At 37.4% G+C, this 72,089-nt stretch overlaps 1 protein-coding gene across 5 annotated transcripts; it reads right to left on the bottom strand.

Moving 5' to 3' along the window:
* Positions 1-12,362: 12,362 nt before the first annotated feature.
* LOC142860946 (uncharacterized) lies at positions 12,363-69,410 on the bottom strand. Of its 5 annotated transcripts, XM_076010355.1 has the most exons (7): positions 69,279-69,410; positions 68,032-68,088; positions 67,617-67,806; positions 50,142-50,286; positions 49,777-49,872; positions 29,444-29,617; positions 12,363-17,793 (listed from the first exon to the last, which is right to left on the bottom strand). In XM_076010355.1, the coding sequence occupies exons 3-7, from the start codon at positions 67,623-67,625 to the stop codon at positions 15,707-15,709; spliced, it is 2,511 nt and encodes an 836-aa protein (XP_075866470.1). In that variant the 5' UTR covers positions 67,626-67,806; positions 68,032-68,088; positions 69,279-69,410; the 3' UTR covers positions 12,363-15,706. The 5 variants fall into 5 exon arrangements, with proteins under 5 accessions (XP_075866470.1, XP_075866469.1, XP_075866471.1 ...); XM_076010354.1 differs by lacking the exon at positions 67,617-67,806; XM_076010356.1 differs by lacking the exon at positions 68,032-68,088.
* Positions 69,411-72,089: the final 2,679 nt, after the last annotated feature.

Here is a 72,089-nt window from a genome sequence, read left to right as displayed (position 1 = left end):
AGAGCAAGGAAGACAGAGGTCCAGGCTGGCAGGGGTGGAGGAGCAGTGTGTGGTGGTGCAGTTCCTCCAGGCAACTCTTTCTTGCTTCGGTTTGGAGAACGTGGCTGAGCAAGGGAGTGTGAGTTAAAGACCATGACCTTAGGACACCCTGATCCCAAGATGGGAGTGGGCTTGGGACAGGGTGCCGAGGGTGTGGGTCTGGGAAGAGAGCCAGCAGCACCCACAGAGGGCTAGCAGCTCTGGATAACTGTCCACTGTCATGCTGTGCAGAGCTTATTTTTAGTAGTGACCCCATGTGGCAAAAAGGGGTGGCTGCAGTGGTCTCATTGGAATCCAGCTGTCTCCTCTCTTCAGGAGGACAGAGCTGCACTTTAGGACTCTTGGGGGGGGGGAAGCTCTTCAGGAGGACATACTGGAATTTTAGGTAACTGGAACAGTAAAGCAGATGAAACTATATTTGGAATGTAGAGGAGAAGGTCATTAAAATAACTGAAGAAAAGTGACAGTTTTATCAGGAGTGAGGGAGGTTGAATCTCCAAAGCTAAAGAGTCCCTTTGGCTCTTTCATGCTGACCTATTTTGGGCAGGGAGGAGGGGGAAGGAAAGAGATTGGGAAGACCTTGAGCTACCCTTAGGTTATAGCCTATGTAGCTTTAGCAGTTATGGGATAGGAGTTCTGGATGCATGATCCATCACATCCCAGGGATTCCAAGACTCTTAGGGGAAAGAGGAATTTGCGAGATCCAAACTGTTTTCATAGCAATACTAAGACATTACTTAGCTTTTTCATTGTGTGAACCTTTTCACTGATGGTGCAAAAGCAGTGCTGGGTAGAACAATGCCAACATCACTTAAAAATATCCTAGATAAGCCAATAAAAATTCTTAATTTTATTAAAATTCAACCCTTGAGTTCATGGCTTTTTTATATTCTGTATAACAAAATGGGAAGTATACACAAAACACTTCTACTACCAATGATGATTGCCTTGAGGAAAAGCACTTGGGTGATTGTTGAGTTGTGAGCTGAACTAGCTTCTTTTTTCATAAAACACCATTTTTCCTTAAAAGAATGACCAAAAAATTGTGAATATTTAAACCTGGGTATTTGGTGACATTTTGTTAAAATAATTAACTTCAAAGAAAACATATATTGCTCATTTTAAAATCTTAGCTTTGAAGAAAAAATAATTTTTAAATACTTGTGCTTACCATGAACTTAACAGATTCTCAGTATGTAAACTTTTCTAATGAAATTAGCAGTAAAACAAATGTAATTTTTGACATTGGTTAATTAACTAAATCAACATTTGGAAGATCTGCATAATTCAGTGAAGCCATATTTTCCAAATGATGGTACAAAAGCATACATGAATAAAAGATCTATGTAAAGTGCAAGATAAACAAATTGTCATGTAACAGAGTACATAAATTCCATTGATATATTTCAGATTCCACATTACAATTAGCCTTTAAGAAACTAAATCTAGTCAAGTTTTGGTGTACTATCAAAGAAGAATATCCACAGTTACCTGAAAAGACTCAAATTAGACCAGTCATTAAAGACACTTGCACAAATTATGTAATATTGCTATCCTTTTCTTACTGATTTCTCTTTTTTTTGGAAAATTTAGATGGTTTTTCCCTCCATAAAACTATGTATCTATGTTAACATATAATATCAAATTTTTACATAAATTTATAAACATTTTAATATTTTCTTTTAATTTCTAATATGGTAAATATCAGTAGGTATAACACACTGCATAAGAAAATTTATCCTTGCCCAAAGAGAGGGCTAGGTTTTCACCTTAGCTTCTTTTCTGAGAGACAATCTGTGTTTGCCTGAAGATCTTGGGTCACACTGGACAGTCTAACAATATGATTGAGAGTGGGAGTGGGGGCTTTGGATTACCCCTGGAGGGGACTGAGATCAGCTATGTAGACAGTCAACCATGCCTATGTAATAGAGCCAAAAGATAGTCTGGTTATTGAGGCTCAGTTGAGCCTCTGTGGTTGGCAATCCTGTGTGTGTCCGGTCACATACTGATGCTGAGAAACTAATGCATCCTGACTCCCCCAGGAGAGTATAACAGAAGCTCCACTTCTGGTACTTTTCTTGGACTCTGTCCTATGTGCTCTTCCCTTGGCTATTTTAGTTTGTATCTTTTCCTTATAATAATCCATTACCCTAAGTGTAATAGCTTTCACTGAGTCTTTCTAGTGAACTGTCAAACCTCATGGTGGGCTTGGTGAACCTGAGAGCTTGCAATTGTTGACAGAAGTGAGGGAATTGGACTGAGTTTCCTCTAACTCTACAATTGGCTAAACTCTTGTGCCCACGTAAACAAAAACTTTCTGATGTTTTTAAAATTAACAATCCAAAAAGCTTAAGAATCACTGACCTGGGAGTAACACTAGTAGGTCAATCTGGCAGGATGCATGTTGTTTTTACCTGTTCTGAGGTTGCAGCCACAAGGTGGTCCCCTGAGTTGATTTTGGCATGGTGACCAGAGTCCTACTTAGTTAAGGATATTTTCTACCCACTTAGAAGCTATCACTAGCTGGGTGGGTGGTAGTGGAGGGAGGCAAGGTGGGAATATATCCAGCCCTGAGATGGCAATGCCATGTATGAAATCCTTTTGAGCTAAAGGGATTCAGGGGAGGGGAGTATGAAGCTGGGACAGCATAGGGGGCAGGTAACATTTGAGCCACTTCTTGAAGGATGTGTCCTATTTGGCCTGGCAATGCACCATCACAGGTCTGAGACAATCTTAGGCACAATGACTTTAACATGGTAAAACAGTGTCAGTTCTTGTCTTCTTTTGCCTACACTTATTTTCCATCTCTACATCTTTTTCCATAACCAAGTATCACTCCTACTATTCATTGGTCTGCCTTAGAAGTAGGGTATTATTTAATATAAGAAGTTTGTTTGGAAATATGCTGTACTATTCAGGGCCGAGAGCAAAGGCTTAGGTTTGGTTGAGGTTTGCCCATACCTCCCATGAAGACCACAGGCACTAGGCACAATTCCGATGGAATTTTAGCCTTTCTCTCTTCTTAATCTGTAATCTTGACTGAATTACATAACTCTTTAAGCCTCAAGCTTTCCTATACAGAAAGTGGACATGGTAATCAGAGTTGGTGGGACAATTAATTAAGAACATACGTGGAAGCACGGTGCTGGGGACAAGGCATTCATGTGCTGACAGTGATGTCTTTCCCCATCCCCTCCCTCCAGAGTCACTCAGACCAAGGTTTGGGTCAGGACCAGGTGATGGTCATGAGGGCACAATTCTGGGTGGGGTCACAATATGCCCCACATGTAAATAGTCATTGAAATACTTTTTTGTTAATGGCAAGTCAGGAAAAGCACAGGCATTATTATTAGAATTTGAGAAAGGACAATCAGACCATTTTAAGTCAGTTTAAGGCACATTCTGGAGCAGGACTCCTTACCTGCTTTGCCCACATCACACCATGTACATATATGTTCTCAGCAGGATTCTTACATTGGGACTTCATGAAGACAACAAAGGGATTCATTGAAAGTTTTTGAGATGCTTTCCAACAGAACAGGAGCTACATGCAATTGTCTGTAGAGTTAACTGGGAAAAATAATAAAAATGCTATGCATAATTTCCCCAGGGATTCTGGTTTCAATGTCTAATTTCTTAGTCCTGGGGTACTTATACCTATTTGCAGTGGGCTCCTTTCAAGAATCCTCACCCATGGTGTTCTAGAGACATCTGCTTATTCTAATATTTCTGCCTATTGCTACTTATTCCCTAGGGAGTGGCCTTTCTCCCGTCTCTTCTCTCTTTCCCTTTCCCTCCTTCAGTTCTTCTCTCCCCTTTCCCCCTCTTCCTCTCTTCCTCTTCTCTTTATCCCCTCTGCCTCTATTCTTGGTCCTGAGGCTGAAGGCAGAGGCTTTACTCTGTTAGACAACAGCCATCCCTGTTTTCTGAGCTCATGTTCTGTGGAACTAAAAGTGGACAGCAGTGGAGGAAAGGGTTTGGTGCACTCTTTGGTATGAAAAAGAACTTCCAGATTTGGGGTAGGAGCTGAACATAGAAACCTTTCGTATCAGAAACAGGATCATATTGAAATTTCCTGTTTGATACCATTAAAAACTCCCCCCCCACCCTCCATGCAGGCTCCAACGTGGTGATGCCCAACCATTCCACACCCCAAACAGCAATGTGAGGACCCAAGTGAGTAGAATTCCGTTGCCAATATTTATATTACATATAAGTCCATAATATCAAGAGGCAGCAGCTGGTAGGGCATGTGTGTCCATTAAAAATGACCAAAGGGAAAAATAAAAGTATTAGCAAAATGGAAGTAGCTTATAAGAACAAGTCCAAAAATGAGTGCATGTTCCCCTTCCCAGAATCAAAGTCGACAGGAGTGAGGGACTGTGACAGTGGGTGAGAAGAACCTCCTCTGAGGGCACAGGGGGCCTCGTAATGCAGTGTTCAGATGCCCCTGGCCAGAAGCTCAATACCTCTGCTCTCTGGAAGAATGCCACTGGGCAAGCCAGGAAATGAGATCTGAGTTAGGTTCTCCATCAAAGAGACCACATGCTATTATAAAGACCTATTATTATTTTCATGTTACAGATGAGGAAACTGAGGGCTAGAACAGCCAATAACTTAATTACTGAAGGTTCTACGGCTGCTGCATGTCAGAGTCTACTAACTCTAAAACCTATGATCTCACTACTGTGCTCTGTTGCCAGGGAGTGGTTTTGTGGGGGTGGCAGGATGCAAGGAGGACACAGGGAAAGCGCATGGCATTTGTCAGCCAGCCTAGGCAAGGAAGCTGTGCTCCCTCACACTACTCACGTCCACCCAGTGCCTGGGCCTGAGGACCCAAAGGGCTCTCGGGTCAGCTCCTTCTCAGACCTCTACCCAGCTCAGTTCATTCACACTCATCTTCCCGTCCGTGCTCATACATCCGCCTTCCAACCAGTCTCCCATCTTTGCTTCTTCAAACCACAATTCACATTTAGAAAAAGTGTTTTTCTACACACAGATTATGCCACTGCCTTGCTTAATATGTGTCAATGGCAGCTCCCAGGCATCGGGATAAGAGTAAATCTTTTCATTCAGCAAATCTTTTCATTCAGCAACAGCTGCCATCTGCTTCTGTCACATCACCATCGGGCCTCGTCACTCAGAGTCTGTGTTTGTGAAATGGTCTGCTTGCTAAATATATTTATAACTCAGGGCACTTTCATGGTTATTTTCAGACATGTGCAGCGCTAAAAAGAAAATAACACCAGCTGAGGTCTAACAAGCTGATGCTTTCTGCCTTGTTTCAGTTCTCATATCGTAAACATACACCATAAATGAGTGTCCTTTTGGAGTGTATATAGTGTCCCATTTTTCACATTTTTGTATTTCTGTTGAAGATTTTGCTGTTTAAAATCATTTTGGAAGATGATGCTGAAGAGCTGTCTAGTTAGTGTCCCTAAGTGCAAGTGGCTGTGATGCATCTTATGGAGAAAATATATGTGTTAGGTACACTTCATTCAGGAGTGAGTTATAGGCTGTTGGCCCTGAGTTCAATGTTAAGGAATCAACAGTATGGTGAATCCAGAACAAGAGGAAATACACCAATCTGCACATGCGGTTACTCAGAAAATGCTAGATTAACATCTATAGTATGTCATAAAACTATGTGAAAGATGAAAAATGGCTAATTTGTGAATTTATAAGATGAAAACTGATTTTAAAAATGTAGTGGGGCACATCATGAGGCTGAAAGCCAAAGAAATTTATGTCAGAAAAATGTTAAACCCTGTCAGTGAATGATGGCTGAAATATTTCCAAAGATAATATGACAGGAGAAATGTTAAACTTGCAAATGAGTCAGATTCTGCAGATCAGGAGGCTGCACAAGAATTTTAAAAGGACTTGTAAGTGCTATATAGGAAAAGGGTTATGTGGAAGGACAAGCTCTCAACACTCAGACTGGTAAGTTTTATAAGGATTTTGCCAAGTGAACCTATATGTCACAAATGGTCTTTCGGTTGACAAAAGTGTTGTGACCAGAGGCTTGCATGAACCTGACCCTGTATTTTCCCTAGAAGAAATATTTTGGTATTCACCAGTTCAGTGTTTGAGGCAAGTATATAGTCCATAACTACTGGATTAATGAGAACTGTTGATGTCTTACAGTATTCCTGCCACATGGCCTTCAGTTCGATAAAACTCTTTGTACTTACCTGAATACAATTTTCGTGGGGTGTCCTCTCCTCTCCATTTAGTCACCTAGATTCATCATTTACACTCAAGCCCCAGTCATGCCCAGGAAGTCTCTCTGGACCCCACGCCCCATGGAGAGTCTCCTTTTCTGTGCTTGTTAACATGCTGTGCACACAGCTCTGGCTCAGCATTTATCACAGCAGTGTGATCATTCATATACGATCAAGCAAGATCTTAGACGAAAGGCATCTAATATCTCCCTATTCAGTAGGATGTCATCTATAGGCTTGTCATATATGGCCTTTATTGTGTTGAGGTATGCTCCTTCTATACCCAGTTTATTGAACATATTATAGTGAGGAAATTTTATGAAATACTTTTTACCTATGTATCAAGATGATCATAGAGTTTTTGTGCTTCATTCTGTTGATGTTGTGTTTCACATTTAAAGATTTGTGTATGTTGAACCATCCTTGCAGGCCAGGATAAATGCCACTTGGTCATGGTGTATTATCCCTTTGATGTGGTGTTGGATTCGGTTTGCTAGTATGTGGTTGAAGATTTCTGTGTCTATGTTCATTAGGGATATTGGCCTGTAGTTTTATTTTTGTGTTGTGTGTGTTCTTTTCTGGTTTGGTATAAGGGTAATGCCTGCCTCACAAAATGAGATAGGAAGAACTGCTTTACCTTCAAATTTCTGGAAAAGTTTGAGAGGAATCGATAATAATTCTACTTTTAAAGTTTGATAGAATTCGGCAATGAAGACATACAGTCATGGGCTTTCCTTCCCAGTACACATCAGTACTGATTCAATCCTTTTCCTCATTACTGGTCTGTTCAGCTTTTCCATTTCTTCTCAGTTGAATCTCGGTAGATGATACATCTCCAGGAATTTGTTCATTTCCCTCAGGTTTTCCAACGTGTTGGCATATAGTGGTTCCTAACAGTGTAAAGTATTATCCAATATTAGATAATACATTCTAGATCTGGGGTATCAATTTTAATGTGTGCTTTTTTTTTGTTTTTAATTTTATTTGTGTAAGGTCTTCTCTCTTCTTAGTCTGTCAGTTTTATCTTTCAAACACACAAAATTTTTAATTGACCTTTAGTATTTTTTTTTTTTGACAGAGTGTCACTCTGTTGCCCAGGGTAGAGTGCCATGGCGTCAACCTAGCTCACAGCAACCTCAAACTCCTGGGCTCAAACGATCCTCCTGCCCCAGCCTCCTGAGTAGCTGGGACCACATGCATGTGCCACCATGCCAGGCTAATTTTTTCTATATATTTTTAGTTGGCCTATTATTTTCTTTCTATTTTTAGTAGAGACAGGGTCTTGATCTTGCTCAGGCTGGTTTTGAACTCTTGGCCTTGAGCGAGGCCCGCCTCGGCCTCACAGAGTGCTAGGATTGCAGGTGTGAGCCACCGCGCCTGGCCACCTTTTGTATTTTTAATCACTATTTTGTGGAGTTCTCCTCCACACTTATTTTTTTACCACACTTACAAAGAAGAACTAGTACCTATCTTGCAGAAACTATTCCACAACATCAAGAAGAACGAAATCCTCCCCGACACCTTTTATGAAGCGAATATTACTCTGATACCAAAACCAGGAAAGGATGCAACAAAAAAAGAAAAATACAGACCAATATCCCTAATGAATATAGATGCAAAAATTTTCAACAAAATCTTAGCTAACCGAATCCAGACGCTTCTCAAAAAAATAATTCATCACGACCAAGTGGGCTTCATCCCAGGGATTCAGGGATGGTTCAACATACGTAAATCTATAAATGCAATTCACCACATAAACAGAAGCAAAAACAAAGACCACATGATTCTTTCAATAGATGCAGAAAAAGCTTTTGACAAAATTCAACACCCTTTCATGATACGAACACTTAAGAAAATAGGCATAGAAGGGACATACCTAAAAATGATACAAGCCATATATGACAGACCCATAGCCAGCATCATACTGAATGGGGAAAAACTGAAAGCATTCCCACTCAGAACTGGAACCAGACAAGGCTGCCCACTATCTCCATTTCTATTCAACATAGTGCTGGAAGTCCTGGCTACATCAATCAGACAGGAAAGTGGAATTAAAGGTATCCAAATAGGGGCAGAAGAGATCAAACTTTCACTGTTTGCTGATGATATGATATTATCTTTAGAAAACCCCAAAGATTCAACCATGAAACTCCTGGAACTTATCAATGAATTTAGTAAAGTCTCAGGATACAAAATCAATACACAGAAATCAGAGGCATTCACATACGCCAACAACAATCTAATTGAGAACCAAATTAAAGACTCAATACCCTTCACAATAGCAACAAAGAAATTAAAGTACCTAGGAGTATACTTAACCAAGGAAGTAAAAGACCTCTACAGGGAGAACTATGAAACACTGAGGAAGGAAATAGCAGAGAATGTAAACAGATGGAAATCCATTCCATGCTCCTCGATCGGCAGACTCAACATCATTAAAATGTCTATACTACCCAAACTGATCTACAGATTCAATGCAATACCTATTAAAATCCCATCAGCATTCTTCACAGATATAGAAAAAATAATTTTACGCTTTGTATGGAACCAAAGAAGACCCCGAATATCAGGAGCAATTCTAGGCAATAAAAATAAAATGGGAGGTATTAATATGCCAGATATCAAACTATACTACAAAGCTGTACTAATTAAAATAATCTTGTATTGGCACAAAAATAGGAATATTGACCAGTGGAATGGATCTGAGAATCCTGATATAAAACCATCCTCATAAAGCCATCTAATCTTTGACAAAGCAGACAAAAACATATGCTGGGGAAAAGAATCCCTTTTCAATAAACGGTGCTGGGAAAACTAGATAGCCACTTGTAGAAGGCTAAAGCAGGACCCACACCTTTCACCTCTCACAAAAATCAACTCACACTGGATAACAGACTTAAACCTAAGGTATGAAACTATTAAAATTCTAGAGGAAAATGCTGGAAACACTCTCCTAGACATCGGCCTGGGCAAAGAGTTTATGAAGAAGTCCCCAAAGGCAATCAAAGCAGCAACAAAAATAAATAAATGGGATGTGATGAAACTAAAAGGCTTCTGCACAGCCAAAGAAACAGTCATGAAAGTAAACAGACAACCTACAGAATGGGAGAAAATTTTTGCATCCTATGCATCCGATAAAGGGCTGATAACTAGAATATACTTAGAACTCACGAAAATCAGCAAGAAAAAATCAAATAGCCCTATTAAAAAGTGGGCAAAGGACTTGAACAGAAACTTTTCTAAAGAAGAAAGAAGAATGGCCAATAAACATATGAAACAATGCTCATCATCCCTAATCATCAGGGAAATGCAAATCAAAACTACAATGAGATATCACTTAACACCAGTGAGAATGGCCTTTATCAAAAAGTCTCTAAATAACAAATGCTGGCGTGGATGCGGAGAGAGAGGAACACTCCTACACTGCTGGTGGGACTGCAAACTAGTTCAACCTCTGTGGAAAGCAATATGGAAATACCTTAAAGCGATACAAGTGAATCTACCATTTGATCCAGCAATCCCATTGCTGGGCATCTACCCAAAAGATCCAATGACACTCTACAAAAAAGACACCTGCACCCGAATGTTTATAGCAGTACAATTTATAATCGCAAGGCTGTGGAAACAGCCCAAGTGCCCATTAATCCAAGAATGGCTTAATAAAATGTGGTATATATATACCATGGAGTACTGTTCAGCTCTAAGAAACAATGGTGATATAGCACATCTCATATTTTCCTGGTTAGAGCTGTAACCCATACTACTAAGTGAAGTATCCCAAGAATGGAAAAACAAGCACCACATATACTCACCAGCAAACTGGTATTAACTGAGCAGCACCTAAGTGCACAGATAGGTTCTACAGTAATAGGGTATTGAGAAAGTGGGAGGGGCAGGGGGGCAGGTATATACATACATAATGAGTGACATGTGTACCATCTGTGGGATGGTCATGCTGGAGACTCAGACTTGTGGGGGGAGGGGGGAAAGGGCATTTATTGAAACCTTAAAATCTGTACCCCCATACTATGCCAAAATTAAAAAGAAAAAATTAAAAGAAAAAAAGAAAAAACAAACATATCCCTCATGTACACTCAAATGAGAGATTAGAATATTGCTAATCAAGTGCTCATATTTCCAAGAGATTATTTCTAAGTCTGTGCTGCATGAGAATGGGCAGGTTTAAAAGAATAGAAATTGACTTCTCACAACTACTCTGGAGACTGGGAAGTCAAAAAACAAGGAGCCAGCAGGGGTGAGGGCTGGTTCTCTGCTTCCAACCCCTCCATGCCGTGCCCTTCTGAGGGGAGCAGCAGTGTGCCTTCATATGGCAGAAGGTGAAATGGGGAAAAAGGAACCTAGCTGGTCCTCTCCAGCTCTTTCAAAAGATCACTAATCCATTCATGCCCTGATGACCTAATCAACTCCCAAAGGCCACACCGTTATATGCTGAGGCACTGGGGCTTAGGTTTCAACATGAATTTTGGAGGGAAAACAAACATTCAAACCATGGCGAATGTCATCTTGTTTCTCCAATTTGTGGAAAGAAATCTGGTATCTTTCTCCAGAGAACCTCAAATTGGTATCATCAGGATTAGATGCCTCCTCAACAATGACTGTTTCACATGGTTTACAGATCCTGGGATGACGCTGCATTTGTCATTCACCGGGTGACAAAATGGGTGTTTTTCCCCTTACAGTGAGGATTAGGGTATTTATCACATCAGAGGCATAAAGCAGCAAAAGGATGCTGGGCCATAACCCAGAAGTTGATGGATCGAAACCATCGTCTGCAACAGCCTTGTCTGCAAGGGAAGGAGCAGCACAGAAGAGAGGCAAGTGCATCCCCTTAACTGAACAAGCCCTCTTGTTAGGCAACTGGGTATCATACTTACCTCCCCCAGTGGTCTCCTATCTTTCCACAAATTTTGCAAAGAGCCCTCTGCATTGTTCAATCCAGGGGTCTGTGTGGTACTCCACTCAGCCTGTGATGATCACCAGGCTGTACACAGTAACCAGAGAGCTGGAGCCCTTAGAAAGTGGTCTCAAGTGCTCGTCAGTGAAGGTGCTGTGTTGTCACCACCTTCACAGGTGGGAGTCCGAGACCACCAGCCAACCAGGCTGAACTCAATGGCAAGTCATAAAGGAAGAGAGCCAATGAACAATTTTTGTCTGGTGGAAAATAGCATTTTAGGGTGGGAACAGGTATGAGACATCCCTCCCTCAAAAAATCAAGTTCATCCCAGGCCCAGGCCAAAGCACAAGTCTTGCAATTGGTGATTCTGTCAAGTAGCTTTGGCCATATCATGGAACCTCTTAGCCAACTGCAGTTAGTTAAAATTGGACTGGGTTACAGAATGATCAAACCCAGGACAGCTGCCACTCAAAGAGGAGATCTACATGAGTTTGTCAGTTGGGCATCCTCTCAGACTAGGTGAGGAAGATCCTTCAGGCCATACAAGGCCACACAGGCAGCATGGCTGGGAGCAGAGTGCAAGATCAGGGGTTGTGGGGAACAGCTCTGTAGCATTGAAGGGGGCAGTGACCCCTGTTTGCTGAGGGAGGGTGTGATGGGCTAGTCTGAATACTTCCCAGGGCTGGCACAGGGGAAGAATGTTGCTGCCCAGGGATAAGCAGGAACTGTGCCTGGTCCCTTGATAAGGACTATAAGGCTAGGGACCTCATCTATGGGAGCAGAGTGGGGAGGGAAACTTGCAGTTAGGACATTTGGGCCCTGCTTGGCCTTGAATATCAAGAGCACCGAGAATATTGGGCCTTAATTTCAAGCCACAGTTATTATTAATATAATTGAAAATATATTGGGGACACATAAAACCAATTCAAATGTTCATTAACAGTGATTATAGTTTCAGTACAGAGATATATCACTGACAAAAACAGTACAAAAACAAGATATTATAAAGGGTAATAAGGAACTTAATTATCTTATATTCTAAAAATATAATGCTTAAAAAAGGAAAAAGCTATAATTGAAAATATGCTTAGTTGTTGTTGACATAAAAATGCTGAGACTACATCCCTCACCTCCACCTCTGGTATGGGAAAACTGATAACGAATGATGTTTTTACCCATCTATATTGCTAAATGTAGGCAGGGATTATTTATTTATTTCCTTAATACACTTCATATTTTAGAGTAGTTTTAAGGTTACAGAAAAGCTGAGCAGAAAGTACAGGAAATTACCATAACCTTTCACCCTCCCTCCTCCAGTTTCCCCAATTATTAACATCGTACATTAGTGGGTACATTTGTCACAATTGATGAGCCAATACTGATACATATTATTAGCTGTAGTCCAAGGTTTACATTAGGATTCACTGTTTTACATTCTACGGCGTTTGACAAATGTATAATACACGTATGCACCATCACAGAACCCACATTTTTCGCTGCTCTAAAAACCACCTATTCATCCTTACCTTCCCCAAACCCCTGGCAACCCTCAATCTTTTTTACTGTCTCCATAGTTGTGCCTTTTCCAGAAGGTCATATATCCACAAACATAACAGTATAAACTCATTTCAGACTAGCTTTCTTTCACTTAATAATATGCACTTAGGGTTCCTCCATGTCTTTTTATGGCTTGATGCCTCGTTTCTTTTTACTATCTGTCTGAGCACCATCTCTTACAAACCTGCTATAATTAGTAGTGTCACGAAATTTTTGTTGTTTTTAAAAAGGCAATAAACTTTATTTCTTCCTTCCCAATCTGTATATCCTTTATTTCCTTGTCTCATTACATGAGCTAGGACTTCCAGAATGATACTGAAAACCACTGTTGAGAGGGGATGTCCTTGCCTTGTTCCTGATCTTAGCAGGAAAGCATCATTTTTTTAGATGCTAAGTATGTTTGCTGTAGATTTTGTAAAAGTTCTTTATCAAATTGAGGAAGTCACACTGTATTCTTACTTTACTGAAAAGTCTTATCATGAATGGGAATTGAATTTTGTCAAATGCTTTTTCTGAATCTATACACATCAGCACTTTTCATCTTTAGCCTGTTAATGTGATGAATTACACTGATTTTTTAATATTGAGCCAGCTTTGCATAACTGCAATAAAACCTCCTTGGCTGTGGTATGTAATTCTTCTTATACCTTGTTGGATATGATTTGCTAATATTTTGTTGAGAATTTCTGTATCTATGTTTATTTGAAATACTGGTCTGTAGTTTTCCTTTCTTGTACTATCTTGCCTGGTTTTAGTATTAGGGTAATAGTGGCCTTATGAAATGAGTTAATAAGTATTACCTCTGCTTTTACTTTCTGAAAGATACTGGAGAGAACTGGTGTTATTTCTACCTTAAACGTTTGGTGGAATTCAAACCAGTAGAACACATCTGGTTCTACTACTGTTTCAGATTATTAATTAATGATTCAATTTCTTTAATGGATACGTTCCTATTCAGGTTAATCTTGTGTGAGTTTTCATAAAATGCATCTTTCAAGAAATTGGTCCATTTTAGCTAGCTTATCAAATGTATGGGCAGGGTTGTCCATTATATTTCTCTCTAATACTTTTAACATCCATGGGAATAGCAGTGATAGCCCTGCTTTCTTTTTTAATGTTAGCAGTTTGTGTGTCTTCTCTTTGTTCTTAGTTAACCTGGCTAGAGATTTATCAATTTTATTGACTTTTTCAAAGAACCAGGTTTTGGTTTCATTGATTTTCTCTTTTCATTCCCACTGATTTTTACTCTAATTTTTTTTCAGCTTACTTTGATTAAACTTGCTCTTCTTTTTCTAGTTTCCTAAGTTGGAAACAGGTTATTTGTGTAATCAAAGATCATTAGATTATATAATCTTAAATTGCCTGTATAATCTGATTGTGTGACATAGCATACAACCTTTACACTGTCAATCCAAGCCCCACCCCAGCTTGATTCTAACCCTGTTTTAGCCTCAACCCTGCTACTTATACTGTCAAGTCTCTGAGAGCCTAAATCCCTGTCTAAGAACACTGGACCCTGAACTGACAGTCCCGCAGCCCTAAGCAGCACCTAGTGCACCTAGTCTGTGTGTGTGGGTCTCCTTCCTGGGCCCTATCTTAGAGGGCAGCTGCTTACAGAAAGTATGGACAGTCACTCAGGCTGAGCCTGGAGTGTTCACTCATGTACAAGGCATTTCATGGCATGTGATAAACCATGGATAAGAGAAAGGAAGTAATGTGGAGAAGGGCCTAAATCTTCACATGAACAGAATGCCTTTTTTTTTTTTTTTAACATTTTGATATTTTGACTTATAACTTTTAAATGGTTAGACATTATCTCTGTGAGTTTCCTTTTAAATTGTTGCTCCAGAGCCTTAGGAAGAAGGGATGGGCCTGATATAAGAACTATTAACCCAAGGATACCTACTTCCTATTCACAATTATGTGAAGTTCCATCATACCTATGAAATAAATGTAATATATATATAGAACCATTACTACATACATAAGTCCTATATACCTCAGGGACAATTAATATGTGTTTAATATTATTGCTCTGATTATTCTATTTATCAATGCTTTTAAAAAGTTTCATATTAAAGTGGTTGCTGGGTGTCGGGTTGCAGAAAGGGTGTGGTTATTAATACAAGGAAACTTCCTGAAAGTTAATCCTAATTTCCTTTGTGAATCTTGATGCAATATAGATCCCAGAATCTTTTTTAGTTCTGTAGCCTAGTTTTGTTGATGGTTACTCAATTCTTAAGCTGGTAAAACCTGATATTAATATAACTACACACACACAAAGGGTCGATGTAAACACTGGTGAAATCTAAATAACGTCTGTATCTTAGTGGCATGGTATCATCAAAATTTCTTCTATATGAGCATATACTATGAACATGTAAGATATTATAATTAGAGGAATCTGGGTAAAGGGCATATAGGAATTCTCGGTACTCTTATTACAACTTCTTGTAAGTCTATGTTTTTTATTTGTTAAATGTTAATAAAAACTTTTGAAAATACTTTTAAAGTTTTAAAGCTTTGCATTCCACCATATATATATATATACACACACACACACACAAAATACTGTTTGTAATGTTTCCTAAAGATTCCTATGACATCAAACCCCAAACACAACTTGTAATATATTATTTCTAAGCAAAATTTTCAATTTATATTTCTTAAATTGGCAAATTTCTCCCCTGACACAATCCTGACTGTATTTTTGCCAAAAGCTTTCACAAATTCACAAAATCTGTAAGGTTTTATACGAGTATTAACCACCTAACATTCAATGGAATATCACTTCTCAACAAATAATTATGGTAGTCTATGGATTTATCCCTATCATTACTTTGGAGTAAAATAAAGCCAGTTTGTGATGGTTACTGAACATTTACAATGTCAACAGAGCTTCCTCCATAGTCTTAATATTCTTAGAGTGTCATGGAGGCTGACTTGTAGCTGAACATTTCTAATATTCATTTCATTCAAAATGTTTTTCTTCTGTGTGTGTTCTCTGATGTACAATGAGATTTGACTTTTGAGAGAAGGTTTTTCCACATGTGTTACATTCATAGGGCTTTTCTCCTGTGTGTGATCTCTGGTGTTTAGCAAGGTCTGAGTTACGGTAAAAAATTTTCCCACATTCATTACATTGACAAGATTTCTCTCCTGTGTGAGCCCTGTGATGAACTGTGAGGGATGATTTGTGACTGAAGGACTTCCCACATTCATTACATTCATACGGTTTCTCCCCTGTGTGTTTTCTCTGATGTAAAGTAAGTCCTGACTTCACACAGAAAGATTTTCCACAATCACCACATTTATAGGGCTTTTCTTTTGTATGGGTTCTCTGATGCACGATTAGAGCTGACTTATGGCAGAAAGCTTTTCCACATTCATGGCATTCATAGGGTTTCTCCCCTATGTGAATTCTCTGATGCTGAGTGAGTTGTGATTTCTGACAGAAAGTTTTCCCACATTCATTGCATTCATAGGGTTTCTCTCCTGTATGTGTTCTATTATGTTTGGTTAGGTAGGATTTATTGTAAAATATTTTTCCACATTCATGACATTCATGGGGTTTCTCCCCTGTGTGTGTTCGATAATGTTGAGAGAGGGTTGACTTATGGCTGAAAAATTTCCCACATTCAGGACATGCAAAAGGTTTCTCTCCTGTGTGAGTTCTCTGATGTACTGTGAGGTCTGACTTCAAGCAGAATGTTTTCCCACATTCATAACATTCATAAGGCTTCAACCCTGTATGAATTATCTGATGCCTGGTGAGTACTGATTTGTGGTAAAAAGTTTTCCCACATACATTACATTCATAGGGTTTATCCCCTGTGTGAGTTCTCTGATGCTGTGTAAGATGTGACTTTTGACAAAAGGATTTCCCACACTCAGAACACTCAAAGGGCTTCTCACCTGTGTGAGTTCTCTGATGTATTATAAGGTGTGAATTCATACAGAAGGATTTCCCACATTCATAACATTCATACGGTTTCAGCCCCGTGTGTGTTCTCTGATGTTTAGTGAGGTCTGACTTCTGGTAAAAAGTTTTCCCACATGCATTACACTGATAGGGTTTCTCCCCTGTATGTATTCTCTGGTGTAATGTGAGGGCTGACTTGTGACTAAATGATTTCCCACATTCATTGCATTCATAAGGTTTTTCCCCTGTGTGTGACCTCTGATGTTTAGTGAGGTTTGACTTCTCCCAGAATGTTTTCCCACATTCATTACATTGAAAACGTTTCTCTCCTGTGTGGACCCTCTGATGACGAGTGAGATGTGGTTTCTCCCAGAAAGCTTTCCCACATTTATTACATTCAAAGTGTTTCTCTCCTTTATCAGCTTTCTCAAATTGTGACAGATATAATTTCTTCCTGAAATTATTCCCACTCTCATTGTATTCATAGTGTTTCATATGTACCCCAGGATGTTTCAAAAAGGTAGACTTCTCATGTAAGGATTTCTCACAATCACTAAATTCATAGTGACTCTCTTTTGAGGGAGGTATGTGATGGAACAAGAGGGAAGACCCATCACAGAAACTTCTGCTGTATTCATTATATGCACAGCCATTCTCCTCTGTGTTCTCTTTCTTGTGTGTATTAAATACTGACTTTTCAAGGAAGGTTTCCTGACATGTATTATATTCAAAATTTTGTTCTGAAGTTTGAATCTTTTCATGCTGCATAGGATCCTCATGATGAGTGAAGGTTTTCCTAATGGTAAAACATTCACTTTTCTCTTTAGTATGAGTCTTTTCCTGCTTAATACTGAGTAGAAATTTTCCACAGGCATTAAATTCATTAGGCTTTTTTCCTAAATAGTTGTTCTTACTGAAAACCAATTTTGAAATACTGTTGAAACTCATTTCACATGAGTTACACTGACAGAATATTTTTCTCAAAGGAAAATAATTTATGTCCAAGTTAAATGGTTTTCCTACAACATTACCTTGTACCTTAGTCAGCATTTTGTTATTCATGACTACAACTTCCCACAAATGTGTAGGTTTGTTTTCTTGGTTCCTCTCTTTCAGATGATCAGCTTTCCAAATGTCTAGAAATAAGAAAAATTGAACTTATCATACAAATACTAACACATTTCTTATGAAATGAGACCTCTATACAAATGACCTATCACAGCTGACTCTGGTTGTTCTGTCCAATTTCCAGGTAAGAAAATAATTCTAAGTGCACATTTTTTTCTATTTCACAGGTTTGAGGCAAAAAATAAAAACAAAATGCCTTGCATAGTGGAAAAGGGAAGAGAAATTTATGTATTCGAACACATACATTTGGTTTCCAATGTATAAAAGATAACAGCAATTGCTTACATCTTATTTCTCCATGTATCCCCCAAAAAACTATGAGGATTAACATAAGGAAAATAAATAAGATTATCTATAATAACTCATGACCTGTAGCATAAGTAGGAGACAAAGAATACTAATTTCAAATTGCCACTAAGAAACATTAAAAAAAAAAAAAAAAAAGACAGTCCACACCTATGAAGAGACTCAACTGGAGACTGTGGCAATCACATGGAATACGGGAGACAGAGGGTTCAGAGGTGATGAGACACAATGTTATTCCCAGAAAGGGAAATTTCCACTCTGAGTGGGAAAATACTGAAATGTCATCTGAGGTCAGGTAGTTCAAAGCTGAAGCTACTGGAAAATCCAACACAAGGGACTTGGAGTATAGGGTACAGAGGAAAAGGCTGACCAAACTCAGGAGTGAAAATAGGATGTAAATTATAAGGAACTTGTTAAGGATTAAACTGCATCCTCCTCAAAATTTATATTTTGAAGCCTTATCTCAAAACACAGGGTCTTTCACGAGGTAATTAAGATTAAATGGGCTTATACAAGTAAGGCCTTACTCTGACAGGAAGACTCCAGAGTGCACGCCTGCTCTCTCCCCATCCCCTCAACCACAGCGCACAGGCACAGAAAAAAGACCATGTGAGCACAAAACAAGAAGGCGCCATCTGCAAGCCAAAGAGAAAAACTTCACCAGAAACCCAACCCTGTGGCACCCTGACCTTGGACTTCTAGCCTCTAGAATTGTGAGAAAATAAATTTCTGTCATTTAAATCACCCAGTCTGTGGCATTTTATTATAGCAGCCTGAGCAGTCTAATACAGAGCCCAAGGGTAAAATAGACTTGAATGAAATTTTAATAAATAGCATCAAAAAGGGGAATGAAAAGAGAAAAAGGAGCAGCAACAACCAAAAAAGACTAAAAGAAGAAGAAAACTGGACCAGAAAGTTCTGGATAAATAGTCTGTAACTAAATAGACAAAACTATCATGTATTATAAATAAGTTACTGCAGTCACTAAATAACAAAAAAGAAAACAATGGAATAAATCTAATATTAAAACTATAATCTGGCCAGGCATGGTAGCTCATACCTGTAATCCCAGCATTTGGGGAGGCTGAGGTGGTAGGTTTGAGGCCAGGAGTCTAAGACCAGCCTGAGCAAGAGCAAGACCCCATCCCCATAAAAAATAGAAAAATTAGCTGTGGTGGCAGGTGCCTATAGTCCCAGCTACTCAGGAAGTTGACGCTGGAGTATCACTTGAGCCCAGGAGTTTGAGACTGCAGTGAACTATGAATGCACTGCAGTACTCCAGCCTGAGTTAAACATCCAGATCCTGTCTCTTTTACAAAAAAAAAAAAAAAAAAAAAAGAACAAAAAAGCCCCACAATAATCTAAGAAAACTCTCCAAAAATAAAAAAAGACCTGATCCTGATCCACATATTTAAAGGAACCACCATGAACCTAAGGAAAACTGACCTGAAACAGTCCTAAGACATAACTTAATAAAACCAGAAGAACTTAAAATTGAAGGAAAAGTCTCCTGGACCAAAAAGACCAAGTCTTAACAAACTTTACTGTAACTTTATAATGACTCTTGAAACCAATTAGTATTGTCTCTAAAACTCAGCTTTCACTTTTCAAAGTTTCAGTTATTTTAGCTCCTTTGTACTTTCACAGAAAGTTTAGAATTAGCTAGTCAATTACCACAAGAAAGCCTGCTAATTACTTCACAGAATTAGACTGGGATTGTTTTCAATTTATCGATTCAAGGAGACTGCTCAGGCTGCTATAATAAAATGCTGCAGACTGGGTGACTTAAATGACAGAAATTTAAGAAGAACATGTTAACAATATTGAGCTTTCTGACACACAAGCAGGGAACTACATTTACATAAGTCTTTAATTTCTCTCTGCAATGGCTTATAGTTTCCAGTGAGGTTTTTCACATTTTTTGCCATGTATCTGCAAAAAAAATTTTGACGCTATTGTAAATAGAATATTCTAAAATTTTAATTTTCAATTAACCATTGCTAGTATATACGAAACTGATTTTTGTATATCTCTCCTGCAGCCTAGCAATATTCACTTAATTGTTTCAATCTTTTTTTTTTTTGGTTGGATTTTCTACATAGATAAAATCATGTCTTTTGTGAATAAAGACAGTTCTACTTCTTTTCCACTCTGGCCTCCTTTTATTTCTTTTTCTTCCCTGATTACACTAGTTGGACTATATCACACTATAGAGCATGACTGAACATCCTTGTCATGTTCCTGATACTGGAAAGAAAGAATTCAGTTTTTCACAATTACATACAATGTCAGTTGTCAGTTTCATATAGAATCCCTTTATCAGATTAAAGAAGGTACCTTCTATTCTTCATTGGAGAGTTTTTGTTTGTTTGTTTTTTTTTTTGAGACAGAGTCTCACTTTGTTGCCCAGGCTAGAGTGAGTGCTGTGGCATCAGCCTAGCTCACAGCAACCTCAATCTCCGGGGCTCAGCGATCCTACTGCCTCAGTCTCCCGAGTAGCTGGGACTACAGGCATGTGCCACCATGCCCGGCTAATTTTTTTTTTTGTATACATATTATTTTTTAGTTGGTCAATTAATTTATTTCTATTTTTGGTAGAGATGGGGTCTTGCTCAGGCTGGTTTCGAACTCCTGACCTTGAGCAATCCGCCCGCCTCAGCCTCCCAAAGTGCTAGGATTACAGGCGTGAGCCACCACGCCCGGCCATTGGAGAGTTTTAATCAGAAATGGATGCTCAATTTTGTCAAATGCCTTCTCTGAATAAACATATGGATCTGACCTGTTTTTCTTTTTTAAATACAGAGCAGGGATTGATTGACTACATAATTGAAAGTGCCTGTGCAAAATGAAAATTTGGGGCCAGTTCCTCAAAGAGCATAAAGAAAAATTTAGTAAGAAATCAAATAAATTATGTCTTTTCCTTTAAAAATATTTTATTAGGTACTAACATGTATAATAAAGGTAGATGAGTAACAACAAACTTACAAATTATAAAATTATATTTTTGGTACAATTACTATGTAATACATTAATTACTAATAGTTTGTTAATATGATGTATTGATTATAAGATTTTTCTCACACCCCCTTCTGCAAATTCATTTATTAATATAATTAAAAGTAACACTAGCTATTCTTGGCAAATGCAAGATAAATAATTTTCACTGATTTTAATTCTGAGAAGGTTCTTTCAATTGACACAACTGTTACTGGAGCTGTTAAGAGTACTTTATGGGTTGGGACAACGTGATCTAAATTTCTGATTTCTGATACATTATTTGAAAATATAACTTTTAGCATATATAGAGAAAAATATTCTGGAGGAGTTTTCTAAAACTAATTCTTCATAAATATTAGTTTTGTGTAAATCTGAATTTAATTTTAAATGTAGATTTATATTATACAATGGCATTTTAATGATTTCTCTGACATTTTCTGTAACTGTACAAGAAACCAAAAATGGCTTCATGATTTGTATAGAATTCAAAACACCTGTTATGCAGTCTACTGCTGTAATTTCAAATGCAAGGAAAAAACATTTTAAAAATTAATTTCCTTGTTAAGAGTTAGCTCATCTAAAATTCCATATGAAAATAATGTTTTCCATCAAATTCTATTTCTAAGCATTCAGATACTTCCTTTGCAATACTGCAGCAGTTCTCAAGACCAGTCTATACTCTGAAGCATTCTAGTAACTGCCTGATATGCCTTAACCCAATATTTACAAGTATGCTTTTGTTCCATAATACTTCACTAACAATGATTATTGCCTAAATGGTGGAGGGTTATTGTCCCAGTATTCAGGCCAGAAAATATTTCATGCAGGTGCCAGAGGAACAGACTCAAGAGAAGAGACAGGCAAGCTGCCCTTCCACTGTGGGTAGTACCTGGGGGCTGCAACCACTGGGCTACAGTTGCTGGGTTTGCTGCTGCTGTCATCAGTGCGGAAAAGGGTCCTGACCTTGGTCACCCACTCACATCAACAGGACACCCCAGACTACATCAAACAGCCAGACCAATGGCTTAGGGAACACACTGCCTAAAGCAGGGGTCCTCAAACTACGGCCTGCAGGCCACATGCAGCCCACCAAGAACATTTATCCGGCCCGCCGGGTGTTTTTCCGACGCTGCCTGTCCTGCTTAGCAGCCAACTCGACCCGGGCCCACAGTGCATACTCTCCAACAATCTGAGGGACAGTGAACTGGCCCCCTGTTTAATAAGTTTGAGGACCCCTGTTCTAAAGTATCCTATCTGGTTGCACACATGCTCCACTGTCCCTTAAGACTTTACATATAAATCACAAGTTCAAATGTAAAACTGTGAAGAATTTCAAGATGGTAACAGCAGGACATTAAGCCAAGGACAGGACCCCTTCTTCCAAGGGTGCAGCAGTGTGTGACTACACAGGTCACGTGGACATGAAGTTGGCCTGGACACAGGGAATTATACAGTTTTTCGAACGTTGAAAAAAGCATGGCTGTGATTAAGCACACTTGATCATGATTTATTAGCCTTTATATATTGTTTCCAATTGCTAAAATTTTGTTTAGAGTTTGTGCATTTATGTTCATAAGAAACACTGGCTTTCTTTTCTTTTAATGTCTCTGTCCAGTTTCAGTATAGGGCAATGCTGGCCTTAAAGAATGATTTAGGAAGTATTCCTTCCTCTTGAATTTTCTGAAAAAGTTTGGGTAGAATTGGTACTTAACTGTTTGCTAGAATTCACTGAATGAAGCAATCTGAGGACCTGGAGTTTTCTTTATAAATGGTTATTTAGCTGTTTCTCTTGGAGTAAGCATTTGTAGCAGAAACTTGTGTTGCATAAGAAAGATCTCAAATCAATGACATCAGACACTTTCAAGTATTTTCTAGTATTTTAAAAATACTAGAAAAGAACAAATATAACCCAAAAGCAAGCAGAAGAAAGGATTAAAGATCAAAATGGAAAACAATGAAGTCAATATACTTATAAACATAAGTATACCTTATGTTTCCTATATCTAAATTTCCTATATTTAAAATTTCCCATAAATTCTGTTTTCATTAATACTCAGTTCTAAATACTTTCCAATTTCCCCCTTTGAAGTCTTCTTTGAATTGGATTATGTAGAAGTGCATTTAGTTTCCAATCCAAATTTATGGATTTTACAGATCTTTCTGTTATTGATTTTTAAGTAAATTTAAATCTCTTCTGGGAGAAAATATTTTATATGATTTGAATCCTTTAAAATTTATTAAGACTTGTTTTATAACCAAGAAAGTGATATACCTTGGTAAATATTCATCTGCCCTTGAAAAGCATGTATATTCTGCCGTTTCATTAATATTTTGTGTGGGGAGGAGCAGAGGAATAGCTTACAAATGTCAATTAAAGTATTTAGTTTTATTCAAGTCTGTTTCTTTGCTTCTTTTCTACTTCCTGTTTTATTAATTTATTAGTAGAAAGATGTTGAAATCTGACTGTATCTGGATCTATTTCTCCTACCAGTTCTATCAGATTTTTCTACAAATATTTTGAAAAAGTCTTACTAGCCTAAGTTTAATATTAAATCCTTTTGATAAATGGATCTCCATCAATATGAAAAAAATCTTAATCACTAGTATTCTTTTCTCTGAAATTGATTTCATCTGATTGACACAGCACTACAGCCTTTTCAATAATTTTATCATTGTATAACTTTTCCATCCTTTTCTGTTTAGCCTATTTTTCTTTTAATCTAACATGTTTCTTTTATAGGCAGTATATTATTGGGTCTTACTGTATTTGTCTCCTGTAGAAACATCCCCTTTAAATGGGGTGTTTTAGATCATTTACATTTTCTGTAATTATCAATATGGTAATATCTTTAATCAGTATACTTTAAAGTAATATTGCATGTTACACAAATATGACTTTTGCAACAGTGTCCTTTCTCTTCTCTCCTATTAGCCTTTAGGCTATAATTGCCATATCTTTTACATATATGTTATAAACCCATGATCATTTTTGTTATTTTTGTTTAAAGTATTGTTCTTAGAGATTCAAATAGAGAAAAATCTCTTATACACATAACCACATAGTCATTATTTCCTGTTCTTCATCTAAATTTCCATCAGATATCAAAATATTTCTCATAGTACAGGTCTGCTGGTGATGAAATCTATCACCTTTGAATATGTGAAACGTCCTAATTTTCTCATTGTTTCTGACAATTATTATTACTGAGAACAGAATTCTATATTGACAGTTTTTTTGCTTTTAAAACTCTACATATAATGTTCCACTATCTTTCCTCTTGACCCATTTAAGGAGAAATCCCCTATAATCTGTGTCATTTTACCTCCACAAAACATGTCTTTCCTCTCTACCTGCTTTTGAGATTTCCTTTAACACTGGCTTAGAGTATTGTGATTACGATTCCAGTGCCTTGGTGTGGTTTTCTCTATGCTTATTGTGCTTGGAGTTTGAAGAGTTTCTTAGATTGGAGGGTTCCCATCACATCTGGAAATTTTTTTATCATCCTCAAAGTATTATTTTCTGTTCCCTGCCCTCTTTCCTTCAAGGACTCCAATTCCAGGTACATCCGACTACCTGATGTTCTCCTATAGCTCATAGGAGCTATTTTTTTTTTCAAATATTTTTCTGTTTCATTTGGTTTCATGGTTTCTATCACTGTGTGTTTAAGTTCACTAATCTTTTCTTCTCCAATGTCTAATCTGCCCATTAATTCTTGCCCTATGCATTTTTCATTTCAAACGTTATAGTTTTCATTTACAGAAATTTTATTTCCATCTTTTCTGTTACACTGAACGTTGATCTTCCGTATCTCTGAAGTTTTAGAAAATATGGAACTCAGTTGTAATACTGTTTCAATGAACTTATTGGCTAATTCTGAATCCATGTCAATTTACTGATTAGTCTCTTCAACAAGGCCCATGTTTTCCCATATGTTTGTGTGTCTGATATTTCAATGGATGGAAGATATTGTAAATTTTACTTTGTTGGATGCTGAATACTTTTGGATTCCTATATGTATTTGTGTGCTTTGTTTCAGGATGCCCTTAAGTCATGTGGAAACAATCTGATATGGTCAGGTCTTACTTTTAGGAAATTCTGGGGCACACAAATTCCTCACTACTGAGACAAGACTTTTCTGAGCACTCTAACCAATACTCTGTGAATTGAGTTTTTCCACTCTGGCTAGTGGAAACAGTCTTTTCTAATCTGTGTGTGAGTGCTGCATACTGTTCCCTCTAATTCTTTTCAAAAGTTATTTCATTAATTTCCTCACACACACATGCTAATTAGCACTTCACTGAATACTCAAGGAGGCCCCTTTACAGATCTCCAGACTTCTCTCTCAGTGTAGGTGTCTCCTGCAGGCCACTAGCACTTCTGAACCCCTACAGCACCATGTTCTAGGAAAGTATGGCTGAGAGGTCTTCATCTGGCTTCCTCTACCTAGCTTCCTTTACCCCACTTGGAAGATCCATCCCAGCCATGCCAGTCTGAGAATACTGGAGCACCAAAATGCTTGGCACAAATAGCTGACTGGGAAGAGATTCCAGAGGAAACCAAGAAAACCAGAGACAACTGCTCCCCACCCAGATCCCTGATCATAAAGCATAGTGTCACTCTGAGAAAAACAAGACACTGTTCCAGCCCCTGAGATCCAGTATATTGGCACATAGCTTTCTTTTACTCAAGAACACAGGCAAGCCATAATAATAAAGAGCTCTAAAACTCTCCTCTAGAAAACTGACTTTGTATAGAAAAAAGCGTAGGTAAGTTCAAGCCTAAGGTCAACCTTGAAAACAATGGAAATTCAATGATAACCAATTAAGAAGGTGTTAGATCCATGAAAGCAAGCTAAACCACAAACCAACTGAAAGTCTACCGAAGATAACAAGGGAAAGAAACAGCCAAGAAAAGGCATCCAGGGCAATCAGATTTGTTCCTTTCTAACACGTTCATACAAATACATTAACATACAGATTTTCTACAATAATGATTTTGAAACATATTTTTTAGGAGATGACTTCTAGAATACTGGCATGAAAACTAACTTCAAAAACTGGCCTCAAAGACTACACTCTGAAATGGGCCCAAATTTAAATGGAGGAAACTGTAAGCAAAAATATAGCCCAGGGCACTGTTAAAAACAATAAAGAAATAAGTCAGCAATTAATAGAGGCTAATAGTGGAGGGTGATAGCAGGCAGACAGGCTAATCAGGAAAGGAGAAACTCAAAAAGAAATAATCAACCTGTAATTATTACTTCGTATAATTTGTTTCAGATTTTTAGATTTTTTTCAAATTTTGGAACATTTACATTATATATACTAGTTAAGTGTCCCAAGGCTAGAAATCCAAAGTCTGAAATGCTCCAAAGAGCATTTCCTTTCAGCATCATGTTGGACTCAAACAATTTTGCATTTTAGAGCATTTAAGATTTTCAGATTTGGGGTGCTGAACCTAACGATGCATTATTGAGATTTAAACATATAGTTGTAATATGTATAAAAATAATACCACAAATGAAGAAGAAGAACTAGAGTTACATAAGTAACAGTTCTGTATCTCACTGGCGTTAAGGCAGTATAAATCTAAAGTAGATTCTGATAGTTCTAGGGCAACCACTAGTTAAATAATTTTTTTAAATGAAAACAATCATTAAACGAATTAAAATGTTATACTATATCTACTTTGTGAAAAAAGCAGAAAACAATAGAAAATCAAAAAAGCATGAAAAAACAAAAAATAAAATGTAATATGTAAACCCAACTACAGATGTTTCTCAACTTACCCATCACACACCCATCATAAGTTGAAAATGCCATAAGTTAAAATGCATTTAATACCTAATAAACCCACTGTAAAGTTGAAATATTCTAAGTCAAATCATCGTAAATCCAGATGTTTTTTCACATAAAAGGTGGCTACATCCTAATAAATGCACTGTAAAGTTGAAAAAGTCTTAAGTTGAGCCATTGTAAGTCCAAATGCTCCTCAACTTCCAGTGGCATTACATCCTAATAAACTCATAGTGGAGTTAAAAAATCATCAAGTCAAACCACTGTAGTAAGTCAGGGACTGTCTATTGATTATAACAGAAAAATAGAAATGTATTTAAAAGACCAACAGAAAGGCAGCAATTCTCAGGTTGTACAAAATTCAAACACACAGTATATGCAAGAGATCTACTTTAGATTCAAAGATATAAATACACTGAAAATTAAAAGACAGAAATAGATTTTTCAAGCATATGGAATTCATAAGCCTGGAGTAGCTATCCTAATATCATACAAAAATATACTTTAATACAAAAACTATTGCTAAGGATAAAGAGGGACATTTTATAATGATAAAAAGATCAATCAATATAAAGAAACAATATAAAAAAACATAATTCTAAGCATATGTGTCGCTAACAACAGAGCTTCAAAGTACATGAAGCAAAAACTGACAAAATTGAAAGGAAAAATACAAAAGTCAACAATTGGAGACTTTAACATTCCACTTTCGATAGAAAAAATTGTCAAAATATAAATAAGGAAATAGAAGACATGAATGATAACATAAAGCAACCAGATCTAAGAGACAGAACACTTCACTTTAAAACAGAAAGACAGTCTTCAAAAGTGCATATGAGATATTTCCTTCCTCAGGATAGATTTAAAAGGATTCCCTGACCACAGCCAAAAGAAATCACAAATCAGTAACACAAAAGAATTCTGAAAATTCACAAATAGGCACAAATTAAGTAACTTATTCCTAAGCAAAAAAAAAAAGTCAAAGAAGCAATGACAAGGAAAATTAGAAAAACAGCTAAGATAAGTAAAAATGAAGATGTAACATGCCAAAACTTATGGGACACAGGTAAAGCATGCTTAGAGAAGAATTTGCAGCTGTAAATAACCACATTAAAAGGGATCTCAAATCAATAAACTAACCTTAGAACACTAGATAAGAAAAGTAATACAAACCCAAAGCAAACAGAAGAAAAGGAAACAAAAAAGATTAAAAATTAATGAAGGAGAGAATGGAAAAACTATAGCTGTTTCTTAGGGGAAAAATAAATCAACAAAATTGACAAAGCTCTGGTTAAACTGATTTTGGGAAGCAAAAGATTCAAATTACTAAAATTAAGGATAAAAGATATCACTAGCATTTGCACAGAAACAAAAAACAACTATAAGAGGGCTGGGCATGGTGGCTCACACCTGTAATCCTAGCAGCACTTTAAGGCAGGAGGATTGCTTGAGGTCAGAAGTTGGAGACCAGCCTGAGCAAGAGTGAGACCCTGTCTCTACTAAAAATAGAAAGAAGTTAGCTGGACAACTAAAAATATATATAGAAAAAATTAGCCAGGCATGGTGGCGCATGCCTGTAGTCCCAGCTACTTGGAAGACTGAGGCAGAAGGATTGCTTGAGCTCAGGAGTTTGAGGTTGCTGTGAGCTAGGCTGATGCCATGACACTCCAGCCTGGGCAACAGAGTGAGACTCTGTCTCCAAAAAATGGAAAGAATTATAAGAAAATGCTATAAACAACATATGCCAACAAATTATACAACTTAATGAAAAGGAAAAATCCCTATAACAAAAACTAATGAAATCAACTCAAGAAAAAATAAAAATCTGAAAAGACTTATAATAAGTAAAAAGATTGAATTAATAGTCTTAAAACTTCCCATTGAAAAAAAAAAAGCTCAGGTCCAGATGGCTTCAACAGGGAGTTTTCCCAAACATTTAAAAAGAAATATCAATTACAAGGAAAGGAAAAAAGGGAAAGGAAAGGGGAAAGGAAAAAGAAAAGGAAAGGAGAAAGGAAAGGAAAAAGAAGAAAGGAAAAGAGAAAGGAAAGGAGAAAGGAAAGGAGGAAGAAAAAGGAGGAAAGAGAGAGAAAAGAAAGAAAGAAAAAGGAAGATAAAGAGAGAAAGAAAAGAGAAAGGAAAGGAAGGAGAGGTGAGGGGGGAGAGGGGTAGAGAGAGAGAGAGAAGAAAGGAAGGGAAGGGAAAGGAAGGGGAGGCAAGGGAGGGGGAGGGGAGGGGAGGGGAGGAGGAAGAGGGGAGGGAAGGAGAGGGGGAGGGAGGGAGGGGGTGTGGGCGGGCAGGCAGGCAGGCAGGCCAGCCCTTGCCAACTCATCCTATGATTCTGATATTGCCCCAGTATCAAAATCAGACACAGGAAAAGAAAACTACAGACCAGAGGTGGGAAACCTTATCATATTGGAAGGCTGCATTTATTTACCTGTAATCAAATAAGGCCAGATTTAAGAAACTTCAACTAACTATTCTTACAAATGTACATAATTTTGTAAAAATATAACTACTATGTACTTAATAATTTTAAAAAATGAATTTTAAAGTTACCTTTTAATGACTTTTGTTGTATCTGCTTTTTGTTGGGAAATATTTGAATATTTGATTGCAGCATGGAGGTCTGCAGTTTCAGCTGATCCTGTGGATGGGTATCAGTCACCTGTGACCTTAAGGGCATCTTGATTTGGGTCAGGTAGGAGAATGTAGATCTGCAGCAGTAAGTGGCTGAAAAGCAAGAAAGTATTTCTCCAGCACGTTGCAGAAAGTGTGGGTATTCTGCATTTTTCCATAATTCACCTGGATCTTTCTTAACAACAAACAATGACTTCTACTGTCATTGTTGTCATGTCATCTACTGAGAAGCTCAATCAATTCCATCCATCGTTCTTTAGGTGCCTTGGTGATACCAACTAGGTGAGGCTGAAATGCTAATTTGAGTGTGATGTCATGATTTTCAAAGCCAGTGAACCTTTCACTGTATTCTCTAATTAATAAGTCTATAACAGCTGCCTGTTCTTCAGATGATTTCCATATAGTATCCTGCTAATCAATGATCTTTGCTAACTGGGGAAAATGTTCACCTGAAATTTCGTTTTGAAGAAGTGTTTTGGAAAGATAGCTTTTTTTGAAATGTTTGGATTTTTTGCCACATATCACATATATACTTAGATTTAAAAACCTTGCAAAGACAGATCATTTTGATTTGACATGGTATCACACAGAATGCTGCATTCCTATAGAAATCTTCTTTTAATAATTTACATTGCTGATTCTGTTATTCATAAAATTTGATTATCTGTTCTCACAGAGATAAAATTTTGGCTAACACCTATCCCTGTGACAGCCAATGCACTTTAGAATGATAGGGCAAATCCACACTCAATACCTCATCCTTCAACTTTTGCATGTTACAAAATTAACAATGTCGTGTTGCACTTGCACAAATATAGTGAACAATACTTGTCACTTGCTGCAAAGTGTCACTTAAAATAGCAGCTTTAGCTATTTTAGCAGCTTTAGATTTTGCAGATGCAAGATACAATGAAAACAAATGAGAGCCTCTGAATCTGTTCATAATTTTATCTGTGCAATAAACATTTCATCTTTCCCATCACAGAAGTTGCACCGTCTATAAATACACTAAATTTACCAAATTCAATCCAACTTCACAACATTTATCTTGGAAGTTGTTGAAGATATCTATTCCACATGTTCTGTTCCCAAGAGTTGCCCATAGACAGTAATTCTTCGTAGCAAAGATGATCTTTTTGATCATCTTTATGATCTTTTGATCATCTGTTATGACCCAAATGAAGTATAAAACCTGCGCCAAGTCAGTATTATCAATTGATTCATCCAAAGCGACTGAATAATATATATTTTCCTTTTGAAGTCCTGCATGAAGTTGTTCTGTTAAGTCAAAGGCTAATTCATGCTGCTATGGTTCACCTTGAAAGAGGCAGTCCTTTGTACTAAAAACATTATCCGGGTCTAAGGATCTCACAACTTCAACAATACATTCTTTCACAATTTCTACATCACTGAATGGCTTCCCTTTTTCCCCAAGTATATAAGCTACTTTGTAAGTTTCTTCAGTGGCATTAGTCTCACGTCTTATTGCTGCTTCATAGAACTGTCTTTGTTTCTGCTTTTCATCTTTTAATTTCTTCAATACAACCTTTCACGCCTCTTCCTCTAATTTAAAATATTTGTGGTCCTTACGAGCGTTATGGGCATTGAATTTCTTTAATGTTGATATTGCAGTATCACAAAGCAAGCAAATCATCTTATCTTTAGCAGAAACAAAATAAAATTGCAATTGCCAACCCTTATTAAAAGATATTTTCTTCAGAATTCTCTTGGTCTTCTTTGACATGATGGACTATTAAGCAGACAGAATTTAAAAATACTGTTGAGCTGTGCAACTCTTCACATTCCACTTCAGACAAAAACACAGTGCACCACTGTCAAAAGCTCGTAAGACTGGCGTACTCGACCCCATAAACTCTCACCAACCAGCCTCATGAGATAGTGAGCCAGCTGGGCAGGGGAAGTTAAAACTAGATCACCAGGGTAGCAGCTGTCAATTTAGCCTCTTATGGCTAATGTTCTAATTGTGCCAGTCAATGTGGGAGGATTATTTTGTTAAAACTTATTTTATTCTTTGGCATTCTAAATACGTTCATTTTAAAAATAAAAAGATAAAAATGTATTCATAAAAATAAAAGAATATGTTCTGTAAAATTTGGATTCATTCAAAAAGCCATACTTAGGGACCTAGAAGGTCACAAGTTCCTCACCCCTGCTACAGACCAATGTGACATGACTATAGACCTATGAATCCTCAACAAAATACTAGCAATTTTTGTCCAGTAACATAAAAAGGATTCTACACCAAGATCAAGTGGGATTTATCCTCATAATGGAAAACTGATTTATCATTTGAAAATCAATTAATACACTACATAAGTAGACAAAAGACAACCAGTCATCTCAATATACACAGAAAAAGCATTTTACACAATTGAACACTTTTTTTCTTGATAAAATCAGCAAACTAGAAATAGAGGCAAACTTCCCCAACCTGATAAAAGGCATTTGCAAAAAGTCCACAGATAACATCATACTAACCGATAAAAAGTAGAATGATTTTCCTTTAAGTTCAAATAAAAAAGATGCGAAATGTACTCTTGCCACTTACCCAGAAGATTCTAACCGAGAAAAGTGGGGTGGGGTGGGGTGGGGAGAAGCATCCGGATTGGAAAAAAAGAAGTAAAACTATCTGTATTTGCAGTAGCATGGTCTAAAATATAGAATGTCTTAGAAATCCACCAAAACATCATTAAAACTAATAGAGTTCAACAACATTGTAGGCTATAAGTTCACTAACAATGAACAAGCCATAAATGAAATTAGAAAGATAATTACATTTACAACAGCATCAAAAAGAATAAAATACTTACAAATAACTTTAATCACGAAGGTACAGAACTTACCATATGAAAACTAAAAAATGCTACAAAGAGGCCGGGCGCTGTGGCTCACGCCTGTAATCCTAGCTCTTGGGAGGCCGAGGCGGGCGGATTGCTCAAGGTCAGGAGTTCAAAACCAGCCTGAGCAAGAGCGAGACCCCGTCTCTACTATAAATAGAAAGAAATTAATTGGCCAACTGATATATATATAAAAAAAAAAATTAGCCGGGCATGGTGGCGCATGCCTGTAGTCCCAGCTACCCGGGAGGCTGAGGCAGAAGGATCACTCAAGCCCAGGAGTTTGAGGTTGCTGTGAGCTAGGCTGACGCCACGGCACTCACTCTAGCCTGGGCAACAAAGCGAGACTCTGTCTCAAAAAAAAAAAAAAAAAAAAAAATAGTAAAAAAAAAATGCTACAAAGAAATTAAAGACAGCTTCAATAAATGGAATGGCATCATATAAAGTTCTTATCATTAAGATGGCAATAAATGCCAAACTAACATCTAAATTCAATACAATCTATACCAAAATCCCAACTGCCTTTTTGTAAAAACTAACAAACCAATTTGAAAATTCATGTGAAAATTTAAGAAACTGAAAATAATTAAAACAATCCTGAAAAAGTAGAAGATTCCCCATTTCAAAATTAGCTACAAAACTACAATATCAAGACAGTATAGTAATGGGATAAGGATGAACACATGGAATGAAACTGAAGAGTTCATAAACACATATATATGTTCAGCTGATTTCCAACAAGGATGCCAAGAAAATTCAATGATTAAAAGACAATGTTTTCAAGTAATGATGCTAAGATAACTGCATATTTACATGCAAAACAATGAAAATGATTCCTTTGCTCATACCATACACAAAAATAATTGAAAATGGATCACAGATCTAAATTTAAAAGTTATTTACTTGGCCAGGTGTGGTGGCTCACACCTGTAATCTCAGAACCTTGGGAGGCAGAGGAAGAGGACCGCTGGAGGCCAGGAGTTTGTGACCGGCTTGACAACATAGTGAGACCCTATTTCTATAAAAAATAAGAAAAACTAGTGGTTTTACAGTTATATAGTGACACATAACTGTAGTCCCAGGTACTCAGAAGGCTGAGGTGGGAGGAACTCCATCAGCCTAGAATTTCAAGACTGTAGTAAGCTGTGTATATCAACTGCACTGCAGCCTGGGTGACAGAGGAAGACCTTCTCAAAAAAAAAAAGTTTTTATTTGAAGAAAATATACTAGTGAATCTTTGTGCCCTTGGGATTGACAAAGCCTTTTTTAGATACAGTACCAAACATACAAACAGGAAAGAAAAAAAAAAGAAAGAAAAGATAAAAGAAAATGGACTTCATGAAATGAAAAACTCTTTTGCAGAACTCAATAAAATCACAATCCACAAATGGGAAAAAATATGGCAAATAATATACCTATAGGGATGGGTACACAGAATACGTAAAGAACTCATACAACTCAACAATAAAAGGACAAATAACACAATGAATAATGAAAAAAGCAATTGATTTTTTTCATATTAAGCTTGTAGCCTGCAACTATGCTATAAAGATATATTCATTTTGGGAGTCTCTCAATTCTTTAGGATTTTCTCCTTCAACAATCATGCCTCTGAGAACAAAGGGTTTTATTTCTTCCTTTTCCATCTGTATACCTTTTAATTGGTTGTCTTGTTGCATTATCTATGATTTCCAGTAAGATGCTAAATAATAGTGGTAAGAATGGACATCCTAGCCTTATTCCTTATCTTAGGGAAAGAGCATGCAGTTTCTCGGCCATAAAGTATGTCTGCAGCAGGGTTTTTGTGGGTTTTTAAAAAAATTACATTGAAGAAGTTCCCCTCTTTTCCTAGTTTGCTTAGTTTTTATCATGAATCAGTGTTAGATTTTGTAGATACTTTTTCTGCATCAGCTGATATATGATTTTTCTTCTGTAAGCTGTTTGATGTGGTGGATTGATTAACTGATTTTCAAATGTTGAACCAGCCTTGCATACCTGAAATAAATGCCAGTAGGTCATAATGTCTATTTCTTTTTTTTTTTTTTTTTTGAGACAGAGTCTCGCTTTGTTGCCCAGGCTAGAGTGAGTGCCGTGGCGTCAGCCTAGCTCACAGCAACCTCAAACTCCTGGCTCAAGCAATCCTCCTGCCTCAGCCTCCCAAGTAGCTGGGACTACAGGCATTCGCCACCATGCCCGGCTAATTTTTTGTATATATATTAGTTGGCCAATTAATTTCCTTCTATTTTATAGTAGAGACGGGGTCTCGCTCTTGCTCAGGCTGGTTTCGAACTCCTGACCTCGAGCAATCCGCCCGCCTCAGCCTCCCAGAGAGCTAGGATTACAGGCGTGAGCCACCGCGCCCGGTCTATTTCTTTTTTATACACTTTTGGATTCCATTTGGAATTTTGCATCTATATTCACGAGATATATTGGTCTGTGGTTTTTCTTCCTTGTAAAGTCTTCATCTGCTTTTGGGATGAGAGAAATAATGGCCTTAAAGAGTTAGAAAGGTTCCCTCTGCATCTCTTTTGTAAAAGACATTGTAGAGAACTGATTTATTTCCTCCTTAAATGTTGAGTAGGAAACACCAGTGAAACCAAGAAAGTCTCATATTTTTTTGAAAGCTTTAATGATTCAATTTCTTTTACAGACATTGCCCTATTTGAATGATTTATTTCTCCTATGTTAAATATTAGTAGTCTGCATATTCCAAGGAATTACCCATTTCACCTAAGTAGGGGGTTGAGAAAACCAGGAATGAATGCAGACTGTACCAAAAGTCTGTACCTTATATTACAAATGCACACAATGACATCATTGAAGGACCCCATTCAATGTAGGAGGAAGTGCTTATCTAAATAACATTGAAAATAGAGTTTGTGAGACAAAAGGCAAATGTCCAGACAAGTACTGTACTTTGGTTGATAAAATCATAAAATTTCCCACATGGGTCTGATTAACAATTCTGATAGTGCTACACATGTATACAGTGAAAGAACAATTAAAGTACATGGATAATGGATGGTCAGATTTCTTACTGTTGGGTGTGGTCATTTACACATAAGCAAGGAAGGAAGCTAGAATGATCCACATTGTAATGAACAAGAGTTGAAGATATAAGTATAAATGCATGTGTCGCTTAATATAGACACAGATGGTTACATACAGAAAAACTTACAGATACATGTATTTACAGGGGTTAGTATACACATGTGTATTTCCCTGCTCTGTAAGTTGAGAGGGCAGACACCCTATTAGCACAAACACACCTCCAGCCCAGATCTTGGTTTCCAACATTATTCTTCAATAAAAGGAACCAGGTTATATGCAGAAATGGCTGGTTTTAGAACTGAGGAGGGAAATATACAAGATGAGCCTGGAACACTTATAGTAGAAAAGAAGTGCTCCAAAACAACAGCAACAAAATGCATAAATACCCACATCCAGGTATGAACTGTGCATAGTGACATTTTTCCAATGTCACATTTTCCATGTGTACAACATGGAAAAGTTGAGAAAAAAACATAACTTTATACTGGAGAAAACCAACTATCTCAGCCAAGGCATTTAAGGCCAAAATCAGAAGTCATAAAACATGGTGACAGTATGCATACTTGATATAATGTGACAAAAAATGGTTCTTTATCACTGTGGCCTTCTTCCCCAAAACCCATAATCCCAGTCTTATCTTGATAAAAACATCAGACAAATTCCAGGAAGTGGAATTTATATATATACTCTCACCAGGACTCCTCCAAACTGTCAAGTTCATCCAAAACAAGGAAAGTCTGGGAAACCACCATAGCCAAGAGGAGCCAAAAGAGACATGACAACTAAATGTACTACAGTACCCTGGAAGGGATCCTGGAACAAAGAAGGATATTAGGTAAAAATTAACAAAATCTAAATAAAACTATGTACTTAAGTCAATAATAATGTATCAATATTGGTTCAATAACTGTCAAAAATGTACCATACTAAAATGTTAATAATGGGGGAAACAGCATAGGGTATATGGTAATTCTTTCTATTATCTTCTCTATTTTTCTGTTAGTCACGAAATAAAGTGAACTTTTTAAATAGGCAAAGAAGATATATAAGTACCCAATAAGCATATAAAAAGATGTTCAGCAACATTAGCCATTAGGGAAATGCAAATAAAAACTACAATGAGATACCACTTTACAACTACTGTATTGGTATAATCAAAAAGACAGATAATAAAAAGTATTTGCAAAGATCTGCAGAAATCAGAAAACTCATGCATTGCTGGTGGGAATGTACCCACTTACTCCAGCTGCTACAAAAAAGAATCTTGCAATTCCCCAGAAGGTTAAACACAGAAGTACCCCATAACCCAGCAATCTACTTCTAGGTATATATACAAAATAACTGAAAATACATGTCCATGAGAAAAATTGTATCCAAACAATCATAGCAGAATTATTCATAATCATCAAAAAGTGGGGAAAAATGCAAATGTCTACCAACTAACAAATGGGACAAATAAAATGTGGTATTTCCATACAACATAATTTATATGGCCATAAAAACAAGTGAAATATTGATTCATGATACAATATGGATGAACCATGAAATCATTACACTAAGTGAAAGAAGCCAGGCAGAAAAGGTCACATATGATTCCATTTATACAAATCATCCAGATTAGGCAATTCCACACAAACAGAAAATTGATCAGTGGTTTCCAAGGACTACGGGGAAAGGAAAATTGAAAGTACCTGTTAATGGATACTGGGTTTGTTTTAGGGGTGATGAAAATGTTCTTAAAAAAAACACTGTAGTGATGGTTGTACAATTCTGCAACACACTGACAATGATTGAATTATACATGTTAAATTTCTGAGATGTACTATGTGAACTCTCTCTCCATAAAACTGTCAAGAAAATTGTTTACTATATACCTGTTTGATGGTGTATAGTCAATGACTTGCAACTGATATTAAGCATTGTTCTTACAGCCAACCACCTGGGTGAACTAACATTAATTTAAATCATTTTGTGTAGATTATTTATTTTGTTTGTATAGATCACAAATCATCTTTTAAAAATGACAATTTGGCTTCCCAATCTTAATGTTTTATTATTTTTTCTTGTGTGTAATGGACAGACCATCCTCTATGATATTTATTAAGATTGGCAATACTGAAGAACTACTATTACTCATTTGGAAGATATGGTATAATTTTTCAACAAATACTGAATGATATCATGTTTTGTCCACGTTTTTGACCGTTATTAAAGATTAAGAAGTAGCACCATTCTTAGTTTGGTAAACAATTCACAAAACATTTTATTTGGAGATAATTTTCAGATTGACATGCAGCTGGAAGAAATAATACAAAGATCCTGAATATCTCCCCTTACCCAGTTTTACCCAACGGTGCCATCGTGCCTAACTATATATAGTTCAGTATCAGCCAGGAACTGACATAGACTCAATCGATCTTATACTGATCTCACAAGTTTTACATGCATGAGTTGTGTGGATTTACCATATGTTAGATTTGCATGACAACCACAACAGTGGAGATAAGAATAGTCCCATCACAAGGATCCCACAAGCTCCCCTTTCCTAACCAGAGCCATCTCCCATCTTCCCTGCCTTCCTGACACTGGTGACCACTAATTTGTTCTCTATCTCTATGCTGTCATTTCAAGAATGTTATACAAATAAAATCATAAGTATTACAATAAATAGCCTAGCTTCATTTTTGATATTTAGCTGCTAATAGATTTCAAATCCCACCCCTTTGTCTCCACTCCTATCCAACATTTATTTAGACAAACCAATAATAAAGCCTAAGTGTTCCCTCTCCCGTGGTGCTAGAAGGAAATGCCAACCACACAAATTCCATGCTTCTTGTGTGGACTTACCCCAGCCCAAACTCCCAATGACCAAAAAAAAAAAGCAAGCCATTTTTCTGCCTTCTTTCTCAAGTCATTTTCATACCTGCCTGGGATCCCTCTCTGCCTGTCCCTACGAGTAATAAATGCTTTTTTATACTCTAGACATACATGGATCATTATCAGTCTGCCTAGCTAAACCAAATTTGGGGGAGGAAGAAGTCCATCCCAATTCTAGAGGTGACCAAAAGAAATATGTAAATTTTATTTATATATTTTTAATTTAGCTTAATATCTTGAGATTCATCCAAGTTGCTGCATGTATTGATAATTCATTATAAGTAACATTTCATGATATAGATATATTAGTTTAACTACTAGCCCATTCAAGAACATCTGAATTGTTTCAGCTTTAGGCTTAAACAATTTTATGGCTAAATGCCATAAAACCACTATGAAATTCATGCACCTGTTTTTGATGAAATGTAAATTTTCATTTTTTCTTTAAATAAATTTTAATTTCTCAAGCATAAATAAATGCCTAAGAGTACAACTAGTGGGTCATATGCTAAGTGTATATTTAGTTTTAAAAGAAATTGGCACACACACACAAACAGGAATTGACAAACCATTTTCCAGAATGACTGTACTATTTTATAATACCACCAAAAATGTATGAACAATCCAGTTTCTCCACATCCTCATCAGCACTTGTACTATCATGTTTATAAGGCATGCCTGCTAGCAATGAATTATCTGTATATTTTCTTTATTTTGTTGTACTTATTGAAAGATAATTTTGCTGAATATAAGATTCTTGGTAAAGTTTTCATTCAGCCGTGTGAATTCTGATCTCCACTGTCATAAGTGAGAACTCAGTGTTACTCTTATTTTGGTAATATAAGTAAGTGCATGATGAAAATATTTTCATTATGATGTGTCTGGGTGTAAGGCTCTTTGCATTTATCCTCCTATGAGTTTGCTGAGCTTCCTGGATGGGTAGATTGGCGTTCAACAAATTTTAGATGTTTTCAGAGATTTCTTCAAATAGTTTTCCTTTCCCTTTGTCTTCCTCATTATCTTATATCAATTGTGCCTATGTTGGTGTACCTAATGATACTGTATTTCTCTAAGGTTTTGTTCATTTTTCTTCATTACTTTACTGGCTCTTCTTCAAACTGCACAATCTACACTGATCTGCACCTGATTAGTAATTGTCCTGCCAACTCAAATTTACCATTCATCTTAATTAAATGTTTCATTTTGGTTACTGTACTTTTCTACTGCAGTATTTCCACTTGATTCTTTTTTACATTTTCTACATCTTTACTAAAATTTCTATTTTATTCATTATTATTATACTTTCCTTTAATCATTTACACATCATTTCCTTAGAAATAATCTATGGCAGTTAAAAAATATCTATGGCAGTTGCTTTTGATATCTACTAAATCGAACTTCTGAGTTCATGTACAAGCAGTTACCAATGCCATGCTGCTACTCCTGTGTATGAGTCCTGTTTCCTTGCATATCTCAAAATTATCTTTGCTGTGGAACAATGGACAACAGGTCCACTCAGTTAACATTGTTGAGTGACATCACCAGTTGGTGGAGTAGGCGATTCCAAGCTTAACTCCCCATAGAAACATCAAAAAATGAGGAGAAACTATAAAAACCAACTTAGAACTCTGGAAAATAATCAAAAATTGACAGTAACCAAGTGAATGCTAAATCAGGAAAGAGAACTTCAGGATGGTAGGAAAGTTTTGTGGCATTTTTACTTGTACAAGGAATCCTGGATAAGATTAACAGATGATTTCTCATCAGAAATCAAATGAAAGCCAGGAGACAGTGGGATAGCATATTTAAATTGCTGAAAGAAAATAACCATCATCAGAGAATTCTGTACCTGGTAAAGCTGTCCTTAAAATGAAAGAAATGAAGACATTCCCAGATAAACAAATGCTAAGTGAGTTTGTTACTACTAGACCTGCCAAGTAAGAAATGATAACACGTATCCTTCAGAATGAAATGAAAGAACACTAGACTCAAATCCAGATGAATAAATAAAGATCTCCAATAATGTTAACTACGTAATAGAACTCAAAAGACAAATGGTAAAAACCAAATATAAATTGACATTACTGGGTACACAATGTATAGAGATGTAATCTGTGACAATGACAACATAAAGGGGAAAGGGATGCTGTGTAGAAGCAAGAATTTTCATATGCTACTGAAGTTAAGGTGTAATCTTTTCGAACTAGACTGTTCTAAACTCAGGATGCTAAATGTGATCCCCCAAAGACAACATCTAAAAAGTATATACAAAGTAAATGAGAAGACAGTGAAAATGACTCACTACAACAATCAAGTGAACACAAAAAAGGCAGTAATAAAGGAAATATGGGATAAAAAAAAAGGCGTAACACATACAGAAAACAAATAATATGGACAAAGTGCTTCCTTATCAGCAATTACTTTAAATGTGAATGGATTGAACTCTGCAGAACTGCAGAAAACAAAACCATAGATAAGGGGAGACTACTATAATCCTCCAACTTCACTACTCTCTTTTTCAAAATTGTTTCAGATATATCTAGTTCCTTTGCCTATTTATATAAATCTTGGAAGGAGGCTATTTAGGTCCAAAAACCCTTACTGGGATTTTGACAGAAATGACATTAGGCCTATAGATCAATTTGGAGAGAACTGACATATTTACTATGTTGATTCTTTCAATCCATAAAGTGACCAGTGTCTTCATTTACTTAGGTATTCCTTCATTTCTTTCATCAGCATTTTGTCATTTTCAGCATAAAGGTCCTATCCATATGTTAATATTTCTTAAATTTATACACCAAAGTTATTTTATTTTATATGTAATAATTTATATGGAATAAGTGGTGTTTCCATGTGTTCTTTATAAGTGAAGAGAAACGGACTGATTATATGTGTATTCATCTTATATCCTGACACTTTGTGAAAATTATTCACTAGTTCTGGGAGGTTTTCTAAAATAAGATTCCTTGGAAGATCAAGATGGCAGACGAGAAACACTGCCAGACACAGTATCTCTGCAGAAAAGACAGATTCTAGCAAAAATTAGAAGAAATAAGCAAGCAGACAAGCATACGTCAGATGAGGGTGGGAAGGAGGGGTACCTGAGATCACGGGAGACTCCATGGGAGGAGGTTACGGAGGAGGACTGGAAGCAGAGACCTCCAGAGAAGCCTGGAGACCAGCGGCAAGGGTAGGTGGAGAAGTTAAATTCCCCTCCCTTGCATCTCGGACTGTTGGTGGGTTCCCCAGCAGGTGGAGAGACCTGCGAACACCAGCCCAGAGATGGCCACTGCCAGTGAGTGGTAAGCCTATAGTGGACGCGGCACCAGGCTCCCAACTCCTGCAGGGCACTTCCCTGTGCACAGACCAGAGCCGCGCGGCAGGCACCATATTGCCTCCATCTCCTCTCCCCCGACCCTGTCTGCAGCTGCCGAGAGGGACAATATAGCCACCAGCCAGAGGCACCTCCATGGAACGGGGCCTTCACTTTGGGGGCCATACAGCTGACTGAGGGGAACTCAGAACGGTGAGCTCCTTACCTGCCAGTCCTCCCAGGTGCTGCTGGCACGGTGATCCCAGGAGAGCGGGGCAGACCCTGAGGCTGAGAGACACAGACCCAGCTTGGGCTCCCCGTGGGTGAATTGGGACTGGAACTCCTCTCCCTGGTGGGGATATAGTTTGAACTCTGGGGCCCAGAGGTCAGACCTGCAGACCAGATCCCGTGCACCCAGATCTCGCATTGCCCAGGGCACAGAAGGGATATACACGAACAGCCTACTGAGGTGTGTGTGCCTTCAGGGGCAGATCAGCGTCCTAGAGGGCAACCCTCCTCCCAAAGGGAGGCCGTATGCCCAGCCCAGGTGGCGTTCCTGCAAAGGGAACATCCCAGCTGGCATCGCAGCCAGGGGAGGCCCAGTGGTGTGAGGTCTGGCCTGCTGGCAGAAGCCCAGGAGCAGCCACAGAGTTGGGGAGGGTGGAAAGAAGCATATAAACAGAAGCAAAAACAAAGACCATATGATCCTCTCAATAGACGCAGAGAAAGCATTTGACAAAATTCAACACCCTTTTATGATAAGAATGCTCAACAAAACAGGCATGGATGGGGCTTACCTAAAAATGATACAAGCCATATATGACAAACCCACAGCAAATAACATACTGAATGGGGAAAAACTGAAAGCATTCCCACTTAGAACTGGAACAAGACAGGGTTGCCCACTATCTCCACTTCTGTTCAACATAGTGCTGGAAGTCCTCGCTACATCAATCAGACAAGAGAGTGGAATTAAGGGCATCCAAATGGGAGCAGAAGAGATCAAACTCTCACTCTTTGCTGATGACATGATATTATACCTAGAAAACCCCACGGATTCAACCATGAGACTCCTTGATCCGATAAATGAATTTGGTAAAGTCTCAGGATACAAAATCAATACACAGAAATCAGAGGCATTCATATACGCCGACAACAGTAAAAGTGAGAACCAAACCAAAGACTCAATTCCCTTCAAAATAGCAACAACGAAAATAAAGTACCTTGGAATATATTTAACTAAGGAGGTGAAAGACCTCTACAGGGAGAACTATGAAACACTGAAGAAGGAAATAGCAGAGGACGTAAACAGAGGGAAGAATATGCCATGCTCATGGGTCGGCAGAATCAACATTGTTAAAATGTCTATACTACCCAAAGTGACCTACAGAGTCAACACAATCCCTATCAAAATGCCATCATCATTTTTCACAGATATAGAAAAAATTTTACGCTTTGTATGGAACCAGAGAAGACCCCATATAGCAAAATCAATCCTATGCAATAAAAACAAAATAGGAGGTATCAATTTACCAGACTTCAAACTATACTACAAGGTTACAGTCAAACAGCTTTTTACTGGCACAAGAACAGGGACATTGACCAGTGGAACAGAACAGAGAACCCAGATATAAAACCATCCTCATATAGCCAACTAATCTTCGACAAAGCAGACAAAAACATACACTGGGGAAAAGGATCCTTATTCAATAAATGGCGCTGGGAAAACTGGATAGCCACATGTAGAAGACTGAAACAAGACACACACCTTTCACCTCTCACAAAAATCAATTCACGCTGGGTAACAGACTTGAACCTTAAGTGTGAAACTATTAGAATGCGAGAGGAAAATGTTGGAAATACTCTTGTAGACATTGGCCTACGCAAAGAATTTAAGAAGAAGATCCCAAAGGCAATCACAACAGCAACAAAAATAAACAATTGGGACCTGATCAAATTAAAAAGCTTCTGCACAGCCAAAAAGAAACTGTCAACAGAGCAAATAGACAACCCACAGAATGGGAGAAAATTTTTGCAAGCTAAACATCTGATAAAAGGCTGATAACTAGAATCTATTTAGAATTCAGGAAAATCAGCAAGAAAAAATCAAACCACCCTATCAAAAAATGGGCAAAGGACATGAACAGAAACTTCTCAAAAGAAGACAGAATAATGGCCAACAAACATATGAAAATATGTTCAACATCTCTAATCATCAGGGAAATGCAAATCAAAACCACAATGAGATATCACTTAACTCCAATGAGAATAGCCTCTATCCAAAAGTCCCCAAACAACAAATGCTGGCGTGGATGCAGAGAGAGAGGAACACTCCTACACTGCTGGTGGGACTGCAAACTAGTTCAACCTTTGTGGAAAGCAATATGGAGATACCTCAAAGCGATACAAGTAGATCTACCATTTGATCCAGCAATTCCACTACTGGGCATCTACCCAGAAGATCAAAAGTCACTTTATGAAAAAGACACCTGGACTTGAATGTTTATAGCAGCACAATTCACAATTGCAAAGCTGTGGAAACAACCCACGTGCCCATCAATTCTGAGTGGATCAATAAAATGTGGTATATGTATACCATGGAATACTACTCAGCTTTAAGAAACAATGGTGATTTAGCACCTCTTGTAGATTCCTGGATACAGCTGGAACCCATTCTACTAAGTGAAGTATCTCAAGAATGGACAAACCAGCACCACATGTACTCATCAGCAAATTGGTATTAACGGATCAACATCTAAGTGGACATATAGGAGTAACATTTATCGGCTGTTGGAAGGGTGGGAGGGGGGAGGAGGGGATGGATATCTTACAGCGAGTAAGATATGCAACATTTGTGGGATGGACACGCTTGAAGCTCTTACTGGGGGGGGGAGGAGGGCATGGGCAATATATGTAACCTTAACACCTGTACCCCCCATAATACGGTAAAATAAAAAAATAAAAGACAAAATAAAGGAAAACAAAATAAAAATTAAAAACTTAATTTCAGTTTGGAGAAACTTTGCTCTGCTAAGGCCTTACCAACTGAAATTATTACTAATATGTTTAAGCAATACTTAGGTTCAAAAATGAAACATACATTTAATATCATGTTCAAGTATTATAAAGGGGTTACATATAAAAATATTTTTATTATATAAATCTTTGTCATTTATATTTTAATTTTCACCATCTCTTAAAGCAATATCTAGATCCATTTGGAATTTCTTAGGTTTTGCTTCTTTCAAATTCTTTTTTCTTTTTTAAATAAAAAAACAAAGTAAGATTCCTTGGCATTTTCTACACATGGAATTACTTCATCATGTGGAAATATGGACAGTTTTATTTCTTCTCTCAGTCTGTACACATTCTCTTTTTTTTCTTGCCTTATTGTGTTTGTTAGAAGTTACAGTACTATACTGAGTAAGAATGGTGAGAGCAAACATCCTTCACTTGTGCCCAGATCTACAGGGAAAGTATTTAGTGTTTTAAAGGGAAAGCATTCAGTAAATATGATATTTGCTGTAGATTTTTTTTGGAGATGTTCTTTGATCAAGCTAAGGAAGTCCTGTTTATTTCTAGTTTGCAGAATTATTATCACAAACAGGAATTTTGTCATATATCTGTGTCTTCCTCTATTGTCTTAACACGTTATGTAAAATCATCAATTCTTGTTTAAATGTTTGGTAGAATAGTGAAAACTACAATTCTCTTGTGCTGGAAGATTGCTTTTTCTAGAGCTTTTGATTTTAAACTTAATTTATTTGATTCAAGTTATCTATGTCAACCTTTATGACAACCTATGGACCATTCAAATTATCTGTATCACCCTGAGTTTTTTGTTTTTTTGAGACAGAGTCTCACTCTGTTGCCCCAGCTAGAATGCCGTGGCCTCAGCTTAGCTCACAGGAACCTCAAACTCCTGGGCTCAATCAATCCTTCTGCCTCAGCCTCCCAAGTAGCTGTGACTACAGACATGTGCCACCATGCCTGGCTAAATTTTTTATATATTTTTAGTTGGCCAATTAATTTCTATTTTTAGTAAAAGATGGGGTCTCACTCTTGCTCAGGCTGGTCTCGAACTCCTGACCTTGAGGAATCTGCCCACCTCAGCCTCCCAGAGTGCTAGGATTACACTCGTGAGCCACGGCGTCTGGCCCTGACTGACTTTTGATAGTGTTGTGGCTCTTGAAGAACTGGTACATTTTGTCTATGTTGTAAAATTTATGAGCATAAAGTTGCCGACAATATTGCTTTGTTATCCTCTTACTGGATGCTGGTGTGATATTCCTTGTTTCTTTCCTGATATTGGTGATGTCTTTTTCATATTTTTGTCAATATTGCTAGAGGTTTATCAATTTTACTGATTTTTTCAAAGAACCACGTGTTTCATTAGTTTTCTCTACTGTTCTCTAATTTTCATTTTCACTGATTTCTGCTTTAGCTTTATTTCCTTCCTTCTGCTTGCAGAGATTTTATTTTCTTCTACTTTCTTAAAATAGAAGGTTAATTACATGTTGACACCTTTCATCTTTTCTGTGTTAGCATTTAGGGATATAAATTTCTCTATCAGAAAATTAGCTATTTCCAACATACACTGATACGTTGCATCCTTATTTTCACTCAGTTCTATGCATTTTTAAAATTTCTTTTGAAACGCTTCTTTGATCCATGCACTATTTAGAAGTTTGTTGCTTAATATTCCATTGAATGGATATTTTCCTATTATCTTTCTATTACTGAATCATAATTTGATTTTATTATGGCCAGAAAACACACTCGGTATGATTTCAGTTCTTTTAAAACTGTTGAAAATCCTAAAGACTCCTCCAAAAGACTCCTGGAATTGATAAAGAAATTCAGTGAAGTCTCAGGTTACAAAATTAACATATACAAATCAGTAACCATTTCTATACACTAATAACAGTCAAGCTGAGAGTTAAATCATGAACCTAATATCATTTACAATAGCTGCAAAGAAAATATCTAGGAATATACTTAATCAAAGAGATGAAAGATCTCTATAAGAATTACAAAACACTGATGAAAGAAACCATAGATGACACAAATGGAAAAACTTCCCATGCTCATGATTTGGAAGAATCAATATTATTAAAATGTACATAACGTCCAAAGTGTTTACAGATTCAATGCAATTCCCATTAAAATACCAACATCATTTTTCACAGAACTAGAAAAAAACAATTCCAAATTTCATATGGAATCAAAAAAGAGCCCAAATAGCCAAAGCAATCCTAAGCAAAAGGAACAAATCTGTAGGCCTCACATTACCGGACTTCAAATTTTACAAGGCTATGATAACCAAAACAGCATGATATTGGTATAAAGGTAGACAAATAGACCAATGGAACAGAATAGAGAACCCTGAAATAAAACCATACAGCTACAACCAACTGATTTTTGACAAAGCAGACAAAAACATACACTGGGGGAAGGACACCCCTGATTCCATAAATAATGCTGGGAATATTGGAGAGCCACATGTAGAAGAATGAAGATGGATCCTTATCTCTTACCATACACAAAAATTAACAAGATGGATCAAAGACTTAAATATAAGACCTAAAACCATAAAAATCCTAGAAGAAAAAGTAGGAAACTCTTCTGGACATCGGCCTAGGCAAAGAATTTATGAATAAGACTCCAAAAGCAAATACAGAAACAACAAAAATAAATAAATTGGCCTTAATTAAACTAAAAAGTTAAGGAAAAAAAATCAACTGAATAGGCAACTTACAGAATAGGAGAAAATATTCATAAACTATACATCCGACAAAGGACTAATATACACAATCTAAAAAGAATTCAAACAAATCACAAGAAAAAAACAAATAATCCCATCCAAAAGTGGGTAAAAGACAGGAACAGACTGTTTTCAAAAGAAGATATACAAATGGCCAATGAACATATGAAAAAAAAGCTCAATATCATGAATCATCAGGGAAATGCAAATTAAAATCACAATGAGATATGGCTTTATCCCTGTCAAAATGGATGTTATTAGAAAGTCAACAAACAACAGATATTGGTGTGGATGAGATGAAAAGAGAATGCTTATACACTGTTGGTGAAAATGTAAGCTAGTATAACCTCTATGGAAAACAGTATGGAGATTCCTCAAAGAACTAAAAGCACACCTACCATTCGATCCCACTAGGATTTCTACCTAAAGGAAAAGAAGTAATTATATCAAAGAGACATCTGCAACTGAATGTTTACTACACCACAATTCACAACTGCAAAGATATGGAATCAACCTAAGTGCCCATCAACTGATAAATCAATAAAGAAAACTGTGTGTGTGTGTGTGTACACCCATGGAGTACTACTCAGCCATAAAAACGAATGAAATGATGTCTTCTGCCACAATTTGGATGAAACTGGAGACCATTATCCTAAGTGAAGTAATTCAGGAATGGAAAAACAAATACCACATGTTCTCACTTGTAAGCAGGAAGTAAACAATGTGTATACATGGTTATAAAATGATGTAACAAGCATTGGAAACTGAAAAGGGGGGATGGAGAGCAGAGGCCAAAAGATAAAACACTACCTATCAGGTACAATCTATCCTACTCTGGTGACAGGTACACTAAAAGCCCTGGCTTCAGCATAATACAATACATCCAAGTAGTACAAAACATTTGTACCCCCTAAGTGTACCGAATTTTTTTAAAACTAAATAAATCTGTTGAGGTTTGTTTATGGCTCAAGATCTATCAATCTGTCTATCTTCTGGAATGTTCCATGGGCACTTGAGAAAAAAGTATATTCTATTGTTATCGGGCACTGTACTATAAATTTTGCTTCAATCCTTTTGGTTGATGTTTCGTGTACTCTGAGGTTCTTGTTTGGTGCGGACACATTTAGGATCGCAGCATTTTTGCTGGATTGATCCTTTTATAATTATATAATGTTCTTTTTGTCTAATAATTTTCTTTACTCTGGAGTCTATTTAATCTGCTATTAAGAGGGCCATCCTTACTTTGTTTTGATTAATATATGTATGGTATATCTTTCTCTATTTTTTATCAACCTATGTTGTTAACTATGAGTTTCCAATAGATAACATTTTGAAATCATGTTTTTTGCTTTATCAATACTGCCAATTTGTATTTTAATTAGTGTATTTTGATCATTTACATTTAAGGTAAATATTCCTTAATGAGTCTCTATGCCCTTATTCCCTTTCCAATATTTTCCCTATAGAGATGAGAACAATCTTGTACAAACATAAATCAGACATTGCTCATTTGCTGAAAATCTACCACTAAATCAATAATAATATGAACTTATTTAGTAAGGCTTATGATACTCTTGCCTTTGGACTCTAGCTGCCTCTCTGACATCACTGTCTTCCCCTCCTCCTTTCAACCACTCTCCTTCAGCCACTGTGACTTTCTTATTATTCCTCAAAACTATAGGGCATATTCCTACCCAGGGCTACCAGCTGCTGTTACCCCAGCTAAAAAGAGGCAGAATCCTCACAGCTCATAGTCATTTCATTCAAATTTCTACCCTAATGTTGAACTCATTCAGAGTTCCCTGTTGTTCTTAAAGTAGCACACTCTATTATCAATCTAACCTTATTTAATTTCTTTGATAGTCTTTAACACCACAGAGTATTTAATACACACAAATATAAATATGAATTTATGTGTTTAGGGCTACCTGTATAAACTCACTTAAGGGTTTCTTTTTTTTTTTTTTACTACTTAGAAAATGACTGGCATATAGCAAATACTCAAAATTCACCTACTGAGTCAGAAACTGAGTATATAGAAGAATGTCTGACAAAAAAGAAATGCAGGACAATGGAGATAAGGTAGGCAACTCAATTGCTTTGATAAACAGAGAGTAACCAAGAAAAACAATAGTAAAGATGTGAGATTGCACTATAGGCAGGTATAAGAATGGTAAATATTAAAAAAAAATCAAAAAGGAGAACATTTTTTGTGAGAGTGCTAATTGGAGGTTTCATTTAGAAATCAATATTCTCAGTTACTTCCAAGGTTTAGGACCTCTAAAGAGATACTCTTGAAAAACGTCTCACAGGTGACAACCTCTGAATAAACTACAGGGAAATAATAAATCCCCGATGTTAATCTGTACATTTCACATTAACTCACCTGGGTAGCTCTGGCTTGAGGACTCTTCCTTGAGTATCCATGGTTCCTCCCCTTGCTCCAGCCTGAAGATCACCTCTGGTTTGGTAACACAATACCCTGTTAACAGGAAATAATTTAGGACTAAACCAAGCAGTCTAGACTTCATGGCCACTGAAGGAGGGAGAAGCTTCTGGAGCTGCTCAGTGATGATGCCACTAGAACATTTCACTGGAGAGGTGAACATATGACTCTTCTGGTGGTCAAAGGTGATCCATCCACACTCATTTTCATAATTTTAAATATCATTAAACTACAGAGTGCCCATGGGCTTCATAAGCAAAAGAATGAAAAATGCTGTTTAGAGATACATAGTAAACGGGCCTTACCTACTGAGACCAAGTTGCTGTAGTTCTCCAGCATCACGTCCCTATACAGAGATTTCTGACCAGGGTCCAGGTGTTCCCACTCCTCCTGGGTGAAGCCCACAGTCACATCCTTAAATGACAATGATCCCTGGAATTTCTGTTCAATCTGAAATACTCAGAATTAGGTGACATGGAAAGAGATGTACAGGACTAATCTTTACCGTGATTATTGTTCACAGATTACCAAAATGGTTTACAAAATATTTGTATTGATTTATACTAATACTGTGGGGAAAAAGAGAAATCATAACAAATAATCAGCCATTGCATTAAGCTACTGATTCATTAAAAAAAATTATCAAGTCCCCACAATGTATCTGGAACAATTATACTTATTAGAAATACTAAGATTAATAAAAATCAAGGAATATACAATCTGGTAAGAAAATATATGCAGTAATATGTTACAAGTACTATGGTGAAAGTACACCCTAGACCAATACAATAAAGAAGGAGCAAAATTAGTTCTATTTTGAGCTTCACTGAGGAAATACAGCTGTTGGCTGAATTTTCACTATACTGTGTTCTTCCTAAGCATGGCACCACCACACAAGCAAAGGCAAGGGGGTGGCCTCTAACACACTCAAGAAATCAGCAAAAGGACAAACAGCACAGCAGATGAGAACACGGCCTAGTGCTGTCATTTAGGGAATGGGTTACAGAGTCATCTAAGGCTAATTAGTCTCCAAAGTAGTTATCATTTACCATTTTCAAGATTATTAAGCACTACAGTGTATATTTATAAATCACAGAAATAAACTGTCAGTACATTTACTATGAATTTTAATTTAATTTAATTTAATTTAATTCTCACTTAGATTCAGAACTGGAGAAAATCAGCCCAATATTTTATTTCAATACATATTCTAGGTTCTAACCTTCAATTCAGGGACAATAATAAAGATGCATAGAAAATGGAAAGAGTTAGAGTGTACAGAAGATATCCAATTGGATCATTTTGGACATCTTCTAGGTGCATGCCTCTTTTAGGGATCACTGCTATGAAAAAGGAGAGCCAAGAAACAGACATGAGCATATACTGAAATCACGCGACCAGGTATTTATTTATAGGATCAATTCTCTTGAGAAAGGGAAGGGACAGCTAAGAACAAAACAGCACCACTTACATCAAGTTCTACAGTAGAAAAGTGGGCTGCAAACAGGGCACTGACAATAAGAGACAGAGCAATAAAACATGGTCACCAATTCACTAGGCAGAAAGGAAATGTTTCTCAGGCTATCCACAGGAACAGCTACACAGATACCAGGGTCACAAAGCCAGCCAGGGACATTTGGGGTAAATAGGGTGAAATAGATTGGACACAGTATTTCAGCAAGACAGGTCTCACATAAATTTTGAAGCATAATACTGGAGGTCAAAAATGAAAAAATAAGGATTTCAGAAACACTAATAACCTGGTGGTGTTAGAAGCTTATCAATGGTAAATCAGAAGGTTGTCAGAGAACTTAGAAAAAATAATCAAGAATGGAACCTGGGGGAAAATCACGTTTTAACCGATTCGCACAGCACAGAAATAGGCCATGAAGACCATGAAGCAACTTTTGGAAAGGTGGAAATAAAAATAATAACAAATAGTTGTAAAAACTAAGAGATGATTATATGATCATATCAAAGCCTGCTTAAAAACTCTTGGCAAATTAGGAATGAAAAGGAATTTCCTCAATGTGACAAAGGATGTCTACATATACCTAACAGCAAATGTCATAGTGGTGAAATATGGAAAATGTTCAACTTAAAAACAGGACTAAGAGAAGGATACCTGCCTGCTATTTCCAACTTTATTCAACATTTTCTAAAGTTCTTACAGTAATAAGGTTAAACAATTATATACACAGAAAATTCAATAAAAGTACAGTTTTAGAAACTGGTTGCAAGTTCAATAAAGCAAATCTTAGGTATTTCTATAATAATTAAGGTATTGTGATACAGGCATAAAGACTTTCAAATGTATCAACAAAAGAGAGCCCCCAAACAGACCCACACCTATATGGCCACTTGATTCATAACAAGGGTGACAAGAACAGTCATTTCAATAAATAGTGATAGTTTAATGAGTATTTATTGCTATCTTAAGTGTAAGCAGAAACCCACCTTATAGAGTGTATACACCTAAATTTGCAAAGTAAATTTTTCAAAAATGCTGTAAGAAATTTTTCTGCATGACTTCAAGACAGGCAAAGATTTCTTAAACAGACACAAAATATATTAACCATACTCTATTAAAATTAATAACCTGTCTTTATAAAAAGACAAGAAAAGAATAAAAGTATAACCCATAGATTGGGAGAAGATATTCAGACATATGTATATATATATATGAATGTATTCAGAATACATATACAGATATATGTATTCAGAATACATGTATCGAAGAACTCAGATCCCTAGCAGAGAAAGAAATGTAGCCCTAACATAGAAATTAACCCATTTATCTCTAGCATAGAAAAAAAATTCTAAAATTAATAAAAAAAAAAAAAAAGGCAGGCCATCTCAATCGCAAAACTGGGAAGTCAGAAGACTGAGCAAAAATTTGAACAGGCAGTTGCTATAAAAAACAGCTAAAAAATGTCACTAGAAAATTCTAAATCCTACAAAGATACTCTTTTAAAATGAATATATTTTCCAAATAAAGGCTGAAAAAACTGACAACAGTACACACAGATAACAAGAAATACCATAGTTCTTTAAGCTGAAGGAAAATGATACTTGATAAAATCCCAAAACAGGATAGAATGAAGAAAAATGAAAAGGAAATTTAATGTACCTATAGTAATGTCTTTTGGAATCTACAGCACACATAAAAGCAAAGTAAGTCACAACACTAGCAAAAAGCATAGTTTAGGGAACAAAGAAATTAAATTTTTAAGATTCTTGCAATATCTGTGAAGTGGTAAAGTACTAATGTAAGGTAGACAAAAATAAGAATGATATTGTAATATCCAGAGTGAACACTACAAAAATACGAAATAGTAAACTAAAAAACTACTAAGTACGAAAAAATAATTAAACACCTGTCAAGAGGAAAATGGGTAAATTATACTATTTTCATGCAATGGAATACCATGTAGCAGTACAAGGAATGAACTACTGGTACACACAGCAATGCAGATGGGTCTAATATATATTGAAATTAAGAAGCCTGACACAAAAGTGATTGCGTCACTGATTCTCTGCATTTAAGTTTCAATAACAGATGACAAAAGAGTTGAAGTTTTTTTCTAGGTGGGATGAAACAGGAAAAATGGGCAATCAAAAGACCTTGATAAGAAAACACTATTTAACATAGATATGTTAACAAATAAATCTATTACTAATTGTAACAATTAGTAACATATTACATCAGAACAGAAAACCAGCAATCTACCAATTAAAAAAAAAAAAAAAGAAAGAAATTTCACCAGCAGCACAAAAGAAACAGAGGAAGTATGATAAAAACTATAACATAAAGTAAAACATACATTGTCAAACAAACTATGTATCTTAGATATATAGTAAACTAAGCTATACAAAAAACCCAAAACACTAAGCTATAAGGGGGCATATGAATGTGTTAAATTTCTTATCAATGACAGAAATAATTGACTTTAAAACAAAACCAGCTAAAAGTTCCTTACAAGAAAAGATCAGGAAAATCTGAAAATAAAGTAACAAATACCACATATGCAGAAAATATAAGCAAGATTGGCTATAATTACATCCGATAAGGTAACACTGAGGACCAAACAAATTAAATGACAAAGACAATTCTTCAAGGAGAAATCATTCATGTACATCTTTTTTGGCACAAAATACCAAGAAGCCAAACTCATATGGAAAAAACTACTATAAGTACCAGGATACTCTGATTAAAACATACATACTGGGGAAAATACATGAGGTAGGAAAACAAAAGAGAATATTATATGAAAGACCACAGGAAATAGATGTTTTCTTTAGAAACTTTAAAAACTACCAACATTGATTTAGAAAGCAATAGAAAATTGGTCCAAAGACCAATAACTAGAAATATGATTTAATAATCAATTGAAGATCTTGAAGATCTACCATGGAAAAATCACTAAGTTCAGATGTTTTTAGAATTAAATTATAGCCACCATTAAGTAAAACAATTCATGTAATTTAAACATTCCATACTGCTATGACTTGGATGTTTGTTCCCCAAACCTCATGTTGAAATTTGATCCCAATGTTGGAGGTGTGGCCTAATGGAAGGTGTTTGGGTCATGGGGGCAGATCCTTCAAAATAGACTAATGCCCTCCTAGGGAAAGGGATGTTAAGTTCTCGCTCTATTAGTTCCCAAAAGAGCAGATTGTTATAAAGAGCCTAGCAACTCCCGCTCCCTTTCTTGCACCCTCTCTCACCATGTGATCTCTGTACAGCTGGCCTCCCTTGCCCTTCTACCAGAGGACCTCACCAGATGCCCAATCTTGAACTTTACCAGACATCAGAATCGTGAGTCAAATAAAATAAACCTCTTTTCTTTATAAATTACCCACTCTCTGGTATTCTTTTCTAGCAAGACATAACAGACTAAGACACACACCCTAGGAAAATGTTTATTAATTATCATAAACTTAATACCAAAACAAAATATTGGTTAAGAACAATTCATATTTAATTTTGATGCAAATATTCTAAATAAAACATTAACAAACTCAATCCATTACAATCTATTAAGAATAATTCAGCTTGAACAACGAGACACAGGCTGCAGAACAGCAGATTATCTTGTTCACAGTATGTGCTCCAAAAACTTAAAACAATCCATGGTAAGCGTTCAAAAATATCTGCAGAATGACCTAATAATTTTTTGAAAAATTCAACCGTAAGTTCAGACACTTGAGAGCTCTAAATATTGGATTACATGACATAGACTTTAACAGAACTGTGACTAAAATCACTAAAGAAAAAAGATGGCAAGATAGAAAATTTCAAAAGAAAACTGAAAACTATGAAAGACGAACACAAGTGGAAAATCACCTAAAAGCAGCCAAAAAAATGACATATTACCTTCAAAGGCAAAAATGCACCCTAAAATTGCAGAAAAGGCATACTTTTCCAATTCACACGAACCTTTTGTACCAAAACAGATCACAGTCTGGGTCACAAAGCATATTTCAACAAATTCCAAAGATCTGAAAGCTTAGAGTATATTCTTGTCATACAGGAGGATTAAGGTAGCAATCAGTAACAAAAAGATCAACTAGAAAAGCCCTCAATGTTTAGAAATTGAGATATATATCTAACTGGAAATTAGAGAATATTTTTAAGTGAATTATCAAAAATACAACATATCAAAACATGTGAGATACAGCTAAACCGATGCTTATAAAGAAATGAGTCCTTAATAACATGTTAGAAAACAGCTAAAAAAAAAAATCAGTAACCATCTATCTTCTTTTTTAGAAAAAGAACAAATTTCACCCAAAGGAAGGACATGTTACAGATCACACATCAATGAATTAAATATATACACACACAGAGAAAAAAGACAAAGCCAAGTCTGTTTTTAAAAAGTCTAACAGACCTGACAATGTTCTCGAATGATTGATCATGACATACAGAGGAACAGTGCATTACCAATATCCTACATGAAGAAAAAAAATCCCTATAGGTCCCACACTCAATGAAAACATAATGAAGAAGATATTATGAACAATGATGCCAATAAGTTTGAAAATTTATGAAAATTCACATTAGTAAGAAAATACAACTTACCGAGACTTATTTAACAAAAAAAAGAAGAAAAGAAAACCTAATGTCTCATATCAGTTAAGGAAATTGAATCTATAATTTAAAGTCTTCCTATGAAGAAAATTCCAGGCATAGATGGCCTCACAGGTGAATAAATACCTAGGAAAGAAACACTACTAAAATTAAAACAAAATCACATAGAGAAAAGCAAGATGAAACATGTAAGAATTCATGTTATAAAGTCGGTATAAGCTGGAGAATGAAATCTAACAAGAACATATCAAAAAAAAATTAACAGGTCAATCTCAGGGACATAGATGCAAAAATCCTTAATAAAATATTGACAACTAAACCCAGCAGTATATAAAAGTGTAACATACTATGACCAAGTTGGGCTTATTTCAGAAATACCAAGGTAGTGTTACATCTGAAAATCAATTAATGTAATGTACCAATCAGTAATGGATAAAAGTCATCTGATGGCCTCAACAGATGTAGAAAATCATTTGACAAAATTTAACAGATATTCACAATTAAAAGAAAACTTTATATAACTAATAGAATGGGGCATCCTTGATGTGATAAGAAACGCCAAAAAATACAAAAATCACATATTGAAGGGTAAGTTTTTTCTTTGAGAATAGAATCAAGACAAGGAAGCCCACTCTTGCTCCTACTCAATATTATATATTAGAGGACCTAGCAGTGCAATAAAGAAAAACAGGCATAAGAATTGGAAAATGTTAAGTATGATTATTCCCAGTATATTCACATATATAGAAAATCCAACCTACTGTATAAATTATCTGATATAACAAATTAGTGTAGAAAAATTGCTGGCTACAACATTAATATATAATATTAAGAAAATTCTATATATTAGCAACAAGCAATTAGGAAATGCAATAAAAGATATACATATATTAACAAACATAGAAATAACTCTAACAATAGGTATACAAGAACTCTACACAAAAAGCTTTAAAAATTACTCAAGACATAAATGTAGGATATATACCATTGTTCATAGAAGATTCAATATTAAAAAGATAAGCAATTCTTCCCAAATATGTTTATGGATTCAATTCAACCACAATGAAAAGTCCCAGTAGATTATTTTATGAATACTAACAATATTTATATGGAAATACAAAAGGCCAGGAAGAACCAGGATCTTGCTTAAGAAGAAAAACTCTGTTGGCAGTTAAACTACTAGATATCAAGACATTTCACCAAGTGTGGCACTGGCACAGAAGGGAAAAACCAATGGAACATAGTAGAGCCAAAAAAAATGGCTGGGTGCAGTGGCTCAGGCCTGTTATCCTAAGCACTCTAGGAGGTCAAGGCAGGAGGACAGCTTGAGGTCAGGGGTTCAACACCAGCATGAGCAAAAGTGAGACCCCATCTCTACTAAAAATAGAAAAAAATTAGCCAGGTGTGGTGACATGCACCTGTAGGCCCAGCTCCTCTGGAGACTGAAGCTGGAGGATTGCTTAAGCCCAGGAATTTGAGGTTGTCGTGAGCTAGGCTGATGCCACAGCACTCTAGCCAGGGGCGACAGAGAACTCTGTCTGGAAAAAAAAATTCCAAAAAAATACCCAGACATGTATGTATACATAATTTATGACACATATCACACTACAAAACAGTGGGGAGAAGATAGTCTTTTCAAAAATAACTCTAGTTAAACCGTATATGGGAAAAAAGTAATCTGACATCTACCTCATACAAAAGTAAAACATCAATTCCAATTAAACAGGAAGAAATGTGAAAACCAAAGCAATAAATATTTTAAAAGATAACAAAGGGGATTATCTTCATTAGTTTAAAGTAGGAAAATTAATCTAAAATAGGACACAACTCTAATAAATAAATTAAATGAACTAATCCAGGGATTGGAAAACTTTCCTGGACAAGAACCAGACATTACATAAGTTGCGCTTTGCAGACCAGGAGGTTTCTGTCACAACTACCATGTTTCCCCCAAAATAAGACCTACCCATAAAATAAGCCCTAGCAGGATTTCTAAGCATTTGGGCAATATAAGCCCTACCCCAAAAATAAGACCTAGTGAAGGGCGTGGCTATGCAGAGCATCTGCACAACCCATGCATTTCCTCGTGGAGCAGTCAAGAAGACGAGCAGCCCTTCTTCATCTGCCCCATGACAGCTCTATTGCTCCACATGAGAGATCGGGGCCAATGGTTCTAAAGGAAATAGAGCTGCAAGAAATTCAGGATGGAATTCGGGGTTTGGAGAGTTATGATGATGTTCCAGAAGACGACGACTTAACTATATTTGAATAAATATAGATTGTTGTACCGTACTTAAAAAAATAACACATCCCCTGAAAATAAGCCCTAGGGTGTCTTCTTGAGGAAAAATAAATATAAGACCCTGTCTTATTTTCAGGGAAACACAGTACTCAACTCTGTCCCAGAAGCCAGAGACTATATGTAAGTGAATGAATGAGCAGGGAGATATCAGGATTGTGAGAGGGACACAGGGAAGCTTCAGGAGTGCTGGTAATGTTTGTTTTGACCTGTGTATGAGTTTTGTGGGCCTTAGATTTGTAATATTAATGATTCATTGATTTCTACACTTAAGATTTGTGGGCTTTTCCATACATCTGCCACACATACAGAAATAAGATTAAAAATTAAAATACATTTTAATTTGTTGATCAAAAACTGTATCAAAAAGGAACCTGGAACTTGTATAGGAACAAAAAAAAAAAACACTACATATTAATACTGGAATTTTACAGCTCAAATGGTACTTTAAATGCTTATACTAAAAATGCTTTAAAATTAACTCATCTTCCACAAGAAAAAGTTAGAAAAAATAGCCTATTATCAAAAATAATTGGAGGAATAAAAGTATAAGTTAACAAAACTTAAACATAAGTACAATGAAAGCAAAAGTTGGTTCCTTCTGAGGACTGAACTCTGATCTTTTTCTTTTGCTAAAAACTCTTTCCTAAGGAGGCTGGGTCAGGCTGACAAATGGTAAATTCCCACTAAGCGGCTTTTGTTAACCAAATGAAGCGGTGGTTTACTTCCCAACCTGATTCTGGTACGGCATTAACATCACCTAAAAGATAAGAAGCTCCCGTTTTAACTCAAGCATCCTAGCAGATGCCTATCATAAATTTAAAATATCTTAACTCAAGCATCCTAGCAGATGCCTATTCTTAAATTTAAAGCATCTTAAAGCATCCTAGCAGGCACCTATTGTAAATTTAAAATGTCCTCCTGTCTGGACCTCCCAGAGTGCTCATACCCTTATCTTAAAGTAAGCATATCCTTTCTGGTCTCCTAGATAAAGTCTAACTCTCTCAGCCAATTGCCAGCCAAAGAATCTCTAAACTCACCTATAACCTGTAAGTCCCCCACTTCGAGATGTCCCACCTTTTTGGGCCAAACCAATGTATGCCTCTCATGTATTGATTTGTGACTTTGCCTGTAACCCTTGTCTCTCTGAAAATGTATAAAACTGAACTGTAACTGAGCCACAGTGAGCCCACTTACTCAAGGCTTCTTGAGTGGCTCCAGGTCATGGTCCTCAAATTTGGCTCAGAATAAACTTTCAAATATTTCAGGGCTTGGATTTTTCCGTCCACACTTCAAAGACTAATAAAATAGCTATCTGTGATAAAATTAGTCCAAAAAGGGGCAAAAACAAAAATACTGTTAGAAATAAAACCTGGTAAAGATTATTATGGGTAAGGTAATGGAAAAATACTGACAAAAGTGTGCAGAAAATTAAACGAGTAATACTTCTTGAACAAGTGGGCCTTATTTTGGAAAGTAAAGATTAGTAATTAAGAAATGTAGAAATACAATTCAATAGGTCCAAAATTACATCACCATTCTCACATTTATATGTCAATAAATAAAATATGGTAATTAGAATATAGTGTAGCCACACAATGGAAAACTACATAGCATTAAAAGAAATAAAATACATATGGATAGATCTGAAATTATTGGTGAAGTAGGTAAAAAATTGTGTATTATACACATTAAGAAAACTTATACATTTTTAAAAGCACCCAAAAAATAAACAATATTTTCAACTTTCTATGCAGTTTTTTCAATGTACATGTACAGGTAAAATCAGAAGACTAGTAGACCAAAGATGAAAACTTGGCACTGAACTACGGGACACAATGAGGAAGACACCAAGAAAGAGCCATGAGAAGAGTGGTATCAGAAGACGACAAAGACTTTCCAAGGAGAGAAAAGTCAGCAGGGTAATGCAACAGTTAATCTAGGGATGCAACTACAATTTAGTCATTGGTATGTGAACTAAAATAAAATCTTGGGAGCAAGATGGCGGACAAGAAACACAGACAGAATGTCTCTGTAGGAAAGACAGATTCTAGCAGAAATTAGAAAAAAGAAGCAAGAAGACGAGCATACAGAGGACGAGGGCCAGAAGGAGGGGTACCTGAGACCCGGGAGACTCCACAGGAGGAGGCTGCGGAGGAGAACTGGAGGCTGAGACCACCAGAGCAGCCCGGAGACCAGCGGCAAGGGCAGGTGGATTTGCTGTTTCCCCTCCCCTGCATTTGGGACTCCTGGTGGGCTCCCCAGCGGGTGGAGAGACCTGTGGACACCAGCCCAGAGACGGCCACCGCCAGCCAGCGGTGAGCCTGTAACAGACGTGGCACCAGGTTCCCAACTTCCTCTGGGCACTTCCGTGTGCACAGACCCGAGCCACGCGGCGGGTGCCATATTGCCTCCTCCTCCCCTCCGCCAACCCTACCCGCGGCTGCCCAGAGGGACAATACAGCCACCAGCCAGAGGCACCTCCAGGGAACGGGACCTTCCCTTTTGGGACCCTACAGCTGACTCAGGGGAACTCAGACTGTGAGCTCCCTACCTGCCAGCTCTCCCAGGTGCTGCTGGCACGGTGTTCCCAGGAGAACGGTGCCGACTCAGAGGCTGAGAGACATAGATCCAGCTTGGGCTCCCTGTGGGTGAATTGAGACCGGAACTCCTCTCCCTGGTGGGGATACAGTTTGAACTCTGGGACCCAGAGGTCGGACCTGCAGACCAGATCCCCTGCACTGAGGGCTAGCATTGCCCGGGGCACAGAACGGTTATACGTGAACAGCCTACTGAGGTGTCTGTGCCTCCAGGGGCGGATCAGCATCCTAGAGGGCAACCTTCTTCCCAGGAGGAGGCCGTGCGCCCAGCCCAGGTGGCATTCCTGTGCAGGGAACCTCCCCGCCGGCATCACAGTCCAGGGAGGCCTGGTGACTTGTGGTCTGGCCTGCTGGCAGAGGCCCAGGAGTAGCTGCGGAGTTGGGGAGGGTGGAAAGAAACGAGGCCCGCTCCAGACTGCGGGTCTCAGACAGTCTCACCCCCACACACAGACTTTCTGGCTGAGCAGGACCATTCCAGCTGTCCATTCCAGGACAGCTTTTCCTGGAAGCAGAGTACAGAACTTTGACCCTTGCTAACTGCCTGAGGGCAGGCTTACCCAACCCAGCTCTGCCCAGAACAAGAGTTGATAACAGGACACAAAATCAACAGCATAGCCTGTTCCTCCAAGCAAACGACACCTACTGACAGGGACGGCATCTTGCACAGCCTTTCCACGGCACCCACTGACTCAATATACAGGGAGTGGTCCAATCTCACCCACAGACACCACCTAACGCCTCATAAAACTAAACAAGGTGTGTGAATACCCAAACAATAACCTAAAGGAAAGAAACAACAACTGATCGACATGGGAAGAAATCAGCGAAAGAACTCAGGAAATATGAAGAACCAAATAAAAAACACACCCCCAAAGAGGTGCACCAGCCCCCTAGAAATGGACACCAACCAAAATCATGCAACCAATATGACAGAAGAGGAATTTCGTATGTGGATCATAAGAACAGTCACCAAGCTGCAACAACAACTCAATAACCAACACAAAGAAACCACAAAAAGCCTCCAGGATATGGAAAAAGAAACTGACACAATGAAAAAAAGTTTAACCAAACTCCTGGAAATGAAGAATCAATTCAAGGAACTACAAAATACAGTGGAAAGTCTCAAGAACAGGGTAGATCAAACAGAAGAAAAAATCTCAGAGCTTGAAGAGAACACCCTCCAACTAAATAAATCAGTCACAGAAATAGAGCAGAGAAACAAGAGAAAAGAGCAAAGCCTACAGGAGATGTGGGATTATGTGAAGAAACCTAACGTGAGGGTCATACGGTTACCAGAAGGGGAAGAAGACAACACACTCAAGGGTTAGACAAGCTGTTTGAAGATATAATAGAGGAAAATTTCACAAGCCTTGCTCAAAATCTTGATATACAAGTTCAAGAAGCTCAGAGGATCCCCTGGAGATTCAATGCAAACAGGAAGACTTCATGACATGCAGTCATCAGACTGACCAAAGTATCAACTAAAGAGGGCCTTCTAAGAGCTGTAAGACAAAAGAATCAAGTAACATACAAGGAAAAGCCAATTCCAGTAACATCAGACTTCTCTAATGAGACTTTACAAGCAAGGAGAGACTGGGGCCCCATTCTCACTCTTTTGAAACAAAAGAATGCCCCGCCTAGAATCTTCTTCCCTGCAAAACTAAGCTTCGTATATGAAGGAGAAATAAAAACATTCTCAGACAAGCAAAGGCTCAGAGAATTCACCAAGACAAGACCAGCCCTACAAGAAGTACTTAAAACAGCGTTATGCACGGGACATCATAATAATAACCCACGAATATAAAAACAACCAAAACCCAAAGATATTAAAGGCCAGATATTACAATGGCTCAAGACAGAAATCATAGCAACAACATCCAACCCAACAGAAGGATCAGTAATCTACCTTACCTATCAGTTCTCTCAATAAATGTGAATGGCTTAAACTCTCCACTCAAGAGACATAGGCTGGCTGAATGGATAAGAAAATACAGGCCAAGTATATGCTGTCTTCAGGAAACACATCTAACCTGCAAGGATGCATATAGACTAAAAATAAAAGGGTGGAGATCAATATTCCAAGCAAATAGAAGCCAAAAGAAGGCTGGTGTGGCAGTTCTAATTTCAGACGATTTACTTTTTAAACCAACAAAAGTAGTGAAAGACAAAGAGGGTCATTATATAATGGTGAAGGGCACAGTTCAACAAGAAGAGATAATAATTTTAAATATATATGCACCCAACTTAGGTGCACCCAGATTCATAAAGCAAACCTTACTGGAGCTAAGCAAATGGATTAATAGCAACTCCATAATCACCAGAGATTTCAACACCCCACTGAGGGCACGAGACAGATCCTCCAAAAAGAAAATTAATAAAGAAATAATGGACTTAAACAAAACTCTAGAACAACTGTGTCTGACTGACATTTACAGAACATTCTACCCAAAATCCACTGAATATACGTTCTTCTCATCAGCTCACGGGACATTCTCTAAGACTGACCATATCCTAGGACACAAAGTAAATCTCAAGAAATTTAAAAAAATAGAAATCATACCATGTACCTTCTCAGATCACAATGGAATAAGAGTAGAAATCAACCCTAACAGAAACTCACATTTCTCCGCAAAAATGTGGATATTAAACAACCTCCTACTAAATGATAGCATCATAAATGAAGAAATCAAGACGGAAATAAAAAAATTCTATGAAGAAAATGACAATGGAGAGACAAGTTATCAACTCCTGTGGGACACAGCTAAAGCAGTTCTGAGAGGAAAGTTTATCTCCATAAATGCCTATAACAAAAAGACAAGAAGATCACAAATAGACAATCTAATGAAACGACTCAAAGAGCTGGAAAAAGAAGAACAGACCAACCCCAAACCCAGCAGAAGAAGTGAAATCAACAAGATCAAATCAGAACTAAATGAAATTGAAAACAGGGAAGCTATTCAGGAGATTAATAAAACAAAAAGTTAGTTCTTTGAAAAAATAAACAAAATTGACACACCACTGGCTAACTTAACGAAAAGCAGAAAAGAGAAATCTCTAATAAGCTCCATCAGGAATAAAAAAGGAGTTATCACAACTGATCCCAAAGAGATCCAAGATACAATTTATGAATACTACAAAAATCTTTATGCACACAAAATGGAAAATGTGGAGGAGATGGACAAATTTCTAGAAACACACAGCCTCCCTAGGCTCAACCAGGAAGAAATAGATTCCCTGAACAGACCAATCTCAACAGCTGATATAGAAACAGCAATTAAAAATCTCCCTAAAAAGAAAATGTCGGTCCAGATGGCTTCACACCCGAATTTTACCACACTTACAAAGAAGAACTAGTACCTATCTTGCAGAAACTATTCCACAACATCGAGAAGAACGGAAACCTCCTCAACACCTTTTATGAAGCGAATATTACTCTGATACCAAAACCAGGAAAGGATGCAACAAAAAAAGAAAACTACAGACCAATATCCCTAATGAATATAGATGCAAAAATTTTCAACAAAATCTTAGCTAACCGAATCCAGATGCTTCTCAAAAAAATAATGCACCACGACCAAGTGGGCTTCATCCCAGGGATGCAGGGATGGTTCAACATATGTAAATCTATAAATGCAATTCACCACATAAACAGAAGCAAAAACAAAGGCCACATGATTCTTTCAATAGATGCAGAAAAAGCTTTTGACAAAATTCAACACCCTTTCATGATACGAACACTTAAGAAAATAGGCATAGAAAGGACATACCTAAAAATGATACAAGCCATATATGACAGACCCATAGCCAACATCATACTGAATGGGGAAAAACTGAAATCATTCCCACTTAGAACTGGAACCAGACAAGGCTGCCCACTATCTCCACTTCTGTTCAACATAGTGCTGGAAGTCTTGGCTACAGCAATCAGCCAGGAAAATGGAATCAAAGGTATCCAAATAGGGACAGAAGAGATCAAACTTTCACTGTTTGCTGATGATATGATATTGTATCTAGAAAACCCCAAAGATTCAACCAAGAAACTCCTGGAACTGATCCATGAATTTAGTAAAGTCTCAGGATACAAAATCAATACACAGAAATCAGAGGCATTCACATACGCCAACAACAATCTAATTGAGAACCAAGTCAAAGACTCAATTCCCTTCACAATAGCAACAAAGAAATTAAAGTACCTAGGAATATACTTAACAAAGGACGTAAAAGACCTCTACAGGGAGAACTATGAAACACCGAGGAAGGAAATAGCAGAGGATGTAAACAGATGGAAATCCATTCCATGCTCCTGGATCGGCAGACTCAACATCATTAAAATGTCTATACTACCCAAACTGATCTACAGATTCAATGCAATACCTATTAAAATCCCATCAGTGTTCTTCACAGATATAGAAAAAATAATTTTACGCTTCGTATGGAATCAAAGAAGACCCCGAATATCAAGAGCAATTCTAGGCAACAAAAACAAAATGGGAGGTATTAATATGCCAGATATCAAACTATACTACAAAGCTGTAGTAATCAAATCAATACAGTATTGGCACAAAAATAGGAATATTGACCAGTGGAACAGACGTGAGAATCCTGTTATAAAACCATCCTCATATAGCCATCTAATCTTTGACAAAGCAGACAAAAATATACGCTGGGGAAAAGAATCCCTTTTCAATAAATGGTGCTGGGAAAACTGGATAGCCACCTGTAGAAGGCAAAAACAGGACCCCACATTTCACCTCTCACAAAAATCAACTCACGCTGGATAACAGACTTAAACCTAAGGTATGAAACTATTAGAACTCTAGAGGAAAAAGTTGGAAACACTCTCCTAGACATCGGCCTGGGCAAAGAGTTTATGAAGACGTCCCCAAAGGCAATCACAGCAGCAACAAAAATAAATAAATGGGACATGATCAAACTACAAAGCTTCTGAACAGCCAAAGAAATAGTCATGAAAGTAAACAGACAACCTACAGAATGGGAGAAAAATTTTGCATCCTATGCATCCGATAAGGGACTGATAACTAGAATATACTTAGAACTCACAAAAATCAGGAAGAAAAAATCAAATAACCCCATTAAAAAGTGGGCAAAGGACTTGAACAGAAACTTTTCTAAAAAAGACAGAAGAATGGCCAACAAACATATGAAAAAATGCTCAACATCTCTAATCATTAGGGAAATGCAAATCAAAACCACAATGAGATATCACTTAACCCCAGTGAGAATGGCCTTTATCAAAAAATCTCCAAACAATAAATGCTGGTGTGGTTGCAGAGAGAGAGGAACACTCCTACACTGCTGGTGGGATTGCAAACTAGTTCAACCTCTGTGGAAAGCAATATGGAGATACCTTAAAGCAATATGAGTGATTCTACCATTTGATCCAGCAATCCCATTGTGGGCATCTACCCAAAAGATCCAATGACACTCTACAAAAAAGACACCTGCACTCGAATGTTTATAGCAGCACAATTCATAATTGCAAGGCTGTGGAAACAGCCCAAGTGTCCATCAATCCAAGAATGGATTAATAAAATGTGGTATATGTATACCATGGAGTACTATTCAGCTCTAAGAAACAATGGTGACATAGCACATCTTATATTTCCCTGGTTAGAGCTGGCACCCATACTATTAAGTGAAGTTTCCCAAGAATGGAAAAACAAGCACCACATATACTCACCAGCAAATTGGTATTAACTGAACAGCACCTAAGTGGTCACATAGGTACTACAGTAATAGGGTCTTGGGCAGGGGGGAGGGGGGAGGGGGGCGGATATATCCATACATAATGAGTGAGATGTGCACCATCTGGGGGATGGTCATGATGGAGACTCAGACTTGTGGGGGAGGAGGGGAAATGGGCATTTATTGAAACCTTAAAATCTGTACCCCCATAATATGCCGAAAAAAAAAAAATAAAGGATCAAAACCAAAAAATAAAAAATAAAATAAAATCTTAAGGCTCTTCCCCAACCGGCTGACTAAATGGGCCCCCTCTTGTCCAAGGGGATATCATAAAACTAAATTGCCCACCAGGAGGATGGAGGTCAGACATGCCTCATCATGCCCCCCCTACCTACTTGGAGATATCCTTTGTAACTCATTAAGAGGCCTAAGGCTATGCAAGACAAACCTTTAGGTTCTCAATTTACACAGCAAATGTGTCTGGTAGCTTGTCTCCTTAACTTAAAACATTCCAAGCCTTTAGACAAAGCTTCAAGTCTTTAACCAATTATAAGTCAAAGAGTCTTTAAACCCACCTATAACCTATAAAGCCCCCACTGCAGAGATGGCCCACCTTTTCAGGCCAAACCAATGTAAGCCTCCCATGAATTAATTTATGACTTTACCTGGAATCCCTGAGTCCCTGAAATGTATAAAACTAAACTATAACCCAACCACTACATGTCCACTTGCTCAAGGCTTCTTGGGTGTGGCTCCAGGTCATGGTCCTCAAATTTGGCTCAGAATAAATCTCTTTAAAATTACTTTACACAGTTTGGCTTCTTTTCCTTTGAACAGTAACTTTTACCCAGATAGATTCCAAGAAATTCTTCCAAGGGAAGAACCAAGATGGTGTACTGTAAGAATGAGATGAGACTGAGAAGCTCAGAAACATTTACCATAGAATGTAAATTGCAGGCTGCATACAGCCTGGATAAGATAAAATAGTTATGATGAGTTTTTGTTACAGGTACACAGGCCATTTATTCCTCCAAACACACCAGGTTTTATGCTAGGAACAAAACCATCAGAAAATTTATACCTGAACCATGTCCCAAAATCTTCAACTCCTACTGAGGTACAGACTGAGGCATTCATTTCAGAGCTATATATGGAAGGTTATACACTATGTGTCCCTATTTCATGACCAATAAAGATATCTTCCAGGAAGTCTTTGTGTCTTCAAAGGAATCAGTCTGTCCCAAAGTACAGTGTCTTCCTTTGTGCCATGGCTGTCAGAAAGATCAGAGACATATTTGCAGCTCAACTTAGTGAGTCTGAGATCATATAATCAATATGTAACGAAATGTCAACTTGTCCCTGCTATTATTTGTTACTTTATATTTTCTAGGAAGTTCAACTTTTATCTATTACTTACTCCACCTCTTAATATATGACACTTACAAATCTAACAAAGTCCACTGTAACATAAAGTGGGGAATAAATAAACACCTTACCTTGTTCATTTTGTATTGTCCTTCGGAAGATGTAGACAACTTTGAAAATACTGACAGCTAGGTTACAAAAGGAGGAAGAGGGTCATGAAAGATATGGCCTGCCTGGTATCACCTGAATTATTCTGCCCTAAAAAGCTATACACACCCACTGGATAAAATACTCCCTGGGGGAGAATGGCAATGACCTTCTGACTCCTTGGCATGGGCAGGGGGAATGGTGAACAACCACCTAACATAACTCTAACATAATCATAGAGCTCTTGGGCACAAAATTTTTCACAGGATGAATGTAAATATTTGCTTCCCAAGGATTTCAACAGATTAAATCTCCCTTGGTGTTCACAAAAAATTTAAAATAACAGTATTGGTTAAAACAGTTGAGAATACATATTAAATGTATTCTTTATTAAAAAGAAACACTAACTAAAATTAGTGTTTTTATTTATTTTATTCTCTTTATTAAAAAGAAACACTAAATCACTAAAATTGCTGTAGCTATCAATTTTCATAGTAATGTTACTTAACCTCTGGTTAGGGATTCCACAGAAAGCCATAATAAACAGTGCTTCAAGGGGAAAAAAAAATCTGTTTTAATTTCTTTACCTAACTCTGTTGCTATTTCTCAAAACGATGTTTGATAACAAACTTGTTTTGACTTCTGTGGAAAAGTAGCCAGTACTGGCTTGGGAGTCAGGAGATAAGATTTTAGTCTTCCCTACTAACAAATCATGATCCTGAACAACTTACTATCCTTCACGGAAAAAAAAAAAAACTCTTCTTCCATCAAACAAGACAAAATCAGATATTAATAACTCCTAAGATCCTTCCCGAATGCTAGCGCAAGTCAGGGCAGACTAACAGCATATATCAGGATGCAGTGATGGCCATGGCTGGAGAGAGTTCAAAACCTACAAAGGATGACAGAGAACCACAGCACGGACCACTGTCTGTCTGTCCAGGAAGGCCAGGTCTGGGGAGCCCCAATCCCCAGGCCACGCCCCACGGCCCCCTCATGCACGTGCACGTGCGCTCCCCGCAGCACCGCCCCTCCCGCGGTGCAGACACGTGCTTTCTTCCCAGGGCCCCACAAACAGGGCTGCACCGACCGCGCCAGGCTCAGCGCCAGCCGCCCTTTCACCGCCCCGGTACCCACACGGGGTCTGCGGGCTCCTCCCCACCGCTGGTACGGCCCGCCTCCCGTGCTGCACATGGCCTGTGGGTCCTCGCCCAGCCCTCCAGGGACTCACCCGCTGCTCCCCCGTGTTGTTGCACCGGCGCTGGCCTTAGAAGACCGCCTAAACGCGGCGACCCGGGACCTCCTCCCACCCGAAGCCTGAGCAAAACAGGAAGAAAAGCGGAAGCGCAGAAGTAGCGGACAAGTGAGGCATGCGCAGAACCCGCGTGCCCCGGAAATACCTTTCCCCTGAGTCTGCGCCGCCGGCCTTTCCGAACGGCCCACTGTGGCCCTGAGGGGGACGGGGCAATGGTGGGGGGGGGGACGGGGGACGGGGGGGGGGGAGGGACGGGGGGGGGCCGGTGGTGCGTGGGCGGCGCTAATCCGCACCCCGAAAACGTGGTGGCTATAGGGGAGTCCTGTGTGTGGCCAGGGTGCAGTTTAGACAGAGATGCATGGAGGAAAGGAGAGCTGCGTGTCAATTTCTCTTTTTAAATACTGGGTTATAGATCCCATCCTTACAATAAAAAACTAGTTATTTGACACCATCAAGGATTCTCAGGAAAAAAAGGAGGAGGGAGAAAGCTAGTTCATCAAAATCACTAAAGCAATAAATGTAAACTGTAGATCGATCAGAAATTAGACACAATGCAGAAGAAGAAAATGAATATACTTTCCGCTGTGACATTAAAATTACTTGAATAAATGGAGATAATACACTTTCTAACAGGTAGACTGTTCTTTGACAAAATTCCAAAAACAATCTAAATAAATTTTTGCATGTATTTTTTTTCCCTTTTGTCTTTAGTGTATTGTGCACTTTTTTAAAAAAGCATTCTTAACTTCATCTGGAATAAATAAAAACCTAAATTAATAGCCAGCATATGTTTTAAAATCTTGCTCTGTTTTTCAAATTAGTTTGGCACCTGTTTCTTGGAACTAAGAGTAATAATTAAGAGTGGTTTTTTTAATAAATAAAAAATGTAGCATTTCAAAACAATGAGGGACAGAATGGAGTATTCCCAATAGCATGTTCTAATCTGAAATATAGAGATGGTTATCTATGTAGATAACACAGATAAAACTTCACATGGATTCAAGGTTCAAAACGTTTAAACCACTAAAGCTAGTATAAATTTAAAAAATTGAGATGTGATGCCAAAGACAAACCATAAATTTAATATCTCATAAATTTTATAATAGAAAAAATAATCAGTAAACTTACTTCATTCCAGTAAATTTTTTAAAACTTGGAACTTGAAAGAAATGCAAATATTTAAGTAAAAACATGTAAAATACCATTTATTGATATGTAAATTTATGTACAGAAAAAATCACTTTAGTGCACAGCTTTATGAACTTTGACAAATGCATAGATTTGTGTAACCACCACCACCACAGTCAAAATGCAGAACTGTTTCATCACTGCAAAAAAAGAAAAAAATTCATGCTACCCTTTTAAAGTCAAATTCTCTCACCACTCTTAACCTCTTGCAATCACTATCTATTCTTCTTGCTTATAGGTTTACCTTTTGTAGAATGTCATAAATGGAATCATACAGTATATAGTCTTTGAATCTGATATCTTTTATTTAACACAATGTAATTGAAATTCTTCCCTTTTTTTTTTTGAGACAGAGTCTCACTCTGTTGCCTGGGCTAGACTGCCGTGGCCTCAGCCTAGCTCACAGCAACCTCAAACTCCTGGGCTCAAGCGATCCTCCTGCCTCAGCCTCCCAAGTAGCTGGGACTATAGGCATGCGCCACCATGCTCAGCTAATTTTTTTTTTTATATATTTTTTAGTTGGCCAATTAATTTCTTTCTACTTTTAGTAGGGATGGGTCTCGCTCTTGCTCAGGCTGGTTTTGAACTCCTGACCTTGAGCAATCTGCCCACCTCAGCCTCCCAGAGTGCTAGGATTACAGGTGTGAGCCACCACGCCCAGCCTTCTATGTTGTTTTGTGTATCAATACCCCTGTTTGTTTTTATTGGTGAGTCCTATTCCATGGTATGGACTTACCACAGATTGCTTATCCATTCCCCAGTCCAGGGACATACACATTGTTTACAGATGTGGGAATTATAAATAAATAAAATATTTTTAAATTTAAGATTTGAAAAGACTATAAAGAAGGATAATATATATCTATGGTATGGGCTTGTGAAAATGTGTATTCAGACTGTATTATTCAAGGTTCTCCAGAGAAACAGAACCAATAGGAGGGAAGGAGGAAGGGAGGGGAAGAGAGAGAAAGAGAGAGAGAGGCTGATTTATTATGAGGAATTGGTTCACATGAGTATGGAGGCTGAAAAGTCCCACAATCTACCATCTGTAAGCTGGAGATGGAGGGAAGCCAGTGGTATAATTCTGAGTCCAAAGGCCTGAGAACCAGGGGAGCCAATGGTGTAAATTCCAGTCTGAGGGCAGGAGAAGATGAGATGAGATGCCCCAGCTCAACAGTGAGGCAGAAGATGTGGGTGAATAACTCCTTCTTCTGCCCTGTGTTCTATCCAGGCCTTCAATGGATTGGATGACACCCATCCATGTTGTGGAGGGCAGTCTACTTTATGAGTCCATTTATTTAAATGCTAACCTTATCTGGAAACAACCTCACAGACATACCCAGAATTGATAACCTGGGCACCTCTGGCCCAGTCAAGTTTGCACATAAAATTAGCCATCACACCTGTTCATTTTTACTGTGACTTTAATTCATAATATGAGTAGACATTTGTCCTCTTTGGAGGCTCATTTTATTCCCTCTCATTTATTTTTTTTTTACACTTTTTCCTTTTATTTTTAGTTGACACATGATAATTATACATATTTATGGGATACATACAGATATTTTTATATGTATATAAAATGTGTAATCATCAAAT

The sequence above is a fragment of the Microcebus murinus genome, chromosome 14, assembly GCF_040939455.1.
Source record: "Microcebus murinus isolate Inina chromosome 14, M.murinus_Inina_mat1.0, whole genome shotgun sequence".
NCBI lineage: Eukaryota > Metazoa > Chordata > Mammalia > Primates > Cheirogaleidae > Microcebus > Microcebus murinus.
The sequence above is the reverse complement of the archived record's forward strand: the minus strand, read 5'-3'. Positions and strand labels throughout refer to the sequence as shown.

Excerpts from the sequence above, each read along its gene's own strand:
- LOC142860946 (XM_076010355.1), bottom strand. Across the intron at positions 29,618-49,776 it reads CTCAAGCCAGAGCTACCCAG|CCACTTACTGCTGCAGATCT; the intron begins GTGAGTTAATGT and ends CTTGCTTTTCAG. Across the intron at positions 17,794-29,443 it reads ACAACAAAAGTCATTAAAAG|ACATTTGGAAAGCTGATCAT; the intron begins GTAACTTTAAAA and ends TCTTATTTCTAG.